The following is a 72,089-nucleotide window of genomic DNA, read 5'->3' as shown; positions in this document are numbered from 1 at the left end:
TGTTGACACCAAAATAAAATCAGCTCTTATACCGACTAAGGGCTACTTGTCAAAAAATTTTTGTTTGATTCCGTTCGTTATTTCCTGAGATACAGCAGTCACAATTGACGACAAAAAACGTTCTATAACTCAACCCCCGTTTGAGCTATTGACACCAAAATTGAATCAGCACCTGCTCCTGTTAGGGGCAACATATGGACCAAATTTTGTTTGATTCCGTCAGTTACTTCCTGAGGAATAGCAAGCATGCGTAACTCAAAAAACGTCCCATTGCTCCACCCCCCTTGGAGGAATTCGCGCCAAAAACCAATGGGCACAAGTTCACATAGGGGCACATATGTGTACCAAATTTCGTTCGATTTCATGCGGTAGTTTTTGCTGTAGAGCGGCCACAAAAAACTGGTCACACACAGACGTGACACACATACACACACACGGACAGACAGACATTTTCCAAAAATAGTCGAAATGGACTCAGCACACCTCAAAACGTTCGAATCCGTCAAAATTCGAAATTCGAAAATTTGCACGAATCCAATGCTTTCTTCTATATATTAGATATAGAAGAGCTTTCTTCTATATATTAGATATAGAAGAAAGTAAAAACTAGTCAAACGTGTGCACCCTTTTGAAATTCCGCAACGTTTTTTTTTTTTTTTTTTTTTTTTTTTTGAGGGGGGGGGGGGGGTGCAGTTCGGTGTCTCGGTTTAACTTTTCAGAAATCTGGTAAGCCTACTTTAGGCCATATAGAAGCAAAAATTCAATCCATTTGCACAACATTTTCTGAACCAAGTTCCACAAAATTTGACATATACATGTTATTTATGTCATCATCAACTAGTTTTAAGTATTAAAAATATCCCGACTCTACATCAAAGCATTTAATCTAAAGATCATAAGATGGATGGGAATTTGTTAAGATCTAAGTTTATGACCTAAAGATCATAAGATGGGTTAAGATCAAAGCTTATGATCTAAAGATTATAAGATAGGTTAAGCTCAAAGCTTACGATCTAAAGATCATAAGATGGCTTATGATCTAGTCAAGAAAAATTTCTTGCATCGCTTAGAATCAAATCTTTGAAAATGCAAAAGGTGAGAAAGCAATTTTTTAATTTCCATTTTTACTTTCTTCTATATCTAATATATAGAAGAAAGTATTGGATTCGTGCAAATTTTCGAATTTCGAATTTTGACGAATTCGAACGTTTTGAGGTGTGCTGAGTCCATTTCGACTATTTTTGGAAGATGTCTGTCTGTGTGTGTGTGTGTATGTGTGTGTGTGTGTATGTATGTATGTGTGTCACGTCTGTGTGTGACCAGTTTTTTGTGGCCGCTCTACAGCAAAAACTACCGCATGAAATCGAACGAAATTTGGTACACATATGTGCCCCTATGTGAACTTGTGCCCATTGGTTTTTGGCGCGAATTCCTCCAAGGGGGGTGGAGCAATGGGACGTTTTTGATCTTTGCGTGACTGCTATTCCCCAGGAAGTAACTGGCGGAATCAGACAAAATTTGGTCCATATGTTGTCCCTAACAGGTACAGATCCTGATTCAATTTTGGTGTCAATAGCTCAAACGGGGGTTGAGCTATAGAACGTTTTTTGCCGTCAATTGTGACTGCTGTATCTCAATAAATAGTGAACGTAATCAAACAAAAATTTATCGACAAGTAGCTCTTAGAGGGTATAAGAAATGATTCTATTTTGGTGTCAACAGCTGAAAAGGGGGTGGCGCATTCGAACGTTCTTTTTTTTCCATTGTGAGTGCCATATCTCAAGAAGTAATGCTACGTTCTGGATGAAATTTGGAATATATGTGAATCCATACGTAAACAGGCTTTGGTTCAATTTTGACACCAATCGCTCCAAGGTGTTGTTGTTTTTTTTTTTTTTTTTGAATAAAAATAGCTTTATTAATGCAACAATAAGAAAGATAAATCGTAATAGATTGTCGTCTGCGTATTTCCCGTGATTTTAATTGTATGGAAATGATCGGAAATATTATCTCAATGATTTAAAATTTTTAACTTTTGCCATCTTATGTTTGTTAACAAATAAAATATTTGTAATTAATTCAAGCAAGGCTTTTAAAATAACTTTCAGTTTTTGCATGTGTAATTTTGTTTTTGTTGGGAATATTTCTTCCTCGTCAAACATGGGGAAGGATCAGAAAAAAAAAAGAAAAATATAGAAGAAAGTTTCGTGATGGCCACAACATACTAGTTTGACAATAGATTTAGATGTTATAATTCTTTAACAACATTTGTTGTTCTCACTCCTAATTTAGCCAGATTTATCGTTTAATTCAGGGGTGAACTGGGTCCCGCAAGAGGGCGCCAATCTTGGCATACAAAGAACGCAAAAAAAAAAAAAAAAAAATGAATTCTGAAATTTTGAATTCAAATTATATTTTTCACAACCACGAACTGCAACAGGACCCTATTCATTGGAGTTATTGTTTCTAGAAACGGCTCCTGTCCCCCCAAGCTTGTTTCTCCTCCTGTGCGGTTACGTGTGCATAATTATGTATGTAAGTGTGTAGGCTACAGGCTTGTGTGTGTGCATAGACATGTGTGTGTGCACGTAGGCATGTGTGAGTGTATGTGTGTGAAGTCATGTGTGTGTGTGTGTGTGTGTGTGAGAGAGAGAGAGAGCGTGCGTGTGTAGTACATGGACGCCTCCGACCAGGAGAAGCGGATAGCTCAGGACCGGAGCAGCCGCGCCGCCTGCACAGGCCGGTGGTGCTGCAGAGGCCCCTGGTCCAAGCTGAAAAAAGGAGCCAGACGCCAAAGATTGTCAAGTGAGGACAATAAGCAATCATGATTGCTCAAAAAAAAAAAAAAAAAAAAGATTGCACACACGTTTATACGAGTTTAAAGAAAAGAAAGAGAAAGCAAAGTGAAGTCGCACAGGATTGTGAGCACAAAATAAATAAATAAATAAATGAATAAATAAAAAATAAAAAGATAAGAAAGTTGCACCAAAAAGTAAAACAATAAAATAAACTAATTTTTTTTTTTGAAAATAAGGAAATTTGCACCGAAAAATAAATAAAAATAAATAAGAAAAGATATTTAGGCTTGAGGGTGCATCAGCCCACGGGTCAGTCCTTCCCTGGTTTAATCCTTCACACATCAGAAGTTATGTCAGAGCCAGACGGTATTTACTTAGGAGTAATTTTCACTTTGCCGTACTTCAAACTCAAAATGAAAAATTAGTAGCAAAATTAATTGTATTATCATCATCAAACAACTATTAGAAATGATGCGGAAAAAACTGCAATGACAGCGTATCATGCATTAAATTTTATTTCTTTTTATCTACAATTTATTGAGAAAAACACGCAATAAAATCAACAAGGAACTGTGGAAAAAAATAATGATAGAGCAAATTAAAGCACAACTGTTAAAAAGCATTTACAACACATTTCAATTAAGAAACACTCAGTCAACTTAGATATGTAGAGAGAAATATCACAAGTTTTAAAAACAATTCAACCCATTAATAATAGTGCCATTTAATCGCTCTTTAAAAGGCATTTAAGTGCATTATTTTCAATTTGTATTTAGCAGTAATGAACAATAAATTCACTTTTTTTTGAGTACAAGAGCTAGAAGTATTTTAGCATTTTTTTTACGTATAAGCACTTGAAAACACTATTTCAGTGCGTAGGGGCTTTATCAATTATTATTTTAAACGCTAAAGTAATGGTTGTTAAGTGGAAAAGATGGATGCATGTTACAGCCATTCAATGCAACTTTGTAGTATCTCTTAAGAAATTTCAGCCCATTGCCATAACCTGCTAGCAACGTCATAATATGACTTTTGTAATTTTCATTTTTCAAAATAAGGGGCGCATTGAACTCGATTGTGTTCGATTCGATCGAGTTTTATCTACCAGTTACATAAATAAAAATTTCCTTCTGGGTGGAGTAAAGTAAATTTCTGGTTGAATTACTGGTAGATAGATACAATTGATCGCATTCGATTCGATCGAATTTTGTTTTGAGTTGAATTTGCTGCTTAGTTGGCAAAATTGTCTAGTCCAATCATTCTGAAGGGGCTGTTTGAAAGCTACTTTTGCATGCTGATTTGAAAATGTTGAAGGGCAATTTCATGAATATGAAGACTTTTACGAACATATTCCCCCCCCCCCGTTCTTATTGGAATGATTTTATAAATTATTTCACTCATTATACATTATTCAATAGTTTTATATGAGTCAAGTGCATTATTTTCTATTTCATTTAAAATATGATCTCTTTTATAGCAATAATTGGACTTCAAAAAATTTTTTCATTCGGCTGTAACAAATAAACTTGCAATCCAATGTTCAAACGTTTACTCAAACGTACAGCTTCCTATTTTTACTTCTATATCTTAAAAGAACTTATCAGTTAAAAGAATGAATTTTACATCTCACACATAAAAATGACGGGGTTTTTTTAAAATTTTTTTTTATTTATTATTATTTTTTTAAAATTAAAGTCCAACAGCTTTGTGGTCAAAAATGTCGCTCCCTTCACGAAAAACAGCATTAATAATTGAGAAATAAAACAATAAAAAAAATTTTTTTTTTTACTGTTTTGATTTTCACAGTTTGGTTGTTAACGATGAAAGGAGGAAAAAATACTAGTCAAAATGAAAATATTTTCACCATAATTACTTAAAAGTTTGCTTTTAATCAAAAGTGTCATTCCGTCACTCATGGAATAGTCCGGAAATATATAGTTCTACTATTGTATTATAAAAAGATTATAAATGATAGAAATCTTGTGATGCCATGAAATAAAAAATGGGGATCTTTTTTAGGATTTAGACGAGAATTTTCTTCTTCAGAGTGGCACTACTTTTTTAAGATAATTTATTTCACCTTTCTTTTCGCGCATGGTTCGTTGTAAATCTAGGTAGCTTCCCTTTGAGCCAGGTGAATAATTCAATAGTTTTTATAATTAATATTTCTTCATTTCGTATAAGTATACAATATTTCAGAAGTTTTTTTCTTTTTTCATTTTACGCCTATAAATGCAATGACATGAAATTTTGAATGTGCAGCAGTTAAAAATGGAGAAATTAACTTTTTCGGGGGCAGAAACTTTTTAAGTTTGCCGAATAAACTCGAAATGTTGCCGAATGATAAAGTGCAGGTATGGTCCTATTAAGTATATCTAGTGATATGGGACATTCGGGTACTTAAAAATTGCAATGTATTGTGATTGTGTCCCCAAATTTGCCTAATCATCGGTCAAAATTTGCGGAGCAAGAAATTTTTTTTGGAGGTGCCAGTGACCTCCCATCGGGGAGCCCCTGGACATTTTGGATCAAAATTACGCAGAATGGCTGTAATTAAAATAGTACAAAAAAAAAAAAAAAAAAAAAAACTTTTGGTTTTAAAAGGCTAACACATTGCTCATTTCATCTTCCTCCGTATCAGGTCCATGAGCACTTGGCATGCAAAAGCTTTCGGTTTCCATATAACGAATAGAATTACGAATTAAAAGAACTTTTTCCTTGAAAAGGCAATTGCGTTTTGTATTACCAAAAAACAAACGATAATTTCAGCTCGTAACCTTGATTCATTGTTTCCATCTTCTCACCTTTCCAACTTAAACGGCTCTAAATTCGACTTCTTTTTGCAAACGACGTTTTTTCAAAACCACTGTGTGGCTTCCCGAACAGAAGCATTTGAACAAGACATGTTTTTGACTGTCGAATCTTGAACCGTGCTTTTGTTTGAAACCTGGCCATTGGCTGTTTACAATATTATTGTAAGACTTAGTTTTAATGCTTAATTCATCCATTCATTATTTATCCGCATCAATCCATTTGGTTCTAAAGCAGGAAACAATCAATCGAAGCTTTATTTTTCATTTTCTAACCCTCAGTCTCTCAGTCTCAGAAAGTGATGTAACTACCCCCCCCCCCCCAAATAGAGGGAAAGAGAGAGAGAAAAATGCATCATTGCTGTAAATATAAGAAAAAAAAAAGGAGAGATCATAAGACATGTTACAGAAAACTAACCTTAATGGTTGGAAACTATGAAAATCAATGAGTAATTGACAAATTCATCAGAATTTTCTACCAAATTATTCTCTATTATCCATAATGTTTCGACCTTGAACTTTCAATACCCTGTTTCCAAATGAAGGTTTTTAAATTTATTGCAAGTCTTATAGGAAGATGCGAGCGGTTTTTTTTATAACAACGAAAAATATATTCATGAATGTAATGCTATTATCTTAAATGAAAAGAGTTTTTTATACGATTGTTAAGTTTTTTATTAGTCAGAAATTTAAGGTAGAGCTACTACTGTTAATTTTAAGCATGCTCTTGGCGAGCACAAACCAGTTTGAAATTTGAGTAGCCATCATATATTTGGATCATCCAAAAAATATTGAAACATGAATCTTTTTCCAAGGAAGGACTAAATCAGTAAATGTACTTTTAGATTTAAATTATGGTTGTAGACTTAAAAAGAGGGGCCCTTGGGTAAGCTAGTACTCACCGGAAGCCAGAAGGACCTTAATTAAAAAAACGTTCCATCACTTTCATGAAGCCAGAGGGTTATGAAAACTGGTAATCGCATCAAGCATCGTATTGGATTAACAACACTCAACATGCAACACATCCACTTTATCAAAACATCGAAGACAACACATTTTGAGCATACGACGATTAAAATAATGATATGTGTGGACGTTCATCAGCTTTATCGTACATGTAAAGCTACACAAGCAAAACAATTTAAGGCCCCAACATTTATATTTTAAACCCTTTCATAGTTTCTAGAGAAGACAGACATTTTGAGAGAAATTACATACAAAGCTTATCCTAATTGTAGATGCATATTTTGATGGAAAAGTTTAACATAAGTAACTCAGTACACTCAAAACTGTTAAATGGATAAGTACAGTAACAAATTTCAATCATTTTTAAGACTAAAATATTTAATATATATTAAAGACTTATATGAGGCAGTTAAAAGCAAAGGGAAGCAAAAAGACTTTTTGCAGTTTTGAGTAAAACGAGGGAAAAATTCAACCCTATATTAGGCTTTCACTGAATTATTTTTCTTAATAATTCTGTATAGCAGTACATACCAGAGCTACTAGTACCATCTCTTTCCCCATAACAGGTGAGACTTTCTTTTACCATTTGTACTAGTTACCTCCATTTTTTAAATTTTGGCACTTACTCCCTTTGGTTTTTAAATGCCTCATATGTATTTAAACAAAATAAAATTCTAATTTTAATAAAAAATACATATCTCAAGAATACATATTTAAAAAATCATGAATGTATTTTTGTATATGTGTTCTTGAGATTATTCTTGCACGAATTTTTTTAGCAAATTCGGAAGGAAAAATATTACAAAGTCTGTCAATGTAGCAAATACTTTTGCATCCATAGCTGCATTTAAACGAACTTTTGTGAAATTAATCCCGTTTGAATTCTAAAAAAAAGAAAGAAAGAAATACGAGCATAACAGTAGTATTCCGCTTTTTGAGCTTCTTTCTGTTCTTTCCGCACGTTTTGTGCTTTAAGACGTTATTTAATTATAATGTTTTGAATATATTTTTCAACAGATCGCAAGCTATCACTGAAATTTTGGAAAGTACCGAAAAGCTGAATGTATGTAAGTAATTTCTGGTATACGGATGTAGATATATATATCCTTCTTCCTGAATTAGGAAATTTGCTTTTAAGCTTCAACGCAAGACAAACATTCTCCCCTAATTTGCCTATGTAGATGAAATCAATATGTTGGTGAGAATAACTACTTGCAGGTATAGTGTAACATCGTTTCCAAAAGCAAGATTCATTTGGCATAATATTAAAAATAATTCTGCCTAGAAAGAAAAATGCTTTTTTTTGAAAATTTTAGAAACAATTTTGAGGAAAATAATCTCACGTACGACCGATTAAACATTGAAAGGCAATACTTTCTTCTGGCAGAAACTTGACATTGTAATATTAATTACGCTTGTGTATGACATATTACCAACTCTCGATAACGCCAAGTCCTATGGGACAAGCTAAAATCTTCGAGTAATTACAGTGAATTCACCCAGAACTGATGACCGAAGTAAACAAAGAGACATGACACTTGGCGATACCATTGTCTGATTGGCAAAAGCAGCGCCAATCAGATGAGCGAAATGCTCCCGTGCCAATCCAATGAATAATTCATGAAAGTGGCAAATGTTGAAGGCAGACAGCAACCCTCTTTGTTTTCTACCGCTATCAATTTTCCATGAATTCACTATAGTAGCATGAGTTATGGATAGTTCTCACATCCTTCTCAAGTGTTTAGGACTCAATAAAAACTTCGAGATAAATTAATATTCGAACTATAAGGTTTCGAGTCATCACGAAATGACTGTAGTTTAACATTGCAGTCTTCAGAGGTATGTGAAGCACAATTTAGTTTTCATTGGTACTTTTCCGTTATCAGAGTGTAACTTGCTGACAACTCGCCAACAAGTTTCGTCAAATACGACCAAATCAGCAACTTCAACAAAAATCCAAATTGAGTATTGCGTTGGGTTCGTTGGTGGGTGTCAATATTTGGCACAGTGTTACAACTTGGTACAGAAATTTCAGTGCCACTTTGATAACAGATATTGACTTTCAATGGTTTCGCACAAAAGAAAATCGTTGTATAGAAAAATTCGTTGCATAAATAACAGGAATTCAATATCACTTTTTTGTGTACTTTCAACGTACGTATTTTCATATTATTTAAGTTTAACTTTGGATCCTTAGAACAAATTTTGACCTGTATTAGTGTGCAATAAATTACACTTTTACATAAATAGTAGTTACAATAATAACAAATCACTAATCATAGCAGATTCATTGTGAACATAACATTAATTGTAGAAATTCTAGCATTTACAAGTTTATCAATTTTCTTACAAACGCATATCCAATATTTCAATATAATTTGGTGTCTTGCTTTCTTTCTCCATTTTGAGATATTCATTCAAAATAAACGACATATGTCTCAGAAAAAGGTAAAGAAAATTTCTAAATATGGTGTCTTAGATTTTGGCAATGAACAAAAGAAGAAACTTTCGATTGTTTTAAGGAGACAGTTTTCTTCTAGTTAAAGGTAAACACTTTGCCTCACATTACAAACGTTATTCAAAAATTTTACTATCTTTATGGGGAGTTATTACTGCGAAAGAAGAGTTAAAGATTCACTCTAAACTTTTAGTTTGAAAATTATGAGAAAATATTTGTCACGCGGTAGACAATTTTCGAAAAAATATCTTTTAACCCTCCAGGACTAACGTAAAACTCAAGCGCGAGGATTTTTCTCACGCCTCGAATTTTCCTCAAATTCATTAACTCTAATGAGTAATTTAGTTATTCATTTATTTTAGTAATCTTGGGTACCTACATACCGTTTGGATACATTTAAACAAAGAAAATACAAGTAACTCAATAATTCAACCAAGCACTCACTTAATGAGAAATAAAAAGGTCCACCAGTGCTCACGTCGCGATGATTAAAAATTTTAACTTCGACTACTCCAGCTTGCAAATCTCTCTCCCCCCCCCCCTCGCTCCGTGACTGTCAGACGAACGCCCACGAAATACTAAATGCCCATCACTTTCTCACTTTTAACATAGAGCAAAAACGAATTCAAAAAACTGCTCGGAGATCACTGCCATCTATTAGATATTAGAAACTAATAGCGGAGAAATTAACAATTGGTAAATTTCTAATTTTAAATTTAGAAATTAATAATTAATTTAAGTATTAATTGTTTGGATCCATCGCCATAGCAACGCCTTCGTTAGATGGTCGCTGGGTAGCGCCATTTTGTGAATTATTACAATATATGGGTATAGTCCAACAGCTAACAAATCAGGCCCGTATCTACGTACTTGTAGACCCCGCAGTGTGTGTGGGGGGGGGGGGCTGGGGAGGTGGTGCACTCTGTGGTTCTCAGTGGCGTAGAAATCCAGTAGGCAGTTAGGGGCCCTATTGATTTTTTTACAGTGGGGGGTGGGCAAAATTCATAGATCCGGGCCTGGAGCAAATAACCCTTGTCAATTATATCAGCAAACGAGTCCATTCCTTAAAATAGGTAGAGAAGGAAGGAAAAGCGCGTGTCATATTTTCTAGTTTAGCGACAATTTGGCGGTTTGGGGGAAAAAAATGCATTCCAAGAATGTTTTCGTCATGTGATTATTTAGACCTGAAATGTTTAAGTTGCAGCAATAACTGCATTGAGTTGGCGAAAAAGTAAAAATGATAAGCTTTGCAATCTTCATTGCAACACTATTCTCGCCATTTTCATTTAAAATTAATGAAAGGAGGCATTGTTGTCTCTAAGCTATGGCTGCTGAAGGAAGTAAAACCAAGACCCACCTACTTACTCGGAATATGACCTGTCCAATAAGACATCTGCTTTGACCGTACGAAATTGAAGTGCTGTACCTCTTTGACTGATTTCTTAAATTACAAGGTGACGTTTCAAGCTCTAGAACCAATACCACACTGCGAATTCCATTCGTTAAGTTTCCTCTGCGTATTTCCCCCTTCATTAACCATTTCATACGTAGCGTCTGATTTACCGGACATGAACTTAAGGCAGCTGCTAATCATTTATTAATTGAATAAATTACTCGATTTTTTTCGTAGTTAATTCTTTGCAGTCTGCTTATTATTACCTGTGCAAAAATTTTTGATTTTGGGATTGACAACATTAAGAAATAGGGGTTGGGAGAATGGGACTGGCTCATTTTCCCAACCACGGATTTCCGTCAGAAAAACGAGTACTTTTTTCTGATTTAAAAAAAAAAATATATAATCGCATATTAATTATTTCAAATGATTATATTATGTTTTATTGTTGTTTAGAGAATATTTTACAAAAACGTTTGCTTCATGTTTCATCGTTTTATTATCTGAAATATGTATTTCAATAACACATGTCCGTATTATTGGACGTGTCATAACTCTTTTAATTTTTCACCTATAAACTTGAAATTTGGCCTTTTAGATACTCTTTACTATAGTACACTGTCTAACAAATAAAAACATTTTCGCTTAAGTATTTCAAAATTCCGCCTGAAAGGGTCTTAAGACGGATGCTTCTGAAATAAGGCGGAGTGAATGGGTAACTTTTGACAGCTGGACTATCTTTCGATTTTTGTGGAAAATGCGATAGACATTTAGTACTAAAGGATGTATTGGTCAGACAAAGAATAATCATTGCGAAGCATCTCGAACAGAGCATAAATAATAACGAAAAGTTAGAGAGAGATCTTCCCCTTATGGCGTAGAAGGGTTGCCAACTTAGGGGTTTTCCCCCTAAATTTAGGGGAAAAATTTTAGAATGGGATTTTTTTAGGGGGATAAAATTTTTAGGGGTAAATTTAAGGGTTTAAATTTTAGGGTTTTATTAGGTAAAAATGTTCTTCTTTTACCTATGAAAATGCTATTTTTCGATTGTTTCATGCATTTTTTTACTTACATATACTTTTTGAGCCTTTGTAACCATTGGTTTTGATCAGAAATGACATAAAAATGATAAAAATGACTTTATTCCACTCAGCAACGAACTATAGCACTGGTCACGTGATCTTTTAATCCCATGTATGACGTCATAGGTAAAGGATCACGTGACTTTCTGACGTCATTTAGGGGTTTTTAGGTGTTTTGTGAGTTGAGTTTAGGGGGAAACATTTTTAGGAGTTGGCAACCCTGACTAGATGCACTTTTTTACTTTTTGGTGTAAGTATTTTGCTGTCGGCGGCGAGTGTTAGAGGGTTAAAAGCAAATTACTACTTGCAATTCATCTAAATTCAACCAATGGGAAGCACTAGCTGTAATACGGGAGATATAATTAAAATTTCTGTATCTCAGAGCCAGACTAACGTAAATCACTTCTTTACTGGAGGAAGGAAAAACACTTGCGTGGAGCAAGTGGGACTTGCTCTACTTTAACACTGAGAAATAAAAACAGTATTTTTTTTAATACAAAAAAGTTCTTATGGTTCGCTGCGGAGTAGGATTCTTTGCGATTTTTGGTCTTGCATTAGTCTGATTCTGAGGAACAGATTTAATAAAATGGCTTTTATAAGCATTAACAACTATTATATTTCATCTGATTACAGCAATATTACATGTGACTGAAAAACAGGAGATTTTATTTTAAAAATCAGACTATAAGTGGTAAAATTTTAAAAAGTACTAAAGTTAACACTTCAAACTAATGCTACTAAATCTAGCTAAATTCAGTCCTGAAAAATTACTATTTTCTCCTTAAGGACACTTTAACTATCACTTTCAGCATAGCTTCATATGATAATGCAACCTGAATGAAGACGATAGAAAACTAAAGGATTTTTTTTTTGCGAAAAATTGTTTTATTTCATAATATTTTTTGGTGAATACTTTGGTTCATGTTAGAAAACCATTTGAACCGCATCTAGGTCATTAGGTCCAAAACTTTCGCCCAAAACAATTTTTTTGTGACAAAGAGCTCAATCCGCGATTGTTTTATTGACTGTTTGTAAATTAAAAAAAAAAGAGCTGATTTTTACATTAACCGCCTCATACAATAACGAGCCTAGATGTACTTTCCCAAAGCAAGCAGAAGTGCTTGCAACATTCTGTAATGATTCAGTGAGGAAATTGTTCTATTTAGACACAATCCCTGTTAGATCGGTAAGGCGTCGTACTGGAGGGTCCATCTTTCGATGCCAACCAACCAAGTGCAATGCCATCTCTGATTATAGCACGAAATTTTAATACTATTACGGAAACTTTAAAATTTTTGATCCATTTCAGTTGTTAGAATCAACTGTTAGATTTTAGTTTGAATTCAAGAAGGCATCCAAGGAAAAATGTATCGAATTTTCGATTTACATTCAATTTTAATCTATTGACAAGTTTCTAATTATCAGAAATAGGAGTTTAAATCCTTTATTCCAAGTTTCTGTTACTCGCAAAATAACACAATATTCATTTTAATCGACTCTCATCGCAAATTTCTAATACGTAATTTACTTTCTGAAAATACATTCAACTTCACCCTAACCCCATTATTACACTTTTTTTTCTCTTGAGGGGTTGTACATATGAGTGTATCAAAATAATAAGGATCCTAAGCTGAACCGATCACTGAATATTTTTATTTTCATATAACTCTGTGTATACTTGTTGCTGTTTAAACTCAAGTTAGAGGACATTTTTGAAAAATAAATAAACGGTTACAGAATAATGCGTAAAATTTTCTACATAGCGCGGAACTTGCTGTGAGTTGTTGAGTTATTGAAATTAAAAGGAATAATTTTTGTCTGGATTTATTCACGTAAAAATCGTTTCTTAGAGCATTCGAACTAAAGAAATGCAAAAGAAAAAAATCATAGAAGAGAAGCACACAAAAATTAATTTAACCTCTAACTTATTAAGATCATATTGAATAACTCCAATTATTGGATCTATATTTTTTCTTTAAAAAAAGGCAATAAAACAGTTTTGAGATTTATTCTGTAACGCAGAAGCTCCTATAACGTTTGTCATATTCTGCTTTCAAAATGGCTTTAGTTGCAACAATATTCCTTGTTTTAATAATATTTTGCTTCTGTATCTTGTACTTAAAAAAACTGCCAAATATCTGAAAACTACAGTTTGCAATTGATCAATGCAGTCTAATAATCCAACTGGTACAAGTAAGTATATTATCCAAATTAGAGGTTTTTGTTTAAACTTTTTAGAAGAGAATTGAGACCATTCCCCTTTAGTAAAGCTTCCTCTAATGCTCGAGATCTACGAGCATCATGGATTAATTTGATGAAAACACTCTTATGGAAGAACTTTTTTCTTCTGTAATTTGAAATTAAATGGGCGCATTCTTTAACGGACCAAATTAAATATTATGCAAAAAGCACGTAGAGTTAGCATAACATAATTCACATTTAATTCTCGATAATGCAGCTTTTCAAAAGTTAACACGGCATTGACTAATCACTATTGCTAAACAAAAATTACTTGAAAATGTTTTACACACGGTTAAAAAAAAGGAGGGATACCTTATTTTGCTTAACCATAACTAACGTTGATAACGTTGGTTAGGACGTTAAATTATTTTAATCAAATTAAAAATATCAGTACTTCCTTATTACCCAGTCAATCGTTTTTATCAAATCGAAGTTGTCGCCAAGTGATGAATACGATCATTAAATCTCCCCAAATATTTATGTTAGAAAGTTCTCTAAAATGAGTACTAGAACGAATTTAGGTACTGGACATGACGACTTTTTATTTTTCGAAACAGGTCGACTAGACAGTACTTAAGCAGTACCAAAAGATCAATTTTACTATGTCTTTTTCTTCAGTAAAATATTTTGATTTTTGAGAATTAAAATATACAATAATTTTCCTGTAGATTACCTTTTTACTTTTCCTATATGTTACATTTGAGTAAGTTTGTAATCAAAACATTTTTCAATCTTTTGTAAAATAGCTAATATAAATTAGAGCCCTTAACTTTGGTACAGTCAAAATAAATAATCCATTTTGATGCCATAGCAGAAATATCTGATTTTATAAAAAAATTTCCTTGAGAAGATAAGCGTTTTGGCCTAATGTTTGTTTCTTTCGTGCTAAAACGAAGTTGTGTCAACATAACTTTTTAGTCGGCCTAATCTACATAATCTGTTCTTTTCCATTAATTTTTGAAAGTATTACACTCCACGTTTAATTTCTTACTTAAATCCAGGTTTTCGATCCCAGTTAAACATAAATTAATTTGCGCAATGATAAACTAACTTATAATTTATTTTGAGCATACATAAAAAAGGAGCAAACAAAAGGTTGTAAATTTTTTGCAAATCGGCATGAAAGTGAGTAGTATATGGCGGGGAGGGGGGGGGAGCTTTTACAGATAGCTTATAGGTACAATGAACCACTATCGTCAGAAATACAAAATCAATCCTCTTAAACAGTAAATTCACAGAACAACGATGAATTATAAAAGAAAAAAAAAATCTAAAACCGAGAGCAAAATTTGTAAGTTTGAAACAAAATGATGGGATTATATATTTTAATTAAGCTGTTAAATGTGTCAAGTAGGTTAAAAACCAACTTCCCGGCTGAATATTGCAAAATATACTGAAGTAGCGCAAAAAAGTGCTTTTTCTTCAGAACAAATTTTGTAACTGGTTTTTCTTATTTAATTTCTTTTAAAAATGTTCGAAAAGTGAGCCCTATGAGCCATACTATGCAGCCAAATAATGGGTTTCGAACTAATTAGATGGTTCAAAAACGTCTCCAGTTCTCTGCAAAATAGGGTAATGCAGCTCAAAATTTGGCTTGATAGATTCAATCCAGTCCAAGGTCCGCCTTCACTTACTCTCAAGAAACAAATTGCAAAAAATGACCTCAACTACATAAAGTCTTTTTTTTTTTGTTTCAAAATTTGCTGTAAACTTTAACGTAGTATTGAAACAGTGGAAGGCTCGTATTTCCATTTTGCATGAAATCTGATATTCAAATACCTTATTCAGTATATTTCGATAATTTGCTGTAAAGATTTTTTAACTTTTTCCCCCTAAGTTCGAAAATTTTCCTTATTAAAAAATAAATAATCTTGTATGCGATTTTTTTACATTAACTTTTGATTATTTTCATAATTTTCTTTTTTCCCCTTAAAGAATTATTTATCAATGTCTTAATAAATATAATTACTTATCTGCATTTAAATATAGTTGTGAATAAATTAGGTTAACTACTTTATGATTAGAGCATGTAACTGTGTGTTCATAGCTGGCAAAATTTGCTAAGAGTTTGCAAAGAAATAAAAACTTTCTGTGTAAAAAAAAAAAAAAAAAAAAAACTATTGGTTTGAGAATTTTTTTCGAAGTTTTGCCGAATGCATGTCGAAACGGGTGGAGAAATTCTCGTTTAGCAGGGTCACCCCTCACCTTTTCTTCAATTTCTTTCTAACAGTTGATTTTGTCTTCAATTTCTGATGCTACTGGTATATTGAACTAACTAATTATATAGCATATGGATATTGAGTATATTTTCAAGCCCTTGTAATTCGAAGTCAAGCAAGAGCGTTTCTCTTTTCTTCTGTGAAGTTCACTGAAAGGGAGGATCATGCTGATTTAAGTTACCTTCTGAGTGGTATTAATATGATAATCTAACCAAACTCAACGCCAATAGCATTTTCTACTTTCAATGAACTTCCACGGATGAAATAAACTCTCAAATTCAGGCTTCAAATTATCGGAACCAAACTGCTTATTTGTGGACTTTCAAAAATAGTTCAAACTACACTGTTTAAAGTCAAGTGTAATGTTTCACCAAGAAACTGGTTATCGCTAAACTTAAATTTAAACCATTATATTGGTGAACAGTTCTATCAACTTAATGATGTCAAAATACTAAAATGAGCAAGGTTTTGAATGGAATTAAAGAGATCTCAACATTAGATATGTAAGTGTAATCAAATTGTCTACATGAAAAAAAAAAAAAAAAACTAGTTATAACCTTTCCATCTTGCACGATGCCAGACAAAATTTCTTCAGTGCTACGAAATGCGATTTTACCGTAAGTCATTTGTACTCCAAGTTGAACCAAGAATTTGGTGAAAATAAGAACTAACTGACTGCAATTCTTTTAACTGAACCAAGAACTTGGTGAAAATAAGAACTCTCTGATCGCAATTTCTTTCACTGAACCAAAAACTTGGTAAAAATAAGAACTAGCTAATCGCAATTCTTTTAACTGAACAATGAATTTGGTGAAAATAAGAACTCTCTGATCGCAATTCATTTCACTGAACCAAGAACTTGGTAAAAATAAGAACTCGCCAATCGCAATTCATTTAACTGAATCAGAAAAATAGTAGGGTGTACTTTGAAGAGGTTCACGGAATAACTTTAATCTTGGTGAAACATTGTACCTTTATTTTTAACAGTGCTTACGAACATTATTACGTTATGGAAATTGTAATAGAAAATATCGCACAAACTGATTTTTCTGCTATATACACACACTGAGCAGTTCAGTTTTCATTAGAAGACGCATAACAAAATAACCTTTTTAAAATAAAGAGCGCCTTTTTCAACACATTCCTGTTTCATTTCCTTCAAATTTCCCCTTTGGAGAGGCAAGATCATAAAAAATGCTCACATCTGCTTGACAAATCTATACAATTCTCTTCAAGAAAGGAAACAATCGTAAAAAAATGCGGAAATTTGCTGACAAAGTTGCTTAGAAGTCGGAGATCTTCCTCAGCGGGTGCCACATAGCAACAGGTTTGCGCAAGGAAGACATCATCTGATTCCAATGAGACAAAGATTTCCCTTTGCAGTAAGGACCGACGAACACGTGGCCGACAGAGAGAGCTTTTCCAGACCCCTGGAAATCGGCAACAGTCACTCTTAACTGCATATTCTGTAATACTAAATAGAAAAATTAATGAACAAAATTGTTTTAATATAATAGTATGAAAAATGAGTGCAGAATATTATTGATACAGAACTCAAATTGTTTTAAATGTTCACAATTAAAACATTAAAAAAAAAAAAAAAAAAAAACTTTTAGGCCTCCTTTACGCGAGTCAACTTAATAGAAAGTTATTTCCATTTTTATTGTTATCATTTTTTTGTTTTCTAGAAGCATAAAATTAGGAGCACTTTCGAATAACTTTGTTGATTTTTAGGAAATCAGTTGTTTTAGTTCAAGTGTTCTAAATGTTTTTAAATCGTTTTCTTTCTTTTTTTTCTTTATTTATTATACAGTAACTTAAGTAAATAAAGAAAGTAACTTAAAAAGTAGGGTAACATAAAAAGCAAAAGTGTACGTAGTTCACCTCGGGAACCCATTGTTTTAGTTACATTAACAACGTTAGTTCCATAAATTATTTTCAGAGAGCCGAGTTTAATTTTTTGTGCATAAAAATAGCTTTTTTAAAGGTTTCAACACGTAAGACCGACCATTTTGATGCAAAACGTTTTAGCTGATCGCGATAGCAAAATACAAAAATCGTGCTAACACCGCCATATTGAAAAAGTCCCCACCCCCACCCCACAGTATCTCACTACCTCTTAAGCCGGATGCGATAAAAACCCGAAAGCGGGTTCGTTTTCCCGATTCCGGGCAGTTCGTAATATGCCAACAATGCACGTGTCTGGAAATCGTCCGTTTTTCCCAATCTCACTCCCTTTCGAAGGGTTGGTAACAGACCCCAGAAAAGAGAAGGAATCACCTATCATCCTTCACACAACAGTTAACTGTTCCGGAAGTACACCAGGCACATGTGCCTATACCATTCTCACCCCGATGAGTGCAATCAACATTTTGGTTGATTACACTCATCAGGGTCGATTCATGGACACTTTCGACCCCGGAAAAAACCTCCTTTTCACCGTATTCTGGTTATTTGCGGGGTTTATGTGGAATATTTCTACTCCTGCTAGCTTCTGGAGTGAAAGCGGTGTTTTTTTACCCAGAATGCATTACGCGAAACAAGTTTTGTCTACTAGCCGCTAATGATGCTGGGTAAAAACCGCTTTCTGTGGTACAATGGGAGAACCTCTTTTTACATGGAAACCGGAAATTTTTCAATGTTTTTTTTTTGTGGAATCAGAGCGGGGATTTACCGGGTCGAAAAGCGCGTTATGAACGCGGCTATCGGGACATAGCTAGGTGTTTGCTTTACACTCAAGTGAACTGCAGTGGTGGCCAAAATTATAAGGCCAAAAGAAAAATCCTGGAATCTTGGCTGCATTTGGTCAAAAAAATATGCAAATTTTATTGCTGGGAACTAATGGTAAAATAAACTTTTTTTATAACTTTTATTGGAAACATATAAGAATTTTACATTCGAGGAATGAAGTTTGAATTTAGACATTCCTGTTATATGGACAAAATTATAAGGGCAATCAGATTTGTGTTCTAAAAAGCGAAATTCGGTTGTTTTTTTTTTACTGTACCCTGCACTATATAACGATATAAATGCTTTGCAAATGATTGGGAACGTCACATTCTATTTTCACAGTCATGCCGTTAATTATTAAACTTAAAGAATTTGAGAAAAGGAAAGTGGTTGCTTGAAAAACTTCACGACTTACTGTACGTCAAATAACAACAAATTTGGCTAGATACAGGACGGTCATAGCTTTCTCAAAAATCTCGGCAAGTAAGGACCACAAGGATGATCAGGTAGGAAATATTCTGTTTCTGTACGTGCGAAACACATGAAAATAAGACAATCTTGCTCCAAAAACAAACATCAAGAGGTATTAGATGGGAATTCAAGTTTCGAAGCAGTTCTCGAACTGTTCAATATGCTTTACAAAAAGAGAAAAAGTTTCATGATGTGAAACTAATGTCACATCCGACTCTTAAAAATGTTCATAAAAGAACAAGGGTTGTTATGGTTTAAACTCCTCCCACAGAGAACCCTACTACGACCATAAAAAGCCTAGTGAAAAAGACTCTGGATCGAATCGGAGGATTCTGCGTTTGGAGTCTAACATCGCGAATTATTTATCAAATGTCCTGTAGTCATTCGGAGGATATGAACTTTACAGGATCCAAACAGGGCCTGATTAATGCATGGTCCAGCGGGTCCATGGATCTGGGCACCACAATTTTAGGGGCACAAAAATAGGGCAAATTTTGTTCTTTCAGCACTTTTTTTGGAACTATAACTTCGGAAATTTACCGATTATCTTGCAAGAGAGGCACCAAATTTTACCTGGACCTGGGCACCATTTTGGCTTGATCGGGCCCTGGATCCAAAGTGTTTTACACACATTGCTATCCTAATGCAGTTTACATACACGTAAGGATTCTTGTCACAAACCACCGAGAAGGTAAATCTAGCTGCATTTGTACTGGTTATTTCCAGTAGTTGTTTTTTGAAGTTGGATGAAACTTTTCTGTTTTCATCCTTTCAAGAGGTTTAAAAAAGGACTAGGTGATTGATTCATTGTAAGGAGGTTCCCCTTTTTGGCCAATTCAACAGTCCTTTCATTAACCATAATTCCACAGCGGCTGGATCCATTGCAGAGTGACGGCATTAACCAGTTGATGCAGTTTTCTGGGAAGTTTTGGGATTTTTAAACATCATGAGAAGAGGGATTAGCCATCGATTCCATAGCGAAAAGAGTCGCTATCGAACCAGAAAAGATGGCGACATACAGGTTGGTTTAAAGAAAATTTTCCCCATACATAGAAGGAAAAATCCAAAATTGTAAAAACTAAATTACAGCGTCCGGTATTTTTTTTGTGAAGTCATGACCTAACAAGAGATGAAATAGTTAGTGAAGAATGTGACAAAATATTTGTTTTTGTACTGAGCAATCGCAGGCTATTTACTTTATAAGGTAGACTTAACACTGAAGAAAATGATTTAACGGTTAAGAGTAAATCCGATAATATCCTTTTTAGAATGAAGTGTACATATACATATATTCAGAAAATAGTTAGATATGGCTTTGATTATTTTTGTAATTGGGTAGGCCAGTGGACATATTTTATACAATAAATAATAAATTTAAAAAAAAAATAAAAACACGCAACATTCAAAAACATATAGTTGAAGTCAGTAGTCAAGAGTTTTACAAGAAATCAAAGTCACACACAGACTCTCAGAAATCCGGATCGCAAAAATTCGGACCGGTAATTCGGTGTACAATTTAAAAAAAAAAAGAAAAATCGATAAAACCCACTTTATTATTCCGCATTGCAAAAATGATATTTATTTTGTAATTTTTCTCCCCAAATTTCGACAAAATTGACGTCGTTTATGATTCGATCCTCCGCATTAGGTCGGATTTTGGAGAGTCTACTACATAACCATTTTTCTGAAAATATAATGACTCCACTTAGTTTACAGTATAAAAATATTCATCACCTGTAAGGCATTTGATGGTACAGAAAATATCATCGCTTCATTGAAGTTGGGATCTCTTTCGTTTTTCTTAACGGATGTCTTCTTCTTGGCGAACTTTTTACCATTTTGCAGAAGATAAACTTTGACAAACGGATTGAACTCTGGGAAGAAAATTTACAAGACTCATCCAAAAGAACAATAAGCCAATAATGAAAACAAAAATTTGTTCTTAATTTGAAGGAAAATCCATATTGTATGTGGAGATTTTACCTGTCGTGCTTGAAGATTTCTTCCATCGAAGATTCCTTCCTTTCACGATAACCACAGTCAAACGTTCCGCTGTTGGTAGGTAACTCAACGAGAACATTATGTCTCCCAACTCCGCTGGACCCTGTAAAAAGTGAATATACAAAGCGGTTGTTATATGAAGCAGACACTAATTTATATTTTATTTTTTTTTATTTCTAATGGTTGGCACATGGCATAGGTTAAAAAAAAAAAAGAACAATCCCCACACCCGCCCAAACAAACATATGGGGAAAAAAAATACATTGTCCCATATGCAGCCTTTTGCCAGCCAGTATAGCTCGGATACTTCTCTTTTTATTCTAGTACATAGTTACTAAAAATACGGCATTTTGTATGCATCCAACTATGTTAAATTTAACGAATTGAGGGATAGCATATCGTCACCTCAGAGGAACAGTAAGACATCTAATCCCAGGAATAACAGTTAGATATCCTACTGTTGCTTTGTGAGATAACGATATGTAGACAGTGAGTACTAAGTCGTTGCTCCTAGCATTTATTGAAAATCAACTCAGTCAATCAATTCAATCAGTTGAATAACCGAAAGATATCCTACTGATGCTTTGTGAGGCGACAATATGTCAAGTCAGCGAGTACTTAGACGTTGTTCCTAGCATTTATTGAAAATCAACTCCAGTACATTGTAATCTCAATCTGTAATACAATCATCGGACATGTAGGGCTTGAGAAGACACTTTTACAGAATAAGTAAGCGGCCAAGCGATCGTGACCCGTTGCAAGGTGTAGTACTGCCACTGCTGTCGGTCTGGAAATCAGGAAAATTTCCTTGTATAGTGCAGCTCTGGTTAGTTGAGCTGCGACTTTGACTATGTTTACCTGTTTTAGGGGAGTTTAGTGAAAAATAGACGTGCTATTGACTCGGATTTTAGTTGGAATATTTTTGAAAAACTACTAAGAAAGTTTCTCAACTCAACTTAGCGCCAATTATACCTCCCTATTTACCGAAACAGAGGTAAACATTGTCAGGGTCGGAGCTCAACTTTTTAGAGTCTCACAATACATGTTCACACCAGCTCTTTGTAGAATTTCTACCAATTAAGTCTTGATAGCAGTTAATACTCACGGTACGCTTGACTAATCGTCTAATTAGTTACGTTAGTACGCTTAATTAATCCCGCGGGATTGACTTTCTTGTTTTAAAAATAAAGTTTTAATGTCACATAGAACAAGTTGTGAGTTTTAGGAAGTACTGCTTTTGTTACTCGAATTACTAATTTTCTCGAATTCCGTACACCAATTATAGAGCACTACGAAATCACATCCCAATTAGCAACTACCGTTTGATATGAAAAAAAAAAAAAAAAAGATGCGCTTGATGAAAACGCGTGTTGTGGCTCCACGGCAGTTGGTTTTACCGAGATTAAATAATTGCGGACATTTAGCATAAGATAACCATGATAAACTTAATCTCCTTATACGAGTAAAATAGAATTTTTTCTTCTTCGACTGTCATGTTTGGTTTTTGCTTAAGCACTGCTAAATTCAGACAAACTCGATGGTTATTTGATTTGTGTATTGCTGTATCCAATTTAACTTGCATTGGGAAATACCCTTGTTACTTCAACTTTATTCATTGTATCAGTGCATTTGATACATTACAGCAGAAGATGAACGCTGATTGGTTTGACCAAGTCGCAGTCTCAGTAAAATTTTTCGAGAACTTCACTAATTTTGCAGTTTATTTTAAAGATACATTCAAATACTTGAGCAACTTAACGTACTGCGAGTCATCCTGTGTTTCATCCAAGTCTCTATTACTTTTATTGGAGGAGTGCCGAAGATTGCTCGGCTAATTCATCCAACACAATATTCAAGATCACACTCACATGCATAATATTAGCTTCACGGTGACAATGTCAACGGCAGGCACTTTCTACAGGCTAGAGAGAATAAATAGTGTCAGGTTTTTCATCGATTTCTTCTTCGGAAATAAATATTGTACACTTTTAGTAAACTAAAGGTTTTGAGTGCGCTCCTTAAGCCTATAGAAGCGTTGCAACATTAAATTCAGGCTACTCAGCGGGTTTGGCAATTTTTTTCTAAATTGTTTTCTAACGCGAAATTTTCTGCGTTTCAAATTCTAGTGATATTTTTCGAAAGTGTTTATAATTTTTACGCGTTTTCTCAATTGCTGAAAGTATAAAAAACTGAAACCTCGAATGACAATACCAGTTCATTCTCAGAAAAATATAGGCCTACTCTATTTTTATTGTGTTCTTAAATGTTAAATCCACAGTTCACCATATGATACTTAGTTTTTCTTGCTCTTCTTGCAGATCTATGAGGAAGATGATTCAAACTTTAGATAATGGTAGTGAAAAAAAAAAATAAATAAATTTCATGAGCTGCAAAAGTTGGAAAACGATTGCACGGAAAATATCTGCGGGATTGAAAATCTTGCGGGATTTTGCCTTTCATCCCGCTAAATATTATGCAGGATCCCGCGGGATTCGGAACTGAAAACCCTAGGTCTGACGCTAAGTCTGATTCATACAATTACTGGATTATTAATTTTTTTCTCTTCAAACGAGTGTTCGGGTGATAAACCGAAAACTTTTTTTCTATATTTTGTTTATTTTTTTAGAATAAATAAAAATTTTTGTCGTTGAAACTATAGGAAAAAGAAGGTGGGAGAAAATTCGCATGCACAAATTCTCAGGTCAGTCATTTCGATGAGAGTTCTGGAGGGTGACCTATTTGTTGTTGTCGTGAGCCAGCCAGGCTGACAATTTGGAGTGCGCTGCTTCCCTTTTCCAACTGTACCGTAATTTGATGTGAAGTCCACAATACACACAAGCACTAAAGACCTGTTAAAAGGGTAGGCAACCATTCACAGCATAACAACGCATTCACCCAAAGAAAAGAGTAGGATAGGAGGGAGAAAGTGCATCCATGTCCGAGCTGGGATTAGAACCCAGAACCTCCACATCGCAGACACTACACTGAAATCAGGAAACTTTTACAGTAAATATTACTGTAAAATGGAGTCTTTACAGTACAGGAAAAAATTACAGTAAATAGTACCGAAAAAAAAAAAAAAACGATTGCAGCGCCAATTGATTCATCAAGTGACTTACAGTGTGAAGTACATAACACCGTATTTCCTCTCATTCGATGCGTCCCAACTGGTATGGTGGTCAGCCAAACCGGCTGCCAATACGAATGACCCGAGATCGAAATTGTTGCTCGCATGTTGCGTTTTTTAATTCTCGTTTATTCTGCCGTAAAATTATACAGTACAATAAAATTTTACGGTAAAAGTTACTGGCAACATGAATGCCAGTAACGTTTACCGTAAAATTTCAGGATATCTTTCAACAGTGTAGACAAGGCGGGCGGCTTAACCACTTTGCTAGGATAGCATATTGCGCATGGAAGATATCACGTACCTGATTGGAGTCCACGATCGGAAACCATCCCATGTAAGGCTGCGTCAAATCCAGCTCCGAGAACTTCAGCTCCGCTTCTCCCATCATGGAGTTGGTGTACTTGTCGCACGTGAAGACCGTGCACAGAAGAGATCGTTCCGCGATGTCGGACTGGTCCACCCCGAAGAGGAAGCGCTCCTTGAACACAGGGTTGTTGCTCTTCCGCTGAACCTGAAACATTGTTTTGGTTGCTATTCACTCTTTTGTAAAATCCACAGGTAGCATGAAAAGTATGTATAAAAAGCAGTCGAAAATTTTTGTACTAACAAATGAGTGAAATAAATTGACGTTTATAATAGTACAATAAAAAAAAGCAATATAAAGAGTTAAAAAATCAGCAAACAGCTGTTTCGAGGCTATGAAAAACAAGCCTCTTTGTCTGCATAAAATATTAAACTGAGACGCCGGAAGCACCCCCCTCCCCCGCTAGCATCGAAAAAGGGTACACACTATTGGCTGGTTTTTATAGTGTTTTAGAATGCAGTTCATTCTTAATGCTATGAATAAATGGTTACTAATTATGCATCTAAACCACGGGTAATAATAAGTGACACAAATAGATAAATTTCACCAATTTATTTCTCACATGTCAGTATTTATAAGTTGCTTAAGAAAGAGGAAACAATATGAATGAGGAATAAAAATTTGAGCAATATTTGCATGCATTCTTCAATGGCTAAAGCTTTTTTTCTTTTCAATCTTTTTTTTTGGTTTTAATCTTGTCGTAAGTCTCTTCACTAGCAAATCTGATATTCATTTTACATGTAAATGTTGCAAATGACAAAATAATTAACCTAAACAATCCTTCACAGTTAAGTATGTTTAGACATCTTTATTTTGATCATCTATAGCCAAATTTATCTTTTACCGGGATGTGAAGTAAAGCGGCCGGCACATCGGGATTTTGTCTGAAAACCGTGAAGTCTGGCAAGCGTACACACTTGCAACCTTACCACAATAATTGTTGAATAAAGTGATATTGGATTTAACTTGAACAACCTCCGAGCAAAAATGGAAAATATACTGTTAACTAATACACATAAGCAATTCAAAGCTCAAAAACAAATAAAGAAAACGTATTGCTTACCCTCGTTTGCATATTGGTAGTTCTATCCGGGAGAAGGAATACTTTGATGTAGCTATCAACTACGGAGTTTGGTATGGGTCCCACAAGGTCTCTGGCTCGGTTTATAATCACTATTAAGTCTTCCGTCTCACTGGTAAGGAAAAGAAATAATTTCTGTTCATAACATTGCAGATTAGAGCACGGGGTAAAAATTGTTTAAATTCCCAAGATAGAAATTTTTAAAATAAACGAGCTGATGTGTGCATCACATGACTTCCTTTTACTCCAATTTAATGTCATTTTCTCATTATTGGCAGTTTTAATATGATTCAATAGTTTACTCTCTAAATATCACCAACAGTGGCCAAATTGAAACCAGATTATAAAAAAAAGAAAAGAAAAATTTAAAAGATAAATTTTTAAATCGGCAAATTTGTCGCCAAGTTGGCAAAAAAACTTGGCGACCAGAAGACTGGCGATATATCGCCAAGTGTCAACCAAATTATAACACCACTTGAGTTTACATCGAAATTAACAATGATTTCCCCCCAAAAAGAGGCAAAAGATCCTTTTTGGAGCATCCGAATGCAACCAAAAAGGGAGGTGCACAACTAGACTCCACTAGGAGTCTATGTACCAAATTTTAACTTTCTAGGACATTCCGTTCTTGAGTTACGCGACATACATACACACATACGCACATACATACGTACATACATACGTCACGAGAAAACTCGTTGTAATTAACTCGGGGATCGTCAAAATGGATCTTTCGGGTGTCTGTACGTTCCTAGCCATGTATCCACGTGGGTCGGGTTGAAAAATAAATTCATGATTCATTCGGGGGTGAGCAAAATAGAAATTAAGTCCGATTTTTGAGTGAAAATTTTTTCGCGAATACAATACTTCCTTTTTTGTAAAAGGAAGTAAAAAGAGTCGTGTCCCAAGTTAAATTTTCAAGTGAATCAATGGATTGAAACTAGAACTTCTTACTGAAAAATTAAGTACTATTTATTCAAGAAAAGTAATCTAAAATAGAAAATATAGATAGATATTCTGATGAACTATGATGATTTCTAAAGAAATAAAATTATAATCAACTGTCTCACATTAACCAAGAATAAAATTTATTTTTTATCATAAGGTAACGAATAGTAGTTTTTTGTTATATAAGCATACAAATAAAATAAAAAACTCATTTGTCTAAATTTTCTCCATATTTAACTCATTCAGATATTTTTTTTTTACTTTTTTACTTTCATCTTGTTTCGTCTCATTCCGCTCGAAACTTCTTCAAAAAGACTAAAATCTGTCAAAAGAAATATTATATGCCAACTTACTTCGAATGTGATCGTAATATATATTTTTTATCACTTAAAGCCCATTAGCTACTAAAACTCATGTATTTTCACCAAAATGGCATTACCTACGAAATCTTTTCATGGTGATTAAAACGAGTTTAGTTAAACAGAATGATCACTTTTTTCTATCAAAGAAGAATTAAGAAATGAATCGCGATATTATGTACATTTGAATTCAAAACTCGTCAGTTTTACGCATTTGTTCACACTGACCTCCGACCGCAGTATTACTCCTGTAGCAAAATAAACCGATTTTATTCAAATATGCATTATGCGCAAAACAAAAATTTAATTTTTTACTTAGAAATAGAGAGCTCGTGCAATCAAGAATCTTTTAGTGTGTTGTGAAAACCCCTAACAATGTTTTGCGGAGCTCTGGTTGAGAAACTCTTTCCTAGAAACGACCGGACGTGTACATCACATAACTTCCTTTTACGCCAATTTAATGATAATAGTAGTGCCTTGGAGTAAGCAAAGAAATACTTTAGATATTTTTGCCCAGTTTGTTGCGTACTAAAGCAAAAAAAAAAAAAAAAAGTTTTATACAGATTAATTTTCCCAATAATGGACATTTTGATGTGATTCAATGATTAAATCTCTAAGTATCGCCAATAGTGGCAAAAAAAAAAGCCAAATGTTTTGTTGCCAAGTTGGCGAAAAAACTTGGCAACCAAAAGTTTGACGATAAGTCGCCAAGTGCTTGCCAAATTATAACACTACTTGAGTTTGCATTGATATTAACAATGATTTCGACCCAAGAAAAGTGTAAAAGACCCCCCCCCTCTCCAGGGACATCCGAATGCAACCAAAAAAGAAGGTGCACAACTAGACCCCACTAGGAGTCTACGTTCCAAATTTCAACTTTCTAGGACATATCATTCTTGAATTATGCACATACATACGCACATACATATGTACATACAGACGTCACGAGGAAACTCGTTGTAATTAATTCAGGGATCGTCAAAATGGATATATCCGGTGTCTATACATTCTTAGACATAGATTTACATGTGGTCGGGTTGGGAAAAAAAAAACTCAGCATTCATTCAGGGGCGAGCAAAATGGAAATTAAGGCCTATTTTTGAGTCAAAATTTTTTCGTGAATGCAATACTTCCTTTACTTCGTAAAAGGAAGTAAAAACATTAAAAGGGACTTACCTATCGTATTCTAATCCTATTTCTATTTCTCCACAGTGATGGGGGGATTCTAGAGCATCTGCTGCTACTGATGAGTTGGAAGTGATACTATCACAGGAGATAGCTTTTTTCAGCGTGGGAGCACAAGCTTTTTCAAAAACTGAGCAAAAAAAGTCATTACAGATTTATATATATCTACATTAATTACAGTACACTAAATTTTTTCACTGTATGCAAGGTGTTCCGTTTTAACCTGCAAGACCTTTACTTTCTCAACCATTTGTCCTGGATGTATACTTTCAATTGCAAAAATGTTCAAAATCAGATGCAGAGTTAAAATATTGAAAGTTTGAAGCAAAAATAAAAATGAGTAAAAAATACAAAATTTAACTTTTTATACGGGCCCTACGTCCCCTAACTAGTATTTAGAGAAATAATCCCCATTGAAAACTATTACTGACACAAAAAACTTGACATTTGTGTGACTAAAACTCAAGGAGATATTCCAGTTTAAAGTTTTTAGGGACCATACAGAAGATGAGATTAGAACTTATCGCCCTTTCAGAAGAATGACAGGTCGTCAAAGTAAGAAAAACAAGGTGTTTATATTTCTCACTGCTATTCAAAAATAAATGCAAAAGCTATGCCGTGATACGCAAAAACACACTACAAATCTCGAGCAATTTGAAAGATCGCTCTCTATGCACAGATATAATTTTAAACACTTGTTAACCGCTATATTTTCCTGCAAAAGGTGTTATTGACGGCTAGTGAAAAGTGGTGTAAGTCACAAAATGCTGCGTTTCATATCTCGGTGAATATTGGTCGTACCAATTTCAAACTTTTTGTGTTGGAATTATTAGTGAATGGAGGCTGTTTCCCTGGGTTAAGTTAGAGGACCTGGGTCTCGTATAGAAAGTTAAATTTTGTATTTTTTGACTCATTTTTATTTTTGCTTCAAACTTTCAATATCTTAACTCTGCAGCTGATTTTGAACATTTTTGCAATTGGAAGTACACATCTTGGACTAACGGTTGGGAAAATAAAGGTCTTGCTGGTTAAAACAGAACAACTTGTATATGACAAATGATATAAAGCTCGAATAATATGTTAATAAAGCAGCAACATATTTACGAAAGATACTCCTATAGAACTTAAATTCAAAATTGACGTGTGAGCATTGTAAATATCGTTCTGTCTTAGATGTCTGATTTGGCACTTCATTTGAATCTACACTGGTGTGCAAAAATTAAGGATGAGACGGTTTTTTCAATATAACTTTGTACAAAAGCTTTCCAAGTCAACACATTTAATACCGTAAGATCCCCAATACGTAAGGACATGTGTAATGTAAGCAACACTTACTAAAAGAGAAATCAGAGGGATAAAAAGAAGCTTTATTGAAAAAGTAGCATGGAGCGCAATGCGACTGAAGGCCGAAACATCCCTGTGATGGGTGTCCAGCAAGAAACATCCGGTCTTTAGTAGGGGATATGATCTCCCCCCACTGCTAGGCAGGTTTCACAGCGTCTGCCCATGCTGAGAATGAGGGTGTCAATGAGTTGTTGAGGCATTGCTGCCCATTCGTCTTGCAGCGCCAATCGAAGCTCCCGAATCGTTACTGGTGGTAAGGGACGAATTGCCAAGCGTCTGCCTAGAAAATCCCATACATGCTCGATGGGATTGAGTTCCGGAGATCGTGCCGGCCAATCCATACGTTCAATATCCTCACTCTCTAAGAGCTGTTCGGCAGCTACTGTGCGATGACATGGTGCATTGTCGTCCATGAAAAGGAACTGCGGACCCATAGCGCCTCTAAAAAGACGCACATATGGAAGAAGAATCTCGTTACAATAACGGGTCCCGTTGACTGAAACTGCGTCGAAGATGTGAAGGTCTGCACGACTACCAAGCATGATGCCTCCCCAAACGAGAACACCGCGACCTCCATACCTGTCCCTTTCAATGATGTTCGAGGGATGATTGCCGACTTCCCCGCTCTCTCCAGATGAGTATGCGATGAGAATCACTACTCAGACTGAATATGCTCTCATCTGTAAAGAGTACTCGTCCCCATTCATTGTCTCTCCAATTCCGGTGTTCCCGGCACCACAGAGAACGCCTTCTCTGATGGGCAGGCGTTAGAGGTACACACCGTATAGGGCGTCGTGCAAACAGACCACCACCGTGCAGTCTTCTGGCCACGGTAAAACGCGATATCGGTCGTCCAGTCGCCTGTGTCGTGTGTCTAGCGATTTCTCCCGCTGTCTGCCGCCTGTTTCTTCTGGCCTGTAAGACAATATACCGGTCATCTGCGGGTGTGGTTCCTCGTGGACGACCACTACTAAACCCCCGGATAGCTGTTCCTGTAGTTTGAAATTGTCTCCAAAGTCGTGAAACGATGCTGTGAGCAATTCCGAATTCTGCAGCCACACTTGTCACACTGCGGCCTTCCTCCAACTTCCCAATGATTCGACCTCGGGTAAAAGCATCCAGATGTCGTCTAACAGATTGATTATTCGCCATTTCTCGCTGAGGCAGCAACTCGGTGTGATTTTAACTGCTATACGGCGTGCAATCTCTTTGCCAGAAATACTGATCTTACACCGACAACATGCTTTATATTACTCAGACACTCCCCCATTACGTCTGCCTGCATATCTGCGCATGTGCTACCGTACATCACCTTACTTAATCTCCTGATTGGTCTTTCTGTCCGCTCTGCCTCTTCGTTCAGCTGATATGCTAATTTTTTGACTTCGTCCTTAATTTTTGCACACCAGTGTATATTGAGTACTTGCGAGTTTCTGCTTTTTTTTTCCATTTTGTTGCTCCCTTGGAATTTTTTTAACGTCTACTTGTTTTACATAAATTTCCACATTTGTTCATAATTTAGTTACTTTCCCGTTCAAATGCATACTTTGATTTTGATTTGTCCAAAAATTACCTTTTATGTTTTTGTATAAGATAAATCGAAGGGAACCGGGACGTTTTATACGTTCAAGAAATCGATTTTTCAATTTTAGCTGCATAAAAAAGGGACCCTTCCCTGATTCCAAAAATGTTTATATTGTGTGGGTATCAAATTCCAAAAGCTAATTGATTTACTACTTAAAATGTAAACAAAAAAGTCACTCCCCTTTTAAAGGGACGGTACCTGGATTGAATGTTGGCAAACCACAGTTTTTTTTTCATCAAATATTTCATGATTCAATTACGTTTACTCTTTTTTCCTATTAACATAACGCAAACTTAGAAAATGCCTCGGCGTAAGCAGTTTGGGTAGCGTATCGTATGCTTACCAGCATTGTCAAGGTCAATAAGTTTTCCCGTTTTTCAGAAAACACATTTTTTTGAACTTTAGGTACGCTTAGATAAAATTCATATTAATGTATGATTATGAAACTTTGTAGTATAACATATACAAGCATTTTGCATGTGTTAAACATAGTTTTACTTTTGTTTAGGTACTATTGTATTTTTTGGAGGTTAATTTTAATGAAAAATATCGTACTTTTCGGGATTTTATGAAATACTATATTTTAAAATTTTTGTGATTTTTTAATTTGAAGGTAACTGAAAAATAATAGGCTCACTGCAATTTGTGACCTTTTGCCTGTATAGTATTAAAGTTTAGAGTGATTCAATTCAGAACTTTATTTGCTAAGCGTACCTATTTGCAGTCATAAAATTTTCAAATAATCGTGCAATTATATATTTTCTGTTTACTATTCAAAAATATATTCTTTTAGGAAAAAAAAAATTTTTTACTGGTTTATGATGAGAAGATTACATTCTTTCTATACACAATAGTTTTTAAATCACACTTGATTTTAAAACGAATAAACACCTCTTGATTTGCAACTAAAAATTTGACTCTTTTCGTTGCCGAGAACGTCCCGGTTTCCTTATAAATTAAGGAAAAAAATTATAAATTATAGGTAATCGCTGTATCGCCACAATAAGAAAAACAAGCGTTATGTGAGGTGTTTAATCATTTTGTAAACACAAAGAATTATCTTTCATTACTAGAAGTAGTTCGAGCAACATAGATATTGAATGGTAGTAAAGGGTATTGCTTTCTGTTTAAATTTACTGCCAAAAACAAAAAAAAATTAAAAAAAAAAATGTTTCAATGTAAGTTTTATGAAAAAAAAAAATATTGCTCTTTCTCTGTGTACTGTTATTTTCAAAACAAATTTCCAATTTGTTCATTTAGAAAAATGTAAGTTATCTTAACTATTTCATTATGCCTCAAATTCCCCTGCGTAAGAAGTGCAGAAGTTCTATAGTCTTATATGGAATTGTAAATGGCCTGAATCCCGCTTAGCCCACAAAAACGCGCTTAAAATTGTATGAAAACAATAACTGAGCTACCATAAAAATTAAGCTTTGAAGACAATGCCACATTGTCTTCAGTATGGTATAATTTATATAAAAACGAGCAACAATAAATGTGCTGTACAGTGCCGGCCAAATTATTAGAATAAAGAGTTTTTTTTGTACACTATTTGTACTAAAATACTATTTATTTTACTGTTAAAATACAGTACATACTCACTGTCAAAAATGAAACGCTCAATTTTGACGATTCGGCAATCCTCGAGCACTATTTCGTTATTTTCTATGATCCTTTCGTCACCGAATTACGTGATATTTGACGAAACTAGAAATCTCAAATTTTTCACGAAATAATTTCGTCCCGATTTCGTCACATTGCAGTGCATTCTGGGAGTTTTCGTTTCAGTCTTGTACTTGCTTGTTAAATTATTTTACGGCAGTTATTCTAAAGGATTCATAAAGAAGGTTAGTATTTATTAAAATTTGTATGAGCAATGTGCCTTCTTTTATGTATTGTTACATTTTTGTTTAGTGTTGTGTTTATTGTTGTATTTAAAACACATTAAAATTGAAAACGACCTGTTCGATTTGGTTTGGAATTCTGTATAAACTAACTTTGAGTCACCTCCACGTTAGGCTTAACTAGCGTTATTTTTAATTTGCAAATGAAAATATGTGTTTGTTGACATTTGTTCCCGAAAACGTGTTAGACAATTGACAAAGATGACCAAAGCATTTTTACGAATTTAAACTTGCATAAAAAATTCCACCGTAGCTACAGCAACGCAGATAATAAATACAGCGCCTTGATAAATAGCATAGAACTTTGAAGCTTTTAATTTCAACGTTGAATATGTTACATGGTTATGTGTTTTCATTCTTCTTCATGAATTTTACTAATATAATTCTGGTGAACGAAGTGTTTTTGTTTAATAATTCAAAATTTTTTTACTCTGCATTTTTATTTTCTTGAACAAATATTCTGCCCCCACCCCCTCTCTAAGTATTGGTATTTTTTTTCTTCTTCTACTCTACATGTAATATTTTATTCAATACTAGTGGTACCCGCACGGCTTTGCCCGTAATAGAAAAATTAAAAGGTCTTTTGGTTCGCCTGTATATTTACAAATAATATATGGTGAATTTTCTCGCCAATTGGCTTGTACCCATGTTACGGTTCCACCTTATGATAATTTCGTATCTCGCCAATTGACTTGCGCCCAGGTTCCCGTTCCACGTTATGATAATTTCGTAACTTACTCGTCCATCTTATAATAGTTTTGTTCTTAAAATTGGAATAAAAAAAAGAACCACATCGAATTTTCGAAAAATCGCTTCGAGGTGCACATCCCCATGCTACATACCAACTTTGTGCCAAATTTCATGAAAATCGGCCGAACGGTTTAGGCGCTATGCGCGTCACAGACATCCTACAGACATCCTACAGACATCCAGACATCCTCCGGACAGAGAGACTTTCAGCTTTATTATTAGTAAAGACAATAATAATTTAGACAGTAGCTCTTTCCCAAAAGTGTACGTAGCACTTATCATTTTCAATGAAATATTGCTCTACCCATTAGGTAAGATTAATATTTTAAAATGGGTAAACAATAGATCTTCTATAGTTAATTCTTAACAAAACTACATGAAATATTTTAATAGCAAAATGAAATATGATTTTGAAGAAATTAATAATCAAAAAGTATTAAGAACTTTATCTCACAAAAGTGTTCATAAAAATATTTTTTAATAATTGCTTAGCAACCGTTTAAACAAGCCCCACAAAAATCGAAGTAAAAAAGGAAAATAAATGCAAACTGGCTATCAGCTTATGGTTCGGAAATGATACCCCCCCCCCCTTTTTTTGTTAGGCCCGTTGACTGGATTTATTAAAGTCGCACCCCATGTTGTTTATGTAATGTCATCCCCTTCTGCAGCTGTCTCTTATTTATGTTGTATCAATACTTCACTATTTGTTGAGTCTGTTTCTTTCTTTTTTCTTTTGAATGGTTTTACTTGCAAAATAAAACATGAAGTAAAGTAAGTATTAATTTAAAGCAAAGCATTTTAAGTTACAAAGAAAATATTAATTTCCATAAAGAACTATATCTTTGTGCTTTGCAGCTAAATATTTTCAATATTTTTTCAATTTCTCCCAAATTTAAAATAAGTTATTGAAGGTAACCTTGATTTTTTTAAAAAAAAGTAAGTTAGCAGCATGTTTGAAAATAATAACAATTATAAAGCGTTATTTGTTGTTTATTTTCACATTTAGTACGCTAAATTTTATGTTAATTTGTGTTACCTGATTTGTGATAATTATGAATTTTTCCATTATACATAGTTTCTACAGCTGAAATAAATGCAGCATTAATTTTATTGCCATATTTGCTGCCTCAAGAAATTATCAGCAAAATAAAGGGAATTCCCTTCAGAAGCATTTCATAGATGAACTACTAGTAAGTCCAAATTTAAGTTAGAGTAATGGTTTTTGCTGCAGACAAAGTAAAATGTCTATGTAAAATTTCAATTGAAAAATTGAAAGGAAAATAAAAAGTATATGATAAAAACTAGTAAACTTTTCTTGATACGCTAGTCACTATTTTCATTACATATCTTTGAATCTCTTACTTGCAATTCTGTCTTAGCGTTGGCCATGGTTGCATTAATGCTTATGGAGCTATCTTAGTAAATCAGTAAAGTTCTGATCAATTATGTTATATAAAGGTACGTAATTTCCCTTGAAGTTCCAGACAGGTAAGTATGAAGTATGTATCAAAGTACTTCAAAGTATAAAGTATGTACTGCATGCAATAATACACTTCCTGTACTAAACATAAATTTTGCCAAACAAGCATCCTACATAGAAGCAAATATAATCAGACAAATAATCGATTGAAAAAAGAAAAAGGTAAGCTTTTTCTCAAGATTATCTAATTTCATTTTCTATATCTAATTTTCGAACAAAGATATACAAACTTAAAGCTGTACATTTTATTGCACTATTTTTTTAAAATTTATGGTATTAGTTTTTAAAAAATCGTTTTTTTTTTTTTTTTTGAAATTTTTTATGCGATGCAATGAAGAAGTAAATCCCCAGCAATTTTCTCTTTAGCAAATATTGATGTAACTCTGTATAAAAGTAACCTATGTCTTATTCTTCCAGAACCCAATGTCTGCTGAGGAAGTAGCACTTCTATATTCCCAGTAGGGCTGGACGATGTAGGAATTTTTACATCGTGATGCATCGCCAAACTTACATCGCGAGTAGTTGAAGCAGTTTGAATTATTCTTCCCGCTATAGGCGGCAAATCCCCGATTAGGGGAGTTTTCCTTGCAAAAATCGAAGCTTTTGTCAGAATTTTCTCAAATTTGGCACGAAAACTACCCTATGGGAATTCACAAGCATCTAAGGACAAATGTACCAAACTTGGAATAGATCCGACAAAAACCCACGCGGGGGATTCCCCATGCATAGCGGGACTAAAACGGGGGAATTCTCGAGCATCAAAGGAATTCTGTGCCAAATTGTTAAAAGATCTTAACAAAACTGGTTTTTGAAAAAAAAAAAAGACCCCAATAGTGGACGAAAACTCCCCAATGAGAATTCCTGAGCATCAAAGAAGTTCTGTGCCAAATTCAGAAAAGATCCCACAAAAACTTACTTTTTATAAGGAGAACCCCAATGGGGGTTGCTCCCCCCCATAGAGGAAGGAAAACTACCCGGCTTTAATTCTCGAGCATCAAACGACCTCTGTGCCAAATTCAGAAGAAATCCGACAGAAATTGGTTTTTATAAGAATAACCCCAATGAGGAGTTGCCCCCCCCCCTCCCATAGAAGAACGAAAATTATCCTGCTTGAATTCCCGAGCATTAAAAGACCTCTGTGTAAAATTTGGAAAAGATTCGAAAAAAACGTGGTTTTTATAAGAAGCACACCCAATGGGGTTCCCTCTCCCCCCCCCCCACAATAGAGGGACGATAACTACTTTTTGAATTCTCGAGCATCAAACGAGCTGTGCCAAATTTAGAAGAAATCCGACAGAACTTGGTTTTTGTAAGGAGAAACCCCATGGGCGTTGCCGCCCCCCCTCCCCATGGAGGAACTAAAACCATTGTGTGTGCATTCCCGAGCATCAAAGGACCTCTGTGCCAAATTTGGAAAAATCAGACAAAAACTTGGCTTTTATAAGGAGATCCCCCCATGAGGGTTGTCCCCCCTCCCCCCATAGCGGGACGAAAACTGCTCAATGAGTATTCCTGAGCATCAAGAATGAACCTCTGTGCCAAATATGGAAAAGATCCGGCAAAAAATAGATTTTTTGCAGGAAAACCCCCTTTTATGGGGGCTTAGTTAGATACCATGGGGAGTTTATGGGGCCGGACTAACATGCGGGTTTCCGTTCTTTTTTTTTTTTGCTTGGATAAAAAAAAAGCTTGGATGTAAGCAAACTTGTGGAGCACACCGATCTATCGATTTAGAGGTTTTTATTCTAAACCGGTGTAATGATGTAGGGTGTACTGTTCATCGGTATTTTACGATGTATCGATGCATCGTAAAGCCCTAATTCCCAGATATCATTTCAAATTGTTCTTTAACTTGAATTTGCAATAATTATTTTTACATTTGAAAGAAATTGTCTGCTTGTATTTCTACATTAATAAAATTTTTTTTAACATCTTTTATGTGTCTCTTTTTTCAACAAATACTTGCCTTTTGCTTTAGGCTGAGGGGGGGGGGAGTGCAGGCCAGTCATTTCGATTTTTTTTCCAATTGTGGAAAAAGGTGGATTCCACTCTTCAAAATTTTTATAGAGAACCAACTAAAACCACGGCCTTTCGTACGTAAAGAATAAATGTTCAAAAATACAGGGGGATGGGGGAACGTCAACCCCCATGAATGAACCTCCCCCCCCCCCCCGTAAATGACGGGCCTGTGAGTGTCACTATGCGCATCAAAGTGGGAAATTATGGTGGTAAGATTCTGAAGTAAAGATTTGACTAAATCTTATAAGATACAGTCGAACCTCGTTAAAACGAACTTGAATGGATCATTAAAATCGATTATTCTTAACAGAATTCGTCTTATCCGAAAACCAATAAACAATGGGACAGAGATTACAAAAAAGTCCGTTTTAGAAGTAATTCTTTTTAAGCGTGTTCGAATTAAAGAGGTTCTTCAGTATTGTCAAAAAAGAAAAAAAAAGAAAACTAATCAGCTCAAAAAATAAAAATAAAAGAAATAAATAAACTCAAAAAATTACGAAATTAACATGCTCAAATATGACGAAATTAATTTGACGAAACTAATACTCTCAAAAATACGAAAATGATTGTCGATTTGATGAAACTAAAATGAAGAAATATTTCGTTACATTTGACGAAATTCGCATCTTCAAACCAGGGACGAAAGCAGTTTCCTCAATTTGACGAAATGTTCGCTCGGAGCATATCCCTGGAAGCGATTTCGTCAGAAACGAAGAAAATTTCGTCGAATTTGAAAGTTCATTTCTGAGAGTGCTGTACACTAATTATTACGTTATTTTGGCATAATTTAATGTTTACAGGTGGCAGCGCTGTCTGCTTTGTTTAGGTTCTTTGTTTATCTACCTACCAGGAACATAACCTCAATCAGCTTAAACAGTTCACTATTCCTTTTTATTAGTGTGTTCTCTTATATTTAAAGTTAGTTTTAGGTAATTAGTGAGTATGTGAGTACATATAATAGTGAGTATAAGCAATTTTTTACCTCCTTTTTTAAAAAGTTAAGAAATGGTGTAAACCTTGTGAAAAGTATGCCAAAAAGACTTAAAATGCTCATCCAGAACAAGGGAATTCATACTAAATATTAGATAACTATTTCACTGTTTATTAATGTGTCTATAGTTATGTAATCAATAAAGAATTCGCTTTTAAAACAGCCTAGTCTAATAATTTGGCCAGCAATGTAGATTACAATATACAATACAGGGTGTCCGAAGAGTCCCTGACGCATTGTAAAAAATCATAGAAAAGCAACAAATTGTCGTATCAATACGCGGTTTGTGCCATACTTCACAGGTTCAAGAACTTTTTACGACATCGTAAACAACGAGCTGATGTGTGCATCACATGACTTCCTTTTACTCCAATTTAAAGCCTCTCCAATTTAACCCCAAGTTTGTTGCGAACCGTAGCAAAGAAAACGTTTTATAGAGATAAATTTTCGCAATATTGGCAGTTTAAACGTGATTCATTGGTTAACTCTCTAAATATGGCTAAATTAAAACCAGATTTAAAAAAATAAAAAAATCGCCAAATTCGTCACCAAGTTGGCGACAAAACTTGGTGACCAAAAGCTTGGCGATATATTGCCAAGTTTTTTGCCAAAGTATAGCACCGCTTGAGTTTACATTGAAATTAACAATGATTTTACCCCAAAAAGGTGTAAAAGACCCCCTTTAGAACATCCGAAAGCAACCAAAAGAGAAGGTGCACAACTAGACACCACTTAGAGTCTATGTACCAAATTTCAACTTTCTAGGACATACCGTTCTTGAGTTATGCGAGATACATACACACATACGCTCATACATACGTACATACGGATGTCACGAGAAAACTCGTTTTAACTCGGGGATCGTCAAAATGGATTCTTCAGGTGTCTATACGTTCTTAGGCATGTATCCACGTGTGGTCGCGTTGAAAAAAAACTCAACATTAATTCGGGGGTGAGAAAAATGAAAATTAAGGCCGAATTTTGAGTGAATTTTTTTTCGCGAATACAATACTTCTTTTTTTGTAAAAGGAAGTAAAAAAGAAACGAAAAGAAAACATTACAACTCTAAGTAATTGCTGCATCGTCACAGTAAAAATGTGTTTTTCTTACTGTGACGACATCGTCACATGTAAAGTTTTTCTTTTTCGTTTTTTCTTTTAACTTTCCCTGCCGTTCAATGTAAAAAACTTTACATTGACGGTTGTTTCGTTACAGTAAGAAAAACAAATTTTTACTATGACGATACAGTGATTTACTTAGAGTTACAATTTTTTCTTTTCTTTTCTGTTTAAGATATCATAAAAAAATTCTTGAACCTAAGAACTATTTTGGCATATGCAAACCGCATATTAATACGACAATTTTTTGCTTTTCTATAAATTTTTAAATTGTGTCAAGGAATTTTCGGACATTCTGTACATGGGTTGTAGAAATTTTAGCACATTAATAGGTTATTAGATTAATTTTATAGGTTATGATAGATTTGGGACAAAAGGATAAAGATTAAGGTATCGCGTGAACTTTATGTTATGGAATAATTCGAAGTGTTTTTGTTTCGAAGGATTTTGCCGTGTACGCAACGTAAGATATTTCAATGACAACTTATGCATATCTCCGTCCAACACTGCTATTGGAAAATGTTGTTTTAGGACCTGTTAGGGCCGTGGTAGCCCGATCGGTAGAGTGTCGGATTCAGGGCCGGAGGGTCCTGGGTTCGAACCTCGATGGTCGAAGACCCACCGTCGTCATTAAAGGGGACTGGGCGACGTTAAATATGCTCGTGGTCTCAATGTCCTCAAGTGAAACGATACCTCTGGGGGTGCTAGTACTAGGTAGCTATTAGCTCCTGGGCTAGTTCTAAATTCTCATTAACTGTTCTATCCGGTGATGGTGCTGCCACCTATCGGTACATAAAATAATGGAGGCAAGGCACTTAGTATGCAGTCCTCGACATAAATACAGTTGTAGCCAGTTGTGACTCTGAATAGGAATAGGACCTGATTAAACTCAATTGTGTTCGATTTTATCTCAGTAGCGTAGCGAGAAATTTACCTCTGGGTGGAGTCAAAGACCCAGTAGTGACCCCAGTAGTGTGTCAAAGGAAATTTCTGGCTTTGCTACTGGTAGATGCAATTGTTAGTATTCTGTTTGCTCGAACTCTGTAAGAGTTGAATTTGCCCTTTAAATGAGACACAGGAAATGCAATGCCGATTCAGTTTAGAGAGAGGTTCTTACATAAAATTTCTTCTGGCTCTCGCTCTTCACTCCCATCTTTGTGCGCGACTGCTGTGCCGTTCGGCTTGGAGGTGGGGGAAGGCGACGAGATCACGTGATTGGATGTCTCTTTGGAGGACTCCGTAGCCGCACAGACCAGCTTCAAGTCGTTACCCACGTTGTCGTAGTGCTTGTAATTGCCACTCATGTCTAGCCCGATATCCGACTCGGAACTCTAGGCGAAAGAAAAAGAAGTCACAAAAAAATTCTTTTTTCTCTCTCTCTCTCTCTCACACACACACACACACACACAAAACAGGTTTAAATTTTGAGATCTTGAATTCAAATTATGTTTTTCGAAATCACGAATTGCGATAGAACCCTACTCGTTGGGGTTTATGTTCTATTAATGACTTTTATCGCTGCCATAATTTGAATTCAAGGCGTCAAAATTAAAATAAATGCCAGAGGCTGGGTGCTGGATGCTATGTTCTGGATACTGGATGTTGTGTGCTGGAAACTGGATGTTGTGTGCTGGAAACTGGATGTTGTGTGCTGGAAACTGGATGTTTCGTGCTGGATACTGGATGTTTCGTGCTGGATACTGGATGTTTCGTGCTGGATACTGGATGTTGTGTGCTGGATACTGGATGTTTCGTGCTGGATACTGGTTGTTTCGTGCTGGATACTGGATGTTGTGTGCTGGATACTGGATGTTGTGTGCTGGATACTGGATTTTATGTGCTGGATACTGGATGTTGTGTGCTGGATACTGGATTTTATGTGCTGGATACTGGATGTTGTGTGCTGGATACTGGATGTTGTGTGCTGGATACTGGATTTTATGTGCTGGATACTGGATGTTGTGTGCTGGATACTGGATTTTGTGTGCTGGATACTGGATGTTGTGTGCTGGATACTGTTTCCGCGCAAAAAGGACTGTCTAAAGTCGAAAAAGTCGTGAATAAATAATTTGATTCCGAGGCACATGGACGCCTGCCTTATAAGCATAGAAAAATAAAAGCAAAGGACGGGCGGATGTCATTCAGTGGTCGAGTGAAAACAATAAGCAATTCGTGATAGCTCGAAAAATAATCTTTCGTGCAGCGATGAATAGAGGGAAATATGGTTACGTCTCACACAAAAGCTAAATAGGAGACTAATAACGGATTATTTCAATGCTTTGAACTTGCACTCATATACAACGTGATGTCGACATAGACTAGGGTGACGTGAGAAAACTTCTTCTTTAAAGAGTGCCGCGAATCTTAAAAGTATGGAAACCCGTGGTCAATATTCACAATTCAAACAAACAATAGGAGGCACTGCAATCTCTGGCTAATGGCTGCTGAAAGAGGTAGAACAAACAAGTCCAGCAATTTAAAGCCTGCATTTAAGCTCAGTAAATGATGAGTAGTGGACGATATCAATTTTTTTTTTTGCGCGTTTGGGGTTTCTCTTTTTTATTCCGTTGAAATTACATCAACATCACAAACCTTTCTGAAGCTTATGCTTTACCCCAAAGGAAGAATGGAATATTTTACCGCTTTCGTTAATTTCTTAAATCACCCCAAAAGGGTGTACAGGGGTGGATATAGATTAGCATTTTAGATACGGGGTGGGGGGGGGATGCTGAAAAATATAAAGTTATGGGTACGAAAAATATCTGGAACTGTTTGGATGTCAATAAAAAGCATCCAATCGGGCAGAAACAAGGCTTCTAGTAGGGCGTAAATTTCATTATATATTTTTGTAGGAAATAAAAGGGTGTGTTAGTTCAAATATTTACTTCAAAGAATTATTAATTCATTGAAAAGATCACGGGAAACACATGAACAAAATGTGTAATATTCAGTAAATTACCGCCCATTAGCCAGGGCTAAAGCAGAAATACATGAAATGCACCGCCAGCTCAGTCATTTCCAGCCGAGGACTGCAGTTTCGTGCTTAGCTACCAGTTTGTTTGGTCCTCTTGGTTTCCTTAAGAGGTTTTCCATTTCCCGCTCAGACACTTTCCTATGTCGGGCTGATGAGTGCTAATAAGCACGAAACTGCAGTCCTCGGCTGGAAATGACTGAGCTGGCGGTGTATTTCATGTAAAATGTGTAATAATTTATTTGCATGATATTCTACACCCACCTATCTTGTATGCAATTATCAAATTATAGCCGCATACAATGGTGATAGATGGATAATATTGTCGATGGAGGGGATCAAGTTCTTATGACCCTCCCCTTGCATCTGCCCCCCTGGTGGCGTATTCAAGCTCTAGAGTTGCGAATCACGACAACTACTGCACTTACGATGTAACCGTTGGCGCCGAAGTGTCCGTTCTTGGTGAGCTGCGCAGTCTCTTCGCGGTCCCCCTTGACGCAGGCGTGCAGCCTGGGTCCCAGGAGCTTCCAGAGGGCGAGGGCGATGAAAGCAAGGCCGGTGCCTACGCCCAGTACGGTCAGCACCAGGATCCAATCTTGCATGGCAGCAGCATCGGGGGAGGAAGCATGAGACGCCTGCCGCGGGAAAGAAAAATAGGTGTCTCCGCTACGCCACCTGAAACGGAAATTGTGTGCAGCGTTACGTTTCTTCTGTTACGCAGAATTTGAAAATATCATAATATTTTCGAAAATATCCGACATTTTGATATATATCCAATATTTTCAATCAGCAGAAACTAAAGTCTTCAAAATAGTTATACAAATACAAAAGTGACGACCAGTAACAGACTCTGGGCCCAGCTAGACTGGTCCTGGTCAATTTACAATCCCCAGTGAAGATCAATGGCCCCCTTAAAACTATCTACTCCCTTGCTCATTACCACCTTTTCCGGTAAGCTGTTCCAAGGTTCCACTACCCTGCTAAAATAATAATTTTTCCTAATATCCATGTTAGCCTGAGATTTAAATAGCTTAAAACAATGACCCCTTGTCCTGTTTTCAGTGAAACACATCCTCACACATTAATGCACATCCTCAAACCACTCTTTGGTTTCTTACATTATTATTACAATATGTAGACTCAAAATTAGGGTTTCTCTCATTATTTATATCTAATATTTCATTTTACATTTTTGTAAATTTTAATAAAGTTAATTTAGCATGAACTGTTTTACTCATTTTTCTTCTGTTAGCTATTTTTACAGTTATATAGTTCAGAAATAAAAAATATGCATTAGTTGATGCACAGTTATTAGACATTCTTTTTTTCTGACCAACATTTAATGTTTCATTAGGCACTTTTAGTATGCTTTAAAATTGTGTCATTACTAATAATAAAAAGGAATATCAAATAAAAAATTAATATTATATTACTTTGCTGTATTAACGATGGATTAATACATCATAAAAATATAGTGCATAACTTTTTAGTTATTTTTTAATAATAAATAAACACTATTAGTATGGTTAATATAACTTTTGTATTGAAAATACCATAGTTGAAAAAATAAATATCAAAAATATAAAAATATCATATTTTCAAGATAAATATCGGATATATATCGTTATATATATCAAGATATACATTGATTTATATACATATCGACGAACAATGCTTTTACCTAAATTAAAACTCAAGGTGGGTTCTCTAATACATTTCATTTCACTTCAGGATCCCCCGTACCTACCACCATTTCGGCTTTAACAAGTTGAAAAGGACCCAGAGGACAGCTCTGATTTTTTGATCCAGACCTGAAACCGAGCAATCATTGGCCCAGCATCCCCAGAGGTATCGTTTCACTCGGAGGATTTTGTGACTACGAGCCTATTTAACGTCCCCCAGTCACCATTAATGAAGACGGTGGATCTTCAACCGTCTAGGATCAAACTCGGAACCCTCCGGTCACAAATCTGATGCCTTACAGATCAGGCTACCACGGGTCCCGGTTCACTAATACAGTGAACTTTCGATTATCCGTGAAACCGGGTGTCAAGGGTATATTGGATAGTGAAAATCACGTATAATTCGCAAAAAGTTAATAATGAGGAGCAAATAAGGTAAAAATTGTTATTGTTCAAAAACTTGACTGTATAGATTCATAAAAGTTCGAACAAACAGTGAAAATATGTTTAATACTGTAAAAGTATTTAATATCTTATTTATTCATTTCTTTATATAATTTTTGCACTTTCAGAAAAAAATCTAATTGCAGTGGCCATCAGAAACCGGATCGGAGAAATTAAAACAAATTAGACCTTTAAAAAAGTTAAAACATCTATGCTTAGAATCATCTAATGCCATATTGAAAATACAGGGTGTTTCAAAATGAATAGCGGGGTTTTAACATGTTATAATATTTATAACACCAAACTTATAGCCACAAGTGATATATCAAATGAAAGAGAAACTCAAACAGTTTTACATAATAGCCTACAAGTGTTCAATGTGAGCACCATTCGTCACTCGGCACACGTCAAGACGATATGCGAGTTCTTCCCAAACTTTGATGAGTGTCTCATTAGTATTTGCTGCAACAGCTGTTTCAATCCTGTTCCTTAATTCGGGAAGGTCGGCTGGCAGTGGAGGCACATACACACGGTCCTTAATCAACCCCCAAAGATAGAAATCACACGGTGTTGGGCCGGGTGACCGTGTAGGCCATGAGAAACAAGCCCTGTCATTAGGCCCCTTACGGCCAATCCAGCGGTAGGGTACAGTTAGGTTAAGCCAATCGCGTACCTCATTATGCCAGTGAGGCGGCGCACCATCTTGCTGAAAGATGAAATTTTCTGGTTCATCTTGTGTCAGTTGAGGGAAAAGCCATAGCTGTAAAGTATCCAGATAAGAAGTATCAGTTACAGTTGCTTCACCAAAAACTGATGCCAACAAACAAAACTGTTTGAGTTTCTCTTTCATTTGATATATCACTTGTGGCTGTAAGTTTGGTGTAATAAATATTATAACATGTTAAAACCCCGCTATTCATTTTGAAACACCCTGTATTTAAATCGCAGCAATGAGTTTTTAAATGTTTGTAAAATTTACAAAGACAAAAATTATCAATTCAGTAAAAATGTTTTGAAAATATAAATGGTTTCTGAGTGTCTCGTATGGGGAAGCAAGTTGGATGCAATCGACAATTTTTGGGTAATCAATTAAGTTATTAAGTAATTTATATAAAAAAAGAAAACATAAAAGTTCACGGCGGGATTTAAGATTGGAAACATTATATGTTCTCAAGGGCATGCACAGAAATTTTGGGGCCCGTCACAAACCACTTTTTCGGACACCCCTCTATTGTTTATCCCTATGTCTCTACATATATTTCACCCCTTATTTAAAAAAAATTCGGGCCTCTTTTCAGGCTCCGGCTCGGGCCAACAGGTGTCCCTTCTCCCCTTCCACGTGCACGTCTCTGTATATATTACACTTATTGGAGTAAGAATAAGTCAAACGAGCTGATGTGCGCATCACATGACTTCCTTTTACTCCAATTTAATGTCATTTCCTCATTATTGGCAATTTTAATGTGATTCAATTGTTTACTCTCTAAATATCACCAACAGTGGCCAAATTGAAACCAAATTTAATATTTAAAAAAAAAAACATCGCAAAATTTGTCGCCAAGTTGGCGACAAAACTTGGCGACCAAAATACTGGCAATGTATCGCCAAGTGTCCAACAAATTATAACACCACTTGAGTTTACATCGAAATTAATAATGATTTCCCCCCAAAAAAGGGGCAAAAGACCCCCTTAGGAACATCCGAATGCAACCAAAACTGAAGGTGAACAACTAGGCCTCACTAGGAGTCCACGTACCAAATTTCAACTTTCTAGGGCATACCGTTTTTGAGTTATGCGAGATACATACACACATACGCACATACAGACATCACGAGAAAATTCGTTGTAATTAACTTGGGGGTCGTCAAAATGGATATTTCGGATGTTTGTAGGTTCCTAGGCGTATATCCACGTGTATTCGGGTCGAAAGAAAAACTCAACATTCATTCGGGGATGAGAAAAAAGGAAATTAAGGCCGATTTTTGAGTGAAATTTTTTTCGCGAATACAATACTTCCTTTTTTGTAAAAGGAAGTAAAAATCGCAAGTATTAGTTCTGTAATCCATGCAGTAAATAAACAAAGACTGAATTTGTTCAAGAATTTTAGCTTTATTATTATAGAAGGGATCCCAAATAATACTACAGTAATCCAGGTTAGAGCGCACCAAAGCGAAAATATAGTATTTTAACTGCTTGGTAACTTGAAAAAATCAACATTTTTGAAATGTTTAATGGGTATTTCTTAACTTTAGATAACTACACAACAATGCAGAAGTTGTTTTCGGTCTTATACCAGTGAATGCAAGAACTCTATTAAAACACGAGTTTAGTATTTAAGTACACATAAACTGAGGACCAACATTGTTCTGAATGGCTGAAACATCATGACTAAAAAAACATGTTGCAGCGTTTTCCATTAATAAAAGAGACCCACTTACCTGTAATGCAAAAACCACGATGCTTAAAAGAAACACACTAAAAGCCTGCGGACTGTCTTTTCTATATCTGTTTCTCAGTGGCTAGTGTCCTGAATACCATGCATCACAACCCCTAAGCTCTCGCTCTGGTGGAGTTTCGACTTTCGCTGAAAAGAGACGATTAATCTACATAAGAATAGGAATAGAATGAGTTGCGTGCCTGCGTCTGAGAGAATGTGTTTCATGTAAGAATACCTTGCATTTGTTCGATGAAATTGAATTCGAACTAAGTATAATTTATTAAAAAGTAAAAAATTTTTAATTTTTTTTGATATATCAAATCGTACACCAGCAAAAAACTAACACAACTCAAAAAAAAAAAAAAAAAAGAAAAGAAAATTAATTTGAATTATGACATCTTGAATTCAAATTATGTTTTTCGCAATCACGAGTGTGTGTATGTAGGCGTGTGTGTTTGTGTGTGGGGGGTATGTGTGTTTGTGTGTAGGGGGTATGTGCATATGTGTAGGCATGTGTTTGTGTCTGTGTGCAGGCATATGTGTGTGGGTAGTTGTGTATATGAATGTGTGTGTGGGGGGGGGTATGTGTATGTTTGTGTAGGAATATGTGTTTGTGTCTGTGTGCAGGCATGAATGTGTGGGTATTTGTGTGTATGTTTTTGTGTATGTGTAGGTGTCTGTGTGTGTAGTTGTGTATGTATGCGCGTGTGTGTAGGACATGGATGCAACCTGGAGACTGCTTTCGCTAGAGGAGCAGCATCGTGAGGACCCGGTCAACGGTGATGCTGCAGAGGGTGGCGGGGGGAAAATAAAATGATAGGACATCAAAACAGTCAAATGAGAATAATAAGCAATCGTGATTGCTCAACAAATGAGAACAATAAGCAATCGTGATTGCTCGAAAAAAAAAACAAGGTTTTACGAAATAGGGTCATTTTTCCTAAACAGTGCTATTTGGAGAGAGTAAACACTGAGACAGAGGAATGACACTTGGAGGAAATAATGCATTTAACTGAAGGTATTGTAATTTCTATGGCAAAAAGGAAACACTATTTTAATGAAATTTAAAAAGATCTAATGTGGTGGTTTGCAAATACAGTACCCGCCACTAATAAAATCACTGGATTATCAAATCAGCCGCTTTTTAAAATCAAATCTGGAAGAACAGAATCATTGCAATACCAAAGCATGTTAAAACCGTCCTTTAATAAAATCACTAACGCCGTTTTATAAAATCAAAATTTTGGATATCATGCGAAAAAAATTGATGGAGAAGCACCAAGAAGTGAAGGAATTGGTCTCGGAAGATGAGGCTCAGTGCCAAATTTGCCTCTTCAATGGATGTCAGAAAAGCCCTTGATGATACCGATGTACTTCAAAGCAAGGAAGAAAATATAATGTTGAACGATACAAAACATTTAGTAAACTCTCAAACGATATTGAATCTTTACTCTACGATTCGGTTTACCAAACTTGCAATGCGCCTATATTTTAAGACCCTTGCGTAAAAAAAAAAATAAAAAATAAAAAATAAAAACTTCATGCTTAGTTAAAATGAGAACTATATTTTGAAATACTTAAAACAAAAATAAATGGCGTAGTTCATTTCGTTTTTTAAAGTATTTAAACTTCAAAAACTTTTCACTTTTTTAAAGGTAGGTATGCCGGTTAATAAAATCAGCCGCTTTATAAAATCAAATGTCCTGAGAACGAATGTGATTTCAATAAGCGGCGGTCACTGTAGTAGTCATTGTGGTCTATGTTTTCCGTACATGTGACAAGGGAGTGATGGCAGGGAAGGTTAAAAATTACAGTTAACTTATATACGTCATAACTACTTGCAACAAAAATGTTTATTGCAAAATATTAAAAATATACAAACTAATGATTTGTTGTTAAAAAAATCAATTTAAAAAAATCTCCCTTTTATTTTTTCAATTTCGATCAGTACAAATAGTTTAAAATTAGGTTGCAACAAGCTGTGTAAGCAGCAAACCACAGTGATTTCCTTTTGATTGTTGACTAGCACCGAAAATTTCGTGGATTTTCACATTGAAAAGAAAAAAAAAAAGAAAGAAATCCATGAAATAAATGAAGAAATGAACTCAATGCGTTTTTATTTTTTTTGAACTTGTGCTTTCACACAGTTGGCTTCCTTGCTAGTTATATGAAGAAGAGTTCCGTTGAAGTAATGGAAGGGCAAACATTCATCAAACATAGAGCATTAATGAATGATGAATTTATCTTTTATTTTAATGACGTCTTTCGCTGCTTTGATTAATGTACTTAAGAATCCTCTCCATTATGTATAGACATTACAAAAAAAATCATTCTCCATCTAGAATTATTGCCTTGCTTGGAGATAATTTGCAATACATTTGATTAGGGCAAGTGTAACTATGGATTTCAGTTGACAGTTTAGCTTATACAATCACTGAGCGTAAATAATAAACGGTGTCTACTATTTACAGATCCAGAAATTAAAAATATTTAGTCAAGAAAAATCGTTAGGCAAATTAACGATTATTTTCAGTTCATCTATGGCGCAATACAGTTGCCATGCAACCGCGTTAACATGGTGAGGAACAAAATCCATTTATAGAATATGAAATGCATGTAAAGCAAACATTTCGTGTTTACTTGGTAAAGGTTAAGGCCGAATTCGCATTGATCGAATCATTTGCATTGACAACTGCTCAAAAATGCGTTATAAATATTTTTTTACTTTCTTTTACAAAAAAGGAAGTATTGTATTCGCGAAAAAAATTTCACTCAAAAATCGACCTTAATTTCCATTTTGCTCACCCCCGAATGAATGTTGAGTTTTTTTTTTCGACTCGACCACACGTGGCAAAATGCCTAAGAACGTATACACACGCGAAATATCCATTTTGACGAATCCTGAGTTAGTTACAACGAGTTTTCTCGTGACGTCTGTATGTACGTATGTATGTTGCATAACTCAAGAACGGTATGTCCTAGAAAGTTGAAATTTGGTACGTAGACTCCTAGTGGGGTCTAGTTGTGCCCCTCGCATGTTAGTTGCATTCGGGTGTTTCTAAGGGGGTCTTTTCCCCCTTTTTTGGGGGGGGGGAATCATTGTTAATTTCGATGTAATTTCAAGTGATGTTACAATTTACCGGGCACTTGGCGATATATCGCCAGTCTTTTGGTCGCCAAGTTTTGCCACCAACTTGGTGACAAAATTGACTTTTTTTTTAAAAATCTGGTTTTAATTTGGCCACTGTTGGTGATATTTAGAGAGTAAACTATTGAATGATATTAAAATTGCCAATAATTGGAAAATGACATTAAATTGGAGTAAAAGGAAGTCACGTGAGGCCCACATCAGCTCGTTTTGTTATGATTTTAAGTCAACTGCCACAGAAATAGTCACTTGCTCATATGCTTTCACTTCAACATACCAGGGTCATTCAACAACAAAAGAGACGAACTGACCTGGAGAAAAACCTATTATTTCTACAAAAACACTTTTCCTACTTAGCAATATAATCTTCATCAATATTTATGCACTTGTTTTTAACGGATTGCTAGCTTTTTTATACCAGCTGCAAAGAACTCATCTTGGGGTCGGGGCCAATTTCCCCAATTTCTGTACATGCTCGTTATCCTGGAACTTTTCTTCACGTAATGCTCCCTTCAAACACCTCCTTCAATATTCTGGACCAAACAATAATAAATCAGAGGGTGCTAAATCGGAGCCATAAGGGGGGATGAGGCAGTACAGTGAAACCTATGTAAGTTGACCACTTGCGGTGCACTACTTTAGTGGTCAACTTAAACAGGTGGTCAACTTATGGAGGTTGGATTATAGGATAAGGTCTAATTCTGTGACTGAAAATAGCGGTAAACTTAGACAGGTGGTCAACTTACAAGGATGGTCAACTGTACAGGTTTTACTGTACATCTTAGCCCATTTTATCAATGGTTTCGCTTGTTGAATGAGCAACGTGAGGACATGCGTTGTCTTGATGGAAAATCACACCTTTCCTTCGAGTATGAACTGCACAAACTCTAACTTGAATTTCTTCTGCAATCACTTCTACTGTGACCACGGAGGTCTGTACGAATAATGTTATCAACTCTAGTTTTGAAGCATGATAGTTGAAACTTCAACAGTTCTACCCGAACGGTGTTCGTCAGACACTGATTCTTGACCACCTTTCAACTGTTCTACTCACTTTTAAAAGTTCCACGGTTTATACAACTCTCCCTTTATACTTAGTCATTCTAGAGTGTACATTAGCTGGTTTTTCACCTTCAGGAGCGAGCTGATGTGTGCATCACATGACATCCTTTTACTCCAATTCAATGTCATTTTCTCATAATTGACAGTTTTAATGTGATTCAATAGTTTACTCTCTAAATATCACCAACAGTGGCGAAATTGAAACCAGTTTAAAAAAAATATTCGCCCAATTTGTCGCCAAGTTGGCGAAAAACCTTGACGACCAGAAGACTGGCGATATATTGCCAAGTGTCCGCCAAATTATAACACCACTTGAGTTTACATCGAAATTAACAATGATTTCCCCCCAAAAAGGGGCAAAAGACCCCGTTTGGAGCATCCGAATGCAACCAAAAAAGGAAGTGCGCAACTAGATCTCACTAGGAGTCTAAGTACCAAATTTCAACTTTCTAGGACATTCCGTTCTTGAGTTAAGCGACTTACATACGCACATACATACGTATATACAGACGTCACGAGAAAACTTGTAATTAACTCGGGGATCGTCAAAATGGATATTTCGAGGGCCTGTACGTTCCTAGGCATATATCCACGTGTGGTCGGGTTGAAAAATAAACTCAACATTCATTCGAGGGTGAGCAAAATGGAAATTAAGACCGATTTTTGAGTGAAAATTTTTTCGCGATTACAATACTTCCTTTTTTTGTAAACGAAAGTAAAAAACGAATAACAAAAAGTTGGTCAACTAATCTGGAGTTTTCAAGAAGACCCAACATCGTTTAACTTAATTTTGAGGTTACAGAGGAATGGAGAAAAACCAGCTGATTGAAACTTATACCAGTGAGGCCAATTTACGATCCGAAATGTATCAAACTTGTACAACCTACAAACTTTTTCCCACACCAGCTTATCTGTTTAATTGTTGAAGGATCATCGTGCTTACTACGCTAAAGGCACCTTTAGAGTCTTATTAGATGTAAAGCAACAACCTGAACAATAGCGATTTTTGAATCATGTAGGGGAAGGTGAGGCAAAGTAAAACAGTTAAGATGACTAAACTTTTTAAAAATGAACAAATTGGAAATTTGTGTTGAAAATTACAGTACTTTAAGAAAGAATACTGTATTTTGTTTTAAATTTGAAATTGAAATAGTATATAGTTTTATTTTTGGCAGTAAAATTTAACTTTTGGAAAAAAAGTAGAAAATTTTAACTTTCTTTCTTTATGTGAAATTTTTTCACATGAATCACGTGAACCATGCTCATATTTTTGTAATGAATAATTTTCTATTCGATTATAAAAAATATTTTTGATCAAATGAATCGGTAAATAAAACCTCTATGTTTACATCAGAACATCTTTAAGATTTCAATCTTTTGTCTTCATACAAAAAAAAATTATACATATATTTAAATAAAAAAAGGAAAAAAACCCTTAAATGTTTGCTTTAGTGATGTCAAGTATACTTACTAGCTGAAATACTGAAAATATTAATAAATATTTCACCCTTGCGTTTTGACTGTCTTGAATTAACGCAAACAAAAGTACCCAAACATCAATGAACAGCATGCGAAAGTTGTAAAGGGGGAAAAAAAACATCTTCCATTCGAAGGATTAAGACTTATTGTTTTATTTAAAAAAAATAAAGATAATTTAAGTTAAACTTTTTAAGCCTCAAGGTTTAGGATTTGAGCTTGTGTCAAATCTCTATATTTACATAAGAACATCTTTAAGAACTCAATACCCAAAAGTAACTGGATTTTTCTTCTAAAATATTTATATATTAGTTTATTCACAAAATTTCTGTTGTCTCTTTCAAATTGTTCACTCTTAGATGAAATACACTTGTTAATTCTTTTTTTCCAGTGTTAGAAGCTCCCGTGGAACTCTTTAACTTTGACCATGTTCAGTGCCCGTTGCGAAGCAGTTTTTACAGCCTACATCATCAAAACGCTTCGATTTCAGAATTTTTTTCATCCTCGGGAACAGAAAGCGATCACAGGGGGCTAGGTCTGGCGAATACGGGGGTCGAGGAACGACTAGCCACCTCTGAGAGGCCAAGTAGCGGTTAATAGTGAAGGCTAAGTGTTCGGCAGCGTTATCATGGTGAAGGAACCATTCTTTCGATTGCCCGCGCGAGCTCCAACTCACTCTTGTTTCTTCTTAAGTTTCGTCAATCGTAAAACGACGACTCTCGTTGATTTTTTGGCGGATTTTTTCAACGTTTTCATCATTTCGTGACGTTGAAGGGCGCTCAGAACGAACATAATCTTCAAGACTCATGCTACCCACGTTTAAAGCGCCCAAACCACTCGAAAACTTGTGTACGGCTCATAACATTGTCCTTGAAAGCTTGTTGAAGCATTTGGTAAGTTATTCCATTGCCGACTTTTCAAGCACAAAGCGAAATTTCAAGCTTACAGTTTGTTCTTTCAAATTTGCCATAATGAGTTCGCAGGCGGAAAGCAACAACACCCGAGAAAACCAACACTACGATCAGACGTTACCAACTACACTGACGCCACTTGCAAAGCTGGTTTGTGAAGGTCTCTACTTGAGCCATCTAGCTGGAGAACATTCTACTACATCTAGGATTGGTATCGCATCATTAGTCCGGGTGTTTCTTTTGGGTACCCCCCTCGTATTTTGTCTACATGCAAAGACAAGTTATAAAAAAAAATTAATTTGAATTTTGACATCTTGAATTCAAATTATGTTTTTCGCAATCACGAGTGTGTGTGTTTGTGTGGGGGAGGGGGGGTATGTGTGTTTGTGTGTAGGGGTATGTGTATGTGTGTGTAGGCATTGTGTGTTTGTGTCTGTGTGCTGGCATAAGTGTGTGGGTAGTTGTGTGTATGAATGTGTGTGTGTGGGGGGTGTATGTGTATGTGTGTAGGCATACGTGTTTGAGTCTGTGTGTATGTGTTTGTGTGTGTGTATGTGCTTGTGTGTGTGTGGGGGGGTATGTGTATGTGTGTAGGCATACGTGTTTGAGTCTGTGTGTATGTGTTTGTGTATGTGCTTGTGTGTGTGTACGTGTGTAGTTGTGTATGTATGCGCGTGTGTATAGGACATGGATGCAACCTGGAGACGGCTTTCGCTATGGGAGCAGCATCGTGAGGACCCGGTCGACGGTGATGGTGCGGAGGGTGGCGGTGAGAAAATAAAATGATAGGACATCAAAACAGTCAAGTGAGAACAATTAGCAATCGTGATTGCTCAAAAAAAACTTAAAATTTTCTTTCGTGATGTCAAGCTCACTTACTTGCTACATTACAGAAAAAACTATTATTTTTTTTTTGTTTTTAAAACTTTAAACACTTTTAATACAGTATTCAACCCATTTAGAGTGCAGTTTCACACATTTCTTTCGTTTAAACGCCTTTTATGTGTGAGAACATTTCAAAATCGCATCAGCTGCGGATATTAGCTCCATCGATTTTTTGAGACAATCTCAACTATGAAATGCGATGCACTGAATTAGCTTTTATTTCCATCAGTTTTACAGAGCCACTAATAGCTTTTTCATCTTTCACCAAGCAGGTCATTAAATTCCGAAATCGCTGCTCAGCTTCAATTAGGCACAAAATTTATGTGGCTTTATGAATGGCGAATTACGGAATGGTCGAAAATATTCAGTTTTGAGTTTTCTTTTTACCTTTCCGAACGATTTACAATGAAAGTTTGGTTGCGTTGTTGAAAGTTCAATTAATAGTAAAAAGTACTTGATTGATAGTTATTGAAATTAATTGAAAATTTAGCCTTAAAACCTCATTGTATGACATTGTAAATGTATACATAACGTTGTTAATGAATAATTACTATAGCTTGACCACGGAGAGATGGCGGATGACCTTGAAGGAAACCTTGAACCTCAGGAAACATCATTTGAGGCAGTGAGAAGCAAAGGGATGTAAGTGCCGAAGTTGAAAATTTGGAGATATCCGGTAGGAGGTAACTCTCCTCTGCGTTGGAGAAAAAGATGTTACTGGTAGCCCTGGTAAACGAGCAGCTACATAGCATGATTTAGACAGTGGTACCCCCCCCCGTAATAATTAGGGCTAACCCCCTAAAGATCGCAATCCCACCTCCCCTAAATGGGAATAAACCCTTCAAAACAACCCTCAATGGCGCAATCTGCGTCGTGACCCTCCTTCCCCCAGTTGGGCACACCGGATTTAGAAACACTTTTCAATAAAAGCCTACCTAGGACCGCAGTTTTAAACGCGTTTTACTCAAAACTTCAAAATGTCCACTTACATCCCTTTGCTTCCCACTGCCTCATTTGTATCAGTTGTACTGTCTACTAGGACTGGGCGATATTATAATTTTAATACCGCGATATATCGCTCTTCAAGTATCGATATTTTCGATGTATCAATAGATTCACGGAAGAATTCAAAATTTGAGGGGAGGGCGGGGGGGGGGGGGGTGCAAAGGTAACTTAAGCAAAGGTGCAAAGCACATTATATCGAAAAATGACAAAAAAATTTCCAAACATAATAAATACAATTGTTTTCTAATTCAAAACTTTCCTGGGAGGGGGGGGGGGTGCAAATAGTATTGTTCAATGCAAGACTAAAGTGCTTCGCAACGAAACAATTGTTTCTCTAATTTAAAACTTTCCTGGGGGGGGGGGAGGGGGAGGGTGTGCAAATAGTATAGTTCAATGCACGACAAAAGTGCTTCGCAACGAAAATCTTTCAATTTGAGCAATCTCAACAATTTGAATATACTTTGAACTACATTTTGTATTGACATCTTAAATAGTTTATTTTAATCATTTAATAGCTCTTGCTTTAAGACTTTTTACTTCTTTGTTGAGTAACATTAAGTAAAATACTAATAATAAATCTTTAAAGAATGCAGCTATAAGTTTTGGAAAACAATGAAATATACCTTTCATTTATATGTAATTAGCTGCATTACCCGGTGTTGCACGGTCTACTTCGAAAATAAAAGTTCGTCTAGTTACACATGTTTAACAATCAGGTTTAAAAAAGAAGGAAAAAAATAGCATAACCATTTCCCGTCAATGTATAGAAAGCACGATTTTATGACTCAAAATTTAATTTTAGACATTATTGGTTTTTTTCGTAATACTTCTGGATTTACTGGCGAAACCTCCGAAGGTGGTCCTCACACACCCCATGGGATGAAAAAAAACTTATATGAATTCCTGAGCATCAAAGGACCGCTGTGCGGTTTGGAAAAAGTCCGACAAAAACTGGATTTGCATAAGGAGCCCCCCCCCCCCGTGAGGGTTATTTGCACCCTCCCCCTTTCCTCATAAGTAGGCGAAACACTATGACAATTCCTGACCATCAAAGAACCGCTGTGCCAAATTTGGCAACGAATTGACGAAAACTGGATTTGTATAAAGAAATCCCCTGTGTGAGGGTGGGTTGCCCCCATTGCGAACGAAAACTACCCTAAGTGAATTCTTGAGCATCAAAGGACCTGTCAGCAAAATTTTTGCAAACATCCGACGGAAACTGGATTTGCATAAGGAAAACGTCCGTGGGGTGTTTTCGCACCCCACCTTCATCCCTTATAGGTAGATGAATTAGTCCTATGAAAATTCCTAAGCATCAAAGAATCACTGATCAAAATTTGGCAAAGATCTGAAGAAAACTGGATTCATAAAAGGAATCCCCCGGTGGGAGGGGGAGGAAGGTTCCGATTGCGAACGAAAACTGCTCTATGTGAATTCTTGAGTATCAAAGGATCTATGAAAAATGTTGCAAAAAACCGACTTATACTGGATTTGCATAAGCAAAACCTCCGTGGGGTGTTTTCTCACCCCACCCGCTCCCTCATAGGTAAGCAAAAAGCTCCCTATGAAAATTCCTAAGCATCAAAGAACCGGTGTGGCAAATTTGGCAAAGATCTGAAGAAAACTGTGGATTCGTAAAAGGAAACCTCCGGTGGGAGGGGGTGGGGTTCTGATTGCGTACGAAAACTGTTCTATGTGAATTCTTGAGCATCAAAAGACCTCTCTGCCATATTTGGCAAAAATCTGACGTAAACTGTGAATTTGCATAGTAAAACCGTTATTTAGTTAATTATAATATACGTATAATACATTTAAAATTATTGTTTTTAACGATACACGCATTTACTAAATATTGATTTAAAAAATGCAATTAGTTTTTCTTCAGCAGATTGAATGCGAAATCCATATTATTAAATAAATCAGTTATCTCATCAATGTCATTATTTTACAAGCAATTTTACCAAAAAACGAATGTGAAAATTTCTTCACATTTTCAATCCCGGTATTTGATGACGACTCTTAAACTGAAGTCAAAAAATACCAAACATAAGAGCTGCAATGAACTGCCGAAGGAACGTAAAACCGAAAGTATGCTCGGATTGACATTGCTATAATCATTATGGCTTCAAATCCGTTAATGCGTAGAAATTACACAAAAACCCTATTTTCGCGCATGCATTCAAAACATCCTTCATCTCCCTTTATGCCGCTTGTCCGGCGGCAAGAGAAATTGGGAAGTTTCAGTTTCGTGTGGCGTTGCCAGCGATAGCGAGTTTTATCATCGTTTTAATGGTGCCGTGTGTTATGAAGGAAGTTAATATTTTTCCTCTCAATTTCGGAATCAAAGTTATATTCGCTCAGAACTGAAAGATATGAGTTGCGCCTCTCTAGTGAGATAAATGTGCGACAAAAGAAACCTCATTAGGATTTTTTCGTTTTCCATTTTTTACTTCCTTTTACAAACGAGCTGATGTGTGCATCACATGATTTCCTTTTACTCCAATTTAATGTTATTTTCCCATTACTGGCAATTTTAATGTGATTCAATAGTTAACGCTCTAAATATCAACAACAGTGACCAATCTAAATACTTTCATTCCAAGTCTGTTGCGAACTGAAGCAAAGAAAACGTTTTATACAGATAAGTTTTCCCAATACAGCAGTTTTAACCCTCTAAATATGGCCAAATTGAAATCAGATTAAAAAAAAAAATTGCAAAATCGGTCGCCAAGATGGCGACAAAACTAGGCGACCAAAAGCTTGACGATATATTGCCAAATTATAGCACCGCTTGAGTTTACATTGAAATTAACAATGATTTTACCCCAAAAAGGTGTAAAAGACCCCCTTTGGAGCATCCGAATGCAGCCAAAAGAGAAGGTGCACAACTAGACCCCACTTGGAGTCTATGTGCCAAATTTCAACTTTCTATGACATACCATTCTTGAGTAATGCGAGATACATACACACATACGCACATACATACGGCCGTCACGAGAAAACTCGTTGTAATTAACTCGGGGATCGTCAAAATGGATTCTTCAGGTGTCTATACCTTCTTAGGCATGTATCCACGTGTGGTCGGGTTGAAAAAAAAAAAAAACGAATCAATATTCATTCGGGGGCGAGCAAAATGGAAATTAAGGCCGATTTTTGAGTGAAAATATTTTTGCGAATACAATACTGCCTTTTTTATTTCCTTTTACAAAAAAATTAAGTATTGTATTCGCGAAAAAATTTTCACCCAAAAATCGGCCTTAATTTTCATTTTGTTCACCCTCAAATGCATGTTGAGTTTTTTTTTCAACCCGACCACACGTGGATGTGTGCCTAGGAACGTACAGACACCCGAAATATCCATTTTGACGATCCCCGAGTTAATTACAACGAGTTTTCTCGTGACGTCTGTATGTACCTATGTATGTGCGTATGTATGTCGCAAACCTCAAGAACGGAACGTCCTAGAAAGTTGAAATTTGGTACGTAGACTCCTAGTAGGGTCTAGTTGTGCACCTTCTCTTTTGGTTGCATTCTTATGCTCCAAAGGGGGTCTTTTGCTCCTTTTTGGGGGGACATCATTGTTAATTTCGATGTAAACTCACGTGGTGTTATAATTTGGCAGACACTTGGCGATATATGGCCAGTCTTTGGGTCGCCAAGTTTTGTCGCCAACTTGGCGATTTTTTTAAATTTTTTTTTTTTTAAATTTGGTTTCTATTTGGCTATTGTTGGTGATATTTAGAGAGTAAACTATTGAATCATATTAAAACTGCCAGTTACGAGGAAATGACATTAAATTGGAGTAAAAGGAAATTTTGTTGCACACATCAGCTCGTTTTTAAATAACAATAATTCTGTTCTATATTTTTCTTAAACATTTTATTCAGCGCAATACCAATGGTTTATGCTTAATTTGAAGTATGAATCGTGTTGATACCTGAATTGATTAATTTTTAATTGTTGCATTAAGATGCTTTCTTAACCAATACACATTCAGTTTAGAGGCTTTGTCAGAAACTAGGGGCGCGGTCTATGGAAGGACCACGCTCTGAATCGCAGTGGTATAAGTTTTGAAAACTTTATAGGGGGAGGGAATCCGGAAACAAAACTGACAAAAGGGACCCACGTTTACCTTCGGCGACCTTGTTAATTTTTCCCTTTTACTATAATTCAAAATTAAATAACTGTTTGAAGAATGCAGATAATATCTTGAAATTTCAAACATTCACCCATCAGACACACAGAGCTATGAATGATTTCGAAATTTTAAGTCAGTATTTTAATTTCTCCATAATTAAGTCTCGTATTTCCTTTTCAAACGATATATCGGACGGATAAAAATTTAAATATCGTTATCGTGGTAGTAGATATGTATCGATATATGAAGGTATATCGATATATCGCCCAGCCCTATTGTCCACCTCTTGCAAGTTGAGCTCCGCTGCCCGACCGATTAAGAGATTCCATTAGTTGAAATAGGGTTGGGGAAAAAACGGCTTAAAACCTTGCGGATTTAGTTTGCAGTGTTATTGCCCGTTTAGCGAATACTATAATTCGGGTAAGAAGTAGCAAGCGGTACACGATTTTCTCGCCAATGAAAGGGCTGTAATGGTAGCCCAACTCTGCGCCGAACAATTCCTCTTCTTACTGATTGCTCTGCCTTAAAAGAAATGGGCTTGCTCAACTTCTCAGAGGTGGACAGTAATTGGTTTGTCATTATTTTGCAATAGATAGGATCAGCGAGAACGAGCCTCTTACAACTCGGCCTTTCTTGGCTGCTTCTACTTATTACAAATAATTTAACGATGTTTCCACTTCAAGATCATCCGCCATTTCTCCGTGGTCAAGTTTTACTTGCAATTCAGCAAGCACAGCAATTCTGTGTCAAACTTTTGAAAAATAGTTATGATTATCTATTTATGAAAGTTCTTTCTTACCACAATACTGTCACCAAGTTAGTCTGCACAGTGCGATCGAAAAATTACCGAACTGTTTAGTGATGGAATAAAATAAGTGTGGTGATATATTTTAAAGCTAATATTTATTTAAAAATAGGATTTCTTTCACTCAATACAACGTTTTGAATGGTGAACCAACTTTTTCATGCACTTTACAAATTCGGTTTTGTAACATTTTCTATTTGAGAAGTTTCAAAACCCAAAATCCACAAATCTATGCTTGCATAAGTTTAGCTTTAAAATCAATTCGTTAACTTTGGTAGCAAAATTAGCTGTATAATTACTATTGTTTGTTTTTTGGCAACAACCAAGAAAAGTCTTTGATAAAAAAAGAAAGTAAAAAAAAATGCAATTTGTATTAGATTAAATAAGCTTCAATTACGGTCATGATTTTCAAATTTTACTTGCAATTAAAACTGCAACTTAAATTGTGATTTATGGTTAAATGATACATTTAACGCTTTACTAGAGCCACATTTCCAATTAATGAAATTAAATATAACTTACGTCTTCATTATAATAAGGAATTTTAGTAAGCCGATGAAAATGTTACAAACTTTTTATTTTACTGGTTTTTATATGTGATTGAGGACAGAACAGGAAAAAATAATTCATACCAAAGTCTTGTTCTCTTTTTCATCGCAAATGTGACAAAAAAAAAAAAAAAAAGACTCATCAAATAATGCAGATAAAAAATATTAATTTGAAAAATTAATGTAGTGAAATCTGTTACCGATTTTAAACACCCATTTTTCATAAAACAGGAAAACATTTAGATAACAATCCTTTTTCGTTACAATTCTGTTTCTTTCTAAATTATTCAAGCAGCTTTTGCTGAAACGAAAAAAAATATTAAGGACAGATTATTATCCCTTTTAATTTTTAAAGTTAATTTTTCACTATTTTAATAGTGAAAATAAAATAGAACACAATTTCCGCTCCTGGTCGGAAATATCCTTATCCGTTTTTGTTTCGAAAATTTAATTAACAGTATTATCAGTACTCAATATGATTTCACGATCATTTCCTTCTGGAGGGATTCTTTTTAATTTTATAAAATAATTGATAAGCATTATTATGACATGGTTACTACATGGTGAAGTGTTACGGAGTCGTTACGTTAATGATTATGTTTCGAAATAAAACGCAATTTTAGAGATAAGAGAAAATCATTGTATTGATAATCATTCAAGTTAACTTTGTTTCATCGACAATGTTCTTATTTTTGACTGCCCTACTTATATGATAATAGTAAAGGATGTCCGAAAAGTCCTTGACATATTTTGAAAATTTATAAAAAATCAAGAAATTGTTGTATGAATGTGCGATTTGCGCCATGATACTTCACCGGTTCAAGAATTTTTTATGACATCGTAAAAATAATGTAAAAAGAAAAAGGAAAGAAAAAAAGAAAAGGAAAAAAACGAGCTGACAATTAATTAAATAATTCGCAAAAATGTTGGAAAGGAAAAATGACTACAGACCAAGAATTGTTGTTAACAACACTTAATGCTTATTTCATTAATTGTATCTGTTTTCGAAAAACCAATTTCTGACCATTTGTCTCTGTTTCTGACATTCTGCACTATCGTGGTTTTCGATTTCTAACATTGAGAATTACAACGGGCTACACAGTCTAGCTTCACGGGCCGCGTGTAGTCCACTTGCTGTAGGTGGGACACAACCGTTCTAAGTTATACGTACCTTTATTCGCGGTTAGACTTGTTGCTTCTACAACCATAATAAATTAAATGGAGGTTACATGCAAAAAACCAAAAACCAATTGGTCATCTTAACGCATTGAAATACGTTCAAATAGAAGTTGCCACAAAAACACCAAAATGTACCAAACGAGCTGATGTGTGCATCACATGACTTCCTTTTACTCTAATTTAATGTCATTTCCCCATTATTGGCAATTTTAATGTGATTCAATTGTTTACTCTCTAAATGACACCAACAGCGGCCAAATTGAAACCAAATTAAAAAAAAAATCACCAAATTTGTTCCTAGGCATATATCCACGTGTGGTCGGGTCGATTAAAAAACTCAACATTCATTCGGGGGTGAGAAAAATGGAAATTAAGGCCGATTTTCGAGTGAAACTTTTTTCGCGAATACAATACTTCCTTTTTTGTAAAAGGAAGTAAAAAAGAAACAAGTGTAATTATATGCAATCGCTGTAACGTCACTGCAGGAAAAACGTTAAAGTAGGTGTTTAATCATTTTTTAACGAGAAAGCAATACCTTTCATTACCAGAATTCAATGTGTGTACCATTTGTGGACAAGGGATGAACTTGAATACCGTTTAGATATGGTGTTTAAAATGTGTCACGGACTTTTCGGACACCCTGTAATACTTTGTCTCGTATCATCGAACTGACGGAGAACTCCAGAAGGAAGACGGAAAACTATCCAAAGAAATAATAATTATAGAAGCCCTTGAAAACTTCCTTATTCTAAGTTTTGATGATTAGATGTGTAGAAAAATATTTATGGAAAAACTACAGCACTTGCTTCAATTATTTATGGATCGCTTTTCTTTCGGGTTGTTGATTAGTAAGCAATAAAAAACCTCTATGGAAAAATTCGTTTGGTGTTTGACGTTTCAAACATTCTTTGTTTTGGAGATATTGATATTATTGGATTCTGGAATTCATTGGATTGATTGATCAATTCATCGGTTTAATCTTCATTTGGATTCTTGTTAGGAGATATTGAAATAACTTTTATAAAAAAAATTCAGCAAATTTTTGATATCTTAAAAGCCCCTTCATTTCAACGTTGATGATTAGGTGACAGAAAGACTATTATGAAAAGTTTTGGCTGGTGTTTAACGTTTCAAACATTGTTTGTTTTCCACGTTGGTGATTAGAAGATATTAAAAGAACTTTTTTTATGAAGATTTTCAACGAATGTTTGAAGACTTAATAACTCCTTTATTTCACACGTAGATGATTAGGAGACATAAGAAAAACTATTATGAAAAATGTCGGCTGCTTTTAAAAGTCTTTAAAGTCCTTTATTCTCCCCATTCACGATTAGGGGACATTTCGGTTCATGTTTAAAGTCTTAAAACTCCTTTATTTTCGCCTTGATGATTAGCAGTCATTAAAAAAACATTTACTAAACATTAAGTAAAAGTACTATTGATGTCGCTGAAAAAACCTTGTTACAATTTACATATTTCAATAGCGGAATTTCTAAGATCATCTTGAAGTTTGCGCATCTATTCACAGCGACTTTTAGCCTGAAATTCCCAGAGAATACAGAGTTAAAGAATACAACTGAAAGACTTCAACGCACTGTTTATTTCAAATATTATTTTAAGGGGGCCCCCGACACATTTTGATTTTTTTTAATTATATACTTTAGGGTTTTGAATTTTTTTGCACTGATTCACCATTTATTTAATAAGCAAAATCATAACATAAATATGATTTTTTTAAATTTAAATTTAATTAGTTTTTTTTTAAAGGGGTTGCTTTAAATTGCTATAACTCAAAATATTGATGGTCAATTTTCAATTTTTGGTTCAAAAAAGTATGCACAAATATCTAAGCTTTAATTTTTATTCGGCGATTTTAAAAATATTGATTCAATAAAAAATAAAAAATATTTGAAGAAAAATTTCGAAAAATTCGAAGATACTTTTTAAAAAAAAAATCATAATTTTTGCAGTAAATGTTTTTTTTAAATTCGCCGAATAAAAATTAAAGTAAACTGTTTGAAAAAGATATGCTCCAAGTTTCATTACTTTATCTTTATCGGTTCCTGACTTATAAGAGTTTGAATGCAAGAAATCGGGAAAAATTGCATCATGGAGAAAAACGCGTTTAAAGTTTTAAAGTTCAATACACATTAGTTAGGTGCATGCAACAAAAATAATTATATCTTTCGTTCTATTTAAGATAGAAACAAGATTCAAACGTCCTTTTAAGCAGAAAAAAAACGGAGTAATTTTTCACATGATAAAAAAAAAAAAATGCAAAATTTGACGATTTTTGTGTTCCGGACCTCCTTAAGAAGTAATTTTCAACACCCAAATGAGTGATTGCTACTTAAAATCATCAAAAGAAAACCCAGCTAATCAGAACTAAGTAAAAATTTATTCTTACGCTTCCAAACTTTTCTCCCAAGAAGTTTTATCAGCGAAGTTTCCGTTGAAAGATTCTCTAAGAAACTCGAGACTATACGATTCCCTGTTGCAGCTCTCCTAATGAGCCTTTACTTCAGATTTGTTGGAAGTAAAAATCCCGATGGACACTACGTGAAGTTTCTTACTGACTGCTAGTGTACACTAAAAATCGGAAGACGTTATAAAAGTTTTCAAATTCTTTCAAATAAATGGCGCGAAAAACGTTTTGAAATGTTGTACGAGTGTAGAAAAATAGCCGTACTCATGTCTGTTTATAGTTTTTTTGGGGGATAAAAGGTCATTTTAGTTGGAAGAGAAAAATAAAACACGAATGATGCTGAGCCATTTGTAGAGTCATTTATATTTGCAAAACTACGAAGTAAAGAAGAAGGAAAGATTCTTTCTTCGAACGCGAACAAGTTTATGATATTAAAATTTTTCAAAGGTAATTTATTTTATTTTTCATCTTTAAATGTCAAAAAATGCAAAATGATGCAATTTGAAATGTTTTTTTACACTATTCTTCAAATTTTTATTCTTAATATTTAGTATACTCTCAATCAAAAGGTTTCTTTTTTTTTGTTGTGAAGTCTGAAACGGACGTTTTGTCCAATTCTTTTCCAAAGTGAACACCTTTTTAGCAATTAACTATTAATACAAATTAATTTTTATTCTTTGACAGTCCAGTATTTATTGTTTTGAAAAGTTTTTGGGCTTTTTAAGCCTAAAAGAGCTTTAAAGTAATAGAAAACCTGTATTTTCTGCAAAACAAACTTTATTATTTATTTCAAAACAACAAAAACACCCTTCTATTTTTTCTACATAGCAAGAGAGTAATTTAAATATGCTACAAAAAAAAATTGATGCAGTTCATATTAGATACTCCAGAGATATGACTTATTTAATCCCCCAATGTAAAAAGGATAAAAACTGACTTTAGATAAGGAGTGGGAACACCCAGCTATTCACAAAATACTTTCTGTTATTTACACTAAAAGAGAAAAGTATAAGCTTGTAATTGATACCAAATTTAGCTTAGTTGGTTGAAAAATAAGGAAATGAGAGAGATTTTTCTAAATTCATGCCAGTATGGCGACTTCGAATAATGATCAAAAATCGCGTTTTTGAAAAAAATCTCCAAAACGATATTTTCATTCAAAAAATCTAAAAAAATAATTTGGGCTCATCTCACAGATATCTATTTTTAGAAAAGGCAATTCACATGGCATTAGACGATTTAACGTAAAATGACCAAAGTCTAGTTTTTCTCAGATTTGTGCGTTTTTACTTTGATTTTTTTCTTTATAAAGTAAAAGTTACTAATACAAACTTACAGTGCTGGCCAAATTATTAGACTAAAGAGTTTTTCTTTTATTTTTTGTACACTATTTGTAATAAAATACTATTTATTTTACTGTTAAAGTACAGTACATACTGTACACTGATTATTACGTTATTTTAGCATAATTTAATGTTTGCAGGTGGCAGCACTGTCTGCTTTGTTTATGTTCTTTGTTTATCTACCTACCAGGAACATATCCTCAATCAGCTTAAACAGTTCACTAGTACTTTTTATTAGTGTGTTCTGTTATATTTAAAGTTAGTTTTGGGTAATTAGTGATATGTGTATGTGAGTATATATAATAGTAAGTATAAACAATTTTTTACCTCCTTTTTTAAAAAGTTAAGAAATGGTGTAAACCTTGTGAAAAGTATGCCAAAAAGACTTAAAATGCTCATCAAAAACAAGGGAATGCATACTAAATATTAGATCATTATTTCACTGCTCGTTAGTGTGTCTATAGTTATGTAATAAATAAAGAATCTGCTTTTAAAACAGTCTTAGTCTAATAATTTGGCAAGCACTGTGAACACTCAAATGATGCTACGAGATTTGGAATTGGTAGTATTTAAACTGAGCAAGTTAAGAGAGAGCATTATTTTGATCGTACGTGTATTCAGTGTTACTTAACCTCTTAAAATATTTTTTATTTATGTCAGACCGATATACATACAAAATTCAAAACGCTTTACAAAAGCTCTCAGATTCTTCAGATTCGTATAATTGTGAATTTTAGTCTTGGAAGTTTTTCAAATAATTATTTGATTCAAACTATTAGTTATATCTCGATGGTATAGAATTGTTTTTAAAAGATTTATTTCACCACCATCTATTTTCGAAAAAGTTGTTTGACAGAGGTTACAGAATACTATTTTTTAATTCTAGGAACTATTGTTTTTTCATTGATATTTAAAAATGGATGTTGTTTTGTGAGAGTAGAGAAAAAGTAATAAAACTTTTGCACATTCTTGTAGTGATAAATATGACTTGATAAATGGGGTCGTTTCCAGAATTTTAAAAGTATTTTTTCCTGAAAACATAGGATTTGACTATTTTTAAAATAATTTATCACAGTTTAATATTTTTAAACAATTATTTTGATCGGTGCGCAGATTCAATTTTATTTTTTACGCTTCTGCACATGACATCACAAGTGATGAAATGCCATTCACTCATGCCATTAGCGCAGAGCGCAATATTTAATTCAATTCTTTACTTACATGCACTGGCAACGATATGGTTGATAGGAATATTTAATTCGCCTTTTAATTATCATAATCAGAAACGTGGTAGACAGCAAGCGTAAGAATTCAGCGTGCAGTGAAGTAGCGTGCCGAAGTTCATCACATTGTGACGTCATAAAGACCACGTCTTATTTCAGAATATTGGACATTTAAAAAAAATAATAAAGAAATAAACGCTTTGAAACTGAAAGTTTTTCCTCGCACACTGTTATTATTTTTTTTTTGCTCATTCTATCAACTTCAGTGACTAAAAGTAGTACTTTTGACTCATGGAAATAACCCCATTCTTAAGTCTTCCAAGTTCCTTAGTATGTTGCGACGCATACAAAACAAGTCTTTACTTTACAGTAAGTACTCCAAGCGAATTTTTAAATAATAATAATCTTTCAAGAACATAATAGAAATAACTCTTAGGAATGTGCGATGTGAAATCCCAACTTGCGTCGCCAAATTTTTCGGAAAACCATTACGAGTGCCAAAAATGAAACGGCATAGTTGGCTCTTATCCCAAAAGTGATAGAAAATGAAATCAGAGATTTTTCAATATCTCTACCACATTTCATTGTATATATCTCGCCAATTCTATACGAGTAGTTTCAGGAAAAAAAAAAAAACTTCAAATGCGGCATGAGGGGAAAAACATTCATAATTACTCCCTCCACATACGTAAAATAATTGAAAACAAATTATTAGTTCCTGTAAAATCAATATCAAATTTATTCTCTCAAGTAGTTAGACGCCACGCCGTATATGGCGAACGGTTTAGAGTATGTAAGAGAATAAGCCAAAAATTACTTATACTTTTCGTTCTACAACTTAATTAAACTACTAGTGGCACCCGTACGGCTTTGCCCGTAGTAAAAAATTAAAAGGTCATTTGGTTCGCCTGTATATTTACAAATATAGGATGATGAATTTCTCGCCAATTGGCTACGTTCATTCGCTCTCCCATTCCACGTCATGATAATTTCGTAATTTTCTCGTCCATCTTAGGATAATTTTGCTCCGGAAATAGTTCTTAAAATTGAAATAGAAAAAGAACAAAATCGAATTTTCAAAAAATCGCTTCGAGGTGCACACCCCCATGCTACAAACTAACTTTGTGCCAAATTTCATGAAAATCGGTCGAACGGGCTAGGCGCTATGCGCGTCACAGAGATCCAAACATCCAGAATCAAGACATCCAGACAGAGAGACCTTCAGCTTTATTATTAGTAAAGAGTAAAGATAAAGAAAGAAGATATCTCGCCAATTGGCTTGTGCCCATGTTCCCATGTTACGGTTCCACTATGATAATTTCGTAATTTACTCGTCCGTCTTATGATAATTTTGTTCTTAAAATTGGAATAAAAAAAGAACAAAATCGAATTTTCGAAAAATCGCTTCAAAGTACACACCCCCATGCTACAAACTAACTTTGTGCCAAATTTCATGAAAATCCGCCGAACGGTCTAGGCGCTATGCTCGTCTCAGAGATCCGGACAGAGAGAGATCCTGACAGACAGAGATCCCGACAGAGAGACTTTCTGCTTTATTATTAGTAAAAAAGATAAGTGTAAAACATATACATTATTTTTCGATATAGTCTCCACCTTTAGCAGTCCAGCGAGCCACACGTTTTTGTACGCCTTCCTAGTATAGTCCGATCGCGAACAAATGACCCAATTGACCCCCAATCATTTGAGAAAACGAGTCCATTCCTCAAAATAGGTCGAGAAAGATGTAAGTACGCGTGCCATATTTTGGAGTTAAGCAACATTTTGGCGATACGAAAAAAAAAAAAAAAAAATTAAATTAATTTGAATTTTGGCATTTGGAATTCAAATTATGTTTTTCGCACTCACGAGTTGCGACAGGGCTCTACTCATTGGGGGCTATTGTTTCTAGAAACGGCTCCTGTCCCCCCAAGCCTACCCCTCCTCCTGGGCGGTTACGTGCATATAGTTGTGTATGTGTAGTCGCGCATGCGTGCAAGTGTAGGCTTGTGTCTGTGCGTAGACCTGTGTGTATGCACGTAGGCGTGTGTATGTGTGTAAAGGCTTGTGTGTATGAGCGTGTGCGTGTGTGTGTGTATGAGCGCGCGTGTGTGTAGGACATGGACGCCCTCGACCAGGAGAAACGGATTCCAGAGCCGCGCCTGCAGAGGCCGGTATGTGGGCGGTGGTGCTGGTGTCCCTGGGGTCCAAGCTGAAAAAGGAACCACAACATCAAGGCGGTCAAATGAAAGCAATAAGCAATCGTGATTGTTCAAAAAAAAAAAAAAAAAAAACTCTCCTAGTATAGTAACGTAAAGGAACAACGTCTAAAAAGCACAAATTCGCAATGTTTTCGTTATGTGATTATTTAGCCCTGAAAGGTTTAAGTTGCAACAATAACTGCATTAAGTTGGCGAAAAAGTAAAAATGACAAGCTCAACATTCTTTATTGCAACCTTACTCCCGCCAATTTTCAATTGAAATTAATTATTTTAGGTGCTGACCAATGGCTGCTAAAAGAAGAAAAGGCGAAGACCCACTCACTTAAGTAGGATGTGACCTGTTCAATGAGACATCTGCCTTGACCGCCCGAAATTAAAATGCTTTACCTCTTTGGCTAATTTCTTAAATTCCAAGGTGATGTATTCAAGCTCTAGAACCAATGACGCACTTGCAAATTCCATTCCAACTTTCCTCTCCATATCGCCCCTTCACGAAAACGGACAATTCTGAAACAACGCGGAGCAAAGGGCCAACTCTTCACGGTCAGACTTGAGAAGGTTTTCGGTCGATCATGAAGTCACTTTTGCACTGCATGCCGAACGTTCATGTCTGCGGTAAATCGACTACCTTCCTTGAGTGGTCCAAAGAGATGAAAGCCTGAGCGAGATTTGGGTTGCAGGAAGGGTTTTCCAGGGTTTCAAAGCTCAACCTGTTGATTGTTTCTATGGTGTGATGGGTCATGTGCGGCCGGGCGTTGTTGCCTTGGATAGTAGTTTTAAAGGAACGAATTACTAAAACGGATTCGAATCGGAAAACTTCTGCAAACCTACTATGAGAGTAACTTTTCTCAAATCAACTCTAAGAACACTTCCCTATTAACCCCCTTCCCCCTCAAAAAGAAGGTAGGGAGTGTCAAGGTCAAGCCTTAACAGTTCAGAGCCGCACCCTTAACTGTGTTTAGTTGGATTTTTGTTACGTAAGTCGTGAGGTGGGCTGTGTGGGATCCCTAGATTATATTTTTTATGCACAGAAGAATGACAGGTCGTCAAAGTAAGAATAACAAGGTATTTATATTTTTCATTGCTATTCAAAAATAAATAAATGTTATACCGTGATACTTAAAAACACACTACAAAACTTCGAATAATCTGGAAAATCACACTTTATGCACACATGTAATTTTAAACACTTGTTAACCGCTATATTTCCCCCCAAAAGGTGTTATTGACGGCGAGTGAAAAGTGGTGTAAATCACAAAACGCTGCGTTTCATATCTCGGTGAATATTGGTCGTATTTATTTCAAAATTTTTGTGTTGAAATTACTTTTCAATGTAGATTATTTCCTTAAATATAAGTTAGGGGACCTGGGGCCCGTATAAAAGTTAAATTTTGTATTTTTTGCTTAATTTTTATTTTTATTTCAAGCTTTCAAAATATTAACCTGTATCTGATTTTGAACATTTTTGCAATTGGAAGTATACATCTAGGAATAACGGTTGCGAAAATAAAGGTTTTTGCAGCTTAAAATGGAACACCCTGTATATTAAAAAGAAAGTAACGTCAAAGAGAATTGTGAAATTGTATCTGCGACTGTACCACGTCGAGAAAGCTCCATAATACCCAAAGCCTTGAAATTTACTACAAAATGACTTTGAACCCGAGGGTCTTCTCCTCAGAACTTTTTCTTATTTAAACTTAGATTTTTTGTTTTTTTTGTAACTAATTATTTTAGCTACAATTTCTTGTAAATTGCATAATAAAGAAGCAAAAAAGTGCCTACAGTCCTAAACATTCTACGTCATTCAAAAGGGCATTTTTTCCTGCAAAAGATGAAATTCGTTCCAGTTTTCTTAATCAGTTAAAACATGAGATACCAGGGTTTTCAATTTAGAAAAATCTTAGATTGAACTCAATTTAGTTACGGCGCTTCACAACCAAATGTTACTGGAAACTACAATTTTGGACACTAATTAAAAACGTACAAAACGGCTATTTTGCTATGTTCAGGAGCCCCGTAGCATATACAGAGAGGGTATTTCGTGAAAGGTAGTTTCAAAAATGTGAGAGGGGTGTGTTTCAAAGAGTTTTTTTTTTTTAAATAATTTGTTCTGGTGTCTACGTATTTTAATCAAATTCTTTTTTTTTCTTCCGGTTGGTGTGGGATTTTAATACTGTTCTGATTATGATGAGCCTCTAAAAATATTCTATTTTCTACTGGATAAGAGCGGTATTTTCATTTTTTTTTTCTAATTGCAACGCGTTTTTTATTATAATTCTTCCTATAAGACGATTTAATAAAATAATAAGATGGCGAAACAAGCTTCAGGTGAATGGTGAGCGTTAGCGAGCAGGGAATGTTTGGTTAGATTGCTTTTTTTTTTGGCACAAGAGCCTTACTAGGCTATACTGCGCCAAATGCCTCGCCTTGTTTATTTATTTTCATACAACTGAAAAAGTACTGTAAGAGAAATTCAAGTACATGGTGCTGCCTTGGGCAGGTAAACGGCAAGAATCTGCAGAAATTAGTTTTTGAGATATTTGAAGAAACGCGTTTTCGATTCAATACTAACAATAGGGAACTGTTGGATTTAGACACTTTTTTTCAGCGAAAACCACATAAGCAAGCTTTGTTATCTTTACTAATAATAAAGCTGAAAATCTCTCTGTCCGGGAGGATGTCTGTAGGATGTCTGGATCTCTGTGATGCACATAGCGCCTAGACCGTTCGGCCGATTTTCATGAAATTTGGCACAAAGTT

General features: G+C 35.1%; 1 protein-coding gene across 1 annotated transcript; it reads right to left on the bottom strand.

Annotated features, from left to right (window-relative positions):
• Positions 1–17,161: 17,161 nt before the first annotated feature.
• LOC129230092 (synaptotagmin-12-like) lies at positions 17,162–43,034 on the bottom strand. Its single transcript, XM_054864487.1, has 8 exons — positions 42,812–43,034; positions 40,545–40,758; positions 28,228–28,366; positions 25,727–25,856; positions 24,601–24,810; positions 21,152–21,272; positions 20,903–21,042; positions 17,162–17,433 (listed from the first exon to the last, which is right to left on the bottom strand). The coding sequence occupies exons 1-8, from the start codon at positions 42,998–43,000 to the stop codon at positions 17,251–17,253; spliced, it is 1,326 nt and encodes a 441-aa protein (XP_054720462.1). The 5' UTR covers positions 43,001–43,034; the 3' UTR covers positions 17,162–17,250.
• Between the last annotated feature and the right edge of the window lie 29,055 nt (positions 43,035–72,089).

The sequence above is a fragment of the Uloborus diversus genome, chromosome 9 (assembly GCF_026930045.1).
Source record: "Uloborus diversus isolate 005 chromosome 9, Udiv.v.3.1, whole genome shotgun sequence".
NCBI lineage: Eukaryota > Metazoa > Arthropoda > Arachnida > Araneae > Uloboridae > Uloborus > Uloborus diversus.
This window is presented reverse-complemented; position numbering and strand designations above follow the sequence as displayed.

What these genes read in the sequence shown, in the direction of transcription:
- LOC129230092 (XM_054864487.1), bottom strand. Translation starts at nt 43,000, where the DNA reads ATGCAAGATTGGATCCTGGTGCTGACCGTACTGGGCGTAGGCACCGGC. An exon ending in ATAGGATTAGAATACGATAG is followed by an intron (nt 25,857 to 28,227) that starts GTAAGTCCCTTT and finishes TTTCCTTACCAG; the next exon opens with TGAGACGGAAGACTTAATAG. An exon ending in GAAATCTTCAAGCACGACAG is followed by an intron (nt 21,043 to 21,151) that starts GTAAAATCTCCA and finishes TTTTCTTCCCAG; the next exon opens with AGTTCAATCCGTTTGTCAAA.